The sequence below is a fragment of the Anopheles aquasalis genome, chromosome Y (genome assembly GCF_943734665.1).
Source record: "Anopheles aquasalis chromosome Y, idAnoAquaMG_Q_19, whole genome shotgun sequence".
NCBI classification, from domain to species: domain Eukaryota; kingdom Metazoa; phylum Arthropoda; class Insecta; order Diptera; family Culicidae; genus Anopheles; species Anopheles aquasalis.
This window is the reverse complement of record NC_064879.1, coordinates 776,968-848,179: the sequence shown is the minus strand read 5'-3', so window position 1 is coordinate 848,179 and position 71,212 is coordinate 776,968. Positions and strand designations below refer to the sequence as shown.

At 51.8% G+C, this 71,212-nt stretch overlaps 2 protein-coding genes across 2 annotated transcripts; one reads left to right on the top strand and one right to left on the bottom strand.

Moving 5' to 3' along the window:
* Nucleotides 1-18,523: 18,523 nt before the first annotated feature.
* LOC126579611 (protein big brother) lies at nt 18,524-25,817 on the top strand. The gene is made up of 3 exons (XM_050243076.1): nt 18,524-19,299; nt 20,143-20,373; nt 22,533-25,817. The coding sequence occupies exons 1-3, from the start codon at nt 19,135-19,137 to the stop codon at nt 22,827-22,829; spliced, it is 693 nt and encodes a 230-aa protein (XP_050099033.1). The 5' UTR covers nt 18,524-19,134; the 3' UTR covers nt 22,830-25,817.
* Nucleotides 25,818-64,908: 39,091 nt separating this feature from the next.
* LOC126579600 (uncharacterized) lies at nt 64,909-67,151 on the bottom strand. Its single transcript, XM_050243052.1, has 3 exons — nt 67,051-67,151; nt 66,230-66,515; nt 64,909-66,116 (listed from the first exon to the last, which is right to left on the bottom strand). The coding sequence occupies exon 3, from the start codon at nt 66,067-66,069 to the stop codon at nt 65,395-65,397; it is 675 nt and encodes a 224-aa protein (XP_050099009.1). The 5' UTR covers nt 66,070-66,116; nt 66,230-66,515; nt 67,051-67,151; the 3' UTR covers nt 64,909-65,394.
* Between the last annotated feature and the right edge of the window lie 4,061 nt (nt 67,152-71,212).

The following is a 71,212-nucleotide window of genomic DNA, read 5'->3' as shown; positions in this document are numbered from 1 at the left end:
CCTGTTGCTTTGCCTTGGCGCTCTGCAGGAATGGATTTTTGGTGGTGATGGATGCGATGGAAGCGGATGAAAGCTGGCTGAACATGACTATCCTTTCGGGTCGCTTCGGGTGTATGATGTGTGTGTGTGTGTGTGTGTCAAGGATCTGACGCAAAACATGCCACTCATAATGGCCGTTCGCCATCAGATGTCTGTCAACGCTGGTAGTGAACGCTATAAATGCATCTTCGCTGTTTTCTCCCTCCCTTCCACAAACCCTTCTCACCTCTTTCGCCTTTCTATCTCTCTGTCTGTCTGCTGTGTGTGTTACTTAAGCCTCTACTCTCCTTCGCTCCGCACTCGACCTGAAATCCAATTAATCCGGAAGGGTGGAAGCAGCTAAAGGGGCCTCCTCCGGCACCAGCAGTTCCGTTTCTCACGGCCACTCGTGCCGTGATTTCCCTATCGCACCCACCGCCTGCTTCTGCCCCTGCTGCTGCTGGACCACCCCCTTCATCCCCTGCGCGGGATTATACATTTTTCAATTTAGACATTCCTCTCGAGCACCCACTGTCGGACAAATGGCCACGATAGTAGTGTGTCGCAGGTGTCCCGTGCCTTTGGAGTGCCGTCTTCGCTGAAGGAGGATACACCCTCGGCTCGCTCGACTAACAGCAGTGCCTTAACCTCACTAATGTGCGAATGTGTGCGCGGGGTCCGAGCGCGGTAGGGAATTCAATTTGGTTGCAGTGCTACATCGTGATGGAGATCTGCATGCCGGTTCCGGCCTCTCAGGCCCGTCTGCCTGCCCTTCCTTCCTCGGTCACTTTATTGAGTTTTGCCCTCGTTCGCTCGCTGGCTCTTTCCTCAATTGGACATGCATCATTTGCAATCATATGCTGCACACACTGCTGCCGCTGCTGCTGCTGCTGCTGCTGCACGCCTTCACGCTCCTCCTCACTTTGACGTGCCTTCGCCTCTTCTCGTTTTCCACCACTCGGTTTTTATTATTTCCCTCACTTTTTTTCCCTGTTGCTGCTGCTGCTGCTGCTGTCGGAGTAGTGCCCTTGTTCGCACTCTCCGCACAACATCCCTTCGGCTTCGATGATCTCTTTGATGCTCGACGACGACGGCCACGACGGCTTGATGATGATGATGATCCCGCTAGTACCGCTTATTTCTTCTCATTTCTTTCTTCTTTTTTTTCGTTTTGTTTCTTTTTTTCTTTCATGTGTACGCTTCGTTCTGTCGCTATTAGAGTACCGGCGAAGGCGAGCGCATTTTGCCCTTTTTTTCCTCGCATATTACACTCCCGATTGCCCTCGTACTCTCTCTCTCTCTCTCCCTCCCTTCCTTTTTTTTTCTTTCTTTATGTTTCTCTCTTGCTCTCACTCTTCATCCTTTTATTATATTTCGACTTTTCTTTTGTCCTCAGCCAGCCCTTCCTTTTTTCCTACTACTCGCCCTTTTCCCTTCTGCGGGCGGGCGAGCGGCAGCAACACAGTCGAGAACAACAAAAAACCGGGGGAATGGAACGGAACGGTTGAGCGTGGTCGCGTCGCGGTAATTTATTTGAGTTTAGTGAGTCGTTATTGAAAATAAACTAATTAACCTGAACCAACCAGCCAGTCGAGACTGGTGGGAGGGAAGGGGGGGGGGGGGGTAGCTGAAAGGGCTGCGGGGTGGTTGTAGCAGGTTGCTGCCGCGGCCGGAGCATTGCAGCCGTGCAGCAATATGTTCCACACGGCACCAGATGTGCTCCACGATCAGCAGGAGTCTCGGGTCCTGCACACAAACGTGGCCCCGTGGCCAGGAGAGACTCGTTTAACGGTCACGGCTTGCTCGGGCACATTTCACGCGCATTACGCATGTTCCGGTCCTGCGACGGGGCGGACCACCGACAGAGCGGCGGCCTGGGGACCGTTTGCAGCCTGACAGTTCGGCCCGGGGTCCGCCGTAAGTGAGATTGCATAACTTTTGACCCGCAGCGGGCGGTCAGTCGGTCGCTTCCGGATGGCCGGCTGTGATTTGCCTTCGTTGCGCGACCCCTCTATGCTGATCCCTCCGCCACCGCCACCGCCTCCGACACCGTCGAATGCTCATTTGGGACTCTTGAGAGCCTCTTCTCGAGAGAGGCCCTCTTGACAGCCGCCGGTACGGCACGGGACCCGGACTCGTCGGAACCTCACAGAGAGAAAGAGAGCGATAAAGGGAGAGATAGAAAGAAAGAGACAGAGAGGGGGGAAGGAGTGATTGACAACCTCATTTCTGTGCTGATGAGACCCCTAAGGGAACGTACGGACGGGCCTGCTGAGCCAAAGTGATCCAATTTGCAGCAGCAGCAGCAACAGCAACTTGAAGCCACTGCCGAGCCATTTCGCATAATTGACTTTTGCGCATTTGAACAAAAGAGAGAGAGAGAGAGAGAGAGAGAGAGAGAGAGAGAGAGAGAGAGAGAGAAAAGGAGGGGGAAAGAAATAAAATCTCGAAGCACCATGAGTGTCTTAAGTTTGACTAATGCGTGTCGCAAAAGTGTCAACAGCGTCTTTAGCGCTGCCAAAAATTCTCCTCTCCTTCTCATCTCTCCGTCCATTGCGCCGTCTTCGCCGCCATCATCATCACCATCATCACCATCACACGTCACATGCCACTGGGACATGCCGGAACTGGCCGGCACGGCAGATTCGCACGGCCACGGCCTTCGCACCCATCTGCCAGTCACTTTTGACAGCTCATTACACGCACTACGTGCGGATGCTGTTGCCTCGGGGACCTTCACGGGGCGCACGGTTTTTTTTTTTTTTTTTGCCTCGGAACGAAAAGAAAAAAACACGGAAAATTAACAATTACGGACTCGCGCGAGCGTACCTGGGAGGGGAGAGGGGAGAGGGAGAGGCCGGGAGGGGTTGACAAATGTGGAGACCATACACACGCCGAGAGCCCATCGCGAGAGTGGAGTAATAGAACTCCCTGGCACTGGAAACGCTATTGGGATCGCCCAGCACCCAGGATAATGGGATCGAATCCGATTTCCGACCGACCCCACAACACATTCCTACGTGGTGGTGTGTGTGTGTGAGCATTGTTGTTGTTGTTGTTAATGCTCGCGCGCGCGCGCGCGCACGCATTGATTTATGACAATTTGCTCGGCAAGAGCAGCAGCAGCAGCAGCAGCGCGGGAGTTGTTGTTGTTGGAGGCCCTGGCCCGGGCCGGTCCGAAACCTGCCTGCGCCCATTGTCCTGCTGCTGGTGCCGGTTACCGGTGTGGTGATGTGTTTTGTCATGTTTTGGACCGTGGGTCTCCACAGTTTTTCCATTTTATTTTTTCTTTTCTGTTGTGCCTCCGGAATGATCGATCGAGGTACGCACACACAGCGCTCTCGAGGCTCTCGATCAGAATATGCTGTGGATCGAAATGCTGTAGAGCGAGGGAGGGGGTGCTCCTCCCCTTCTGCCATCGTCATCGTCGGGGCGAAAAGTCGGGTGTCAAAAGATTTGTTAGCTGCCGGGCTGCCTCCTCCTCCGGCGATTGTGTAGCTCTGCGCTGTTTAGCTGCTGCTGCTGCTGCTGTTGCTGCCGGTGACGCAGTGTTTGGCCAACACGGTGGACAGCAGTTGGGACAGCAAAGCGCGCAGCAGAGATCGATCGATTTACGCCCGACAATGGCCGGGCCAGGTTTCTGCCCTCGTCCATTCTCGTCCCCTTCAGCCTTCAGAGCTTTCCTGCATGCTCTGCTCTGGCTGGGCATGAATGAATCTGGCTGCATCCGTCCGACAATGGCGTCGTGATGACTCTATATATTGATACACACATCGCACGCAGCCCCCGAGCGACTGTACATCAGCGCTTACAGGTTCGATAATTTATGGCGTTTTGTGCCGCTTTTGGATAGATCCCCTGCCGGTCGGCTGGACGGCCGTCTAGGCCTACACCGAGGTAACCGAGAGAAAGAACAGCTCTTCTGCCGAGGGAGTGAAAGCTTTAGAGACGCGCGTCGTAGAGTGGTGCAAGAGTTGATACCAGTACAAGCTCTCTCTCTCTCTCTCACTCTCATTCTGCTGTGCAAACTCTCCACTCTAAGACTACGTTGTCATCACCATCACCCGGTCATCGCTTCGATTGTCTCCGGATTTAATTGCCGAAGCCGTGAATGCCGTGTTTCTGCTCCGTCTCCTGCTCCGAACTACGCAACGGACGTGGAGCTGAATGGACTTCCCCGGCGCGACTACGTCCGGTTTCCCTCCCGGGGAGGGGGGGGGGGTCGCGCCAGGAGCCAGGCCGGAAATTAACAGGCGATTAATTGGTGCGACGGCGTCGTGAAGGTGAGAAGTTTATGGCCGTGGCGTGGCGTGAGATCACAGCATCGCAAGCGCAGAACGGTGCCAACGGGGTTCTTTCCCTTTCCTCCGGCGTCCGACGTAATCAAACACGAGACGGACCGCGCAGGACCCAAAAACCCCGATCGTGAGGATCGGAGCTGCTCATCGGATTTCTCACGAAAAAAGAAAAAAAACCCGGACGCTAACGTAGCACAGTAGCGGAATGCAACGCGATCGCTACAGCACTCGGGGTCGATTGCGTCGAATTGCGGATGCTCTGCTGCTGGCTCAACAATGGGCGCGATTTGGTAATTAGGATCCAGCAGAAGGAGGAGGAGGAGGAGGAAGTGTACAGCGTAATCGGAGCGATCAATCGATCTCCCCGCCCGGTAATGAGAGGATCGAGATCAAGTGGATAAGTAGCGCAACAGAAACAACAAAAGGCGCGGGAGCACAGAGAGCAATGCGCACGCATACGGATAGGCGGCTGCTGTCAATAGACGGCTAATCGTAATGTTATCACCAAGCACCCATCGCGATCGGGCATCGGACAAGTCGTCCCTGGTCCGGATCCTGGACCGGGAACGGCCTTCTACATTCTCGCAGCCGCCGCCGCCGCCGCCCATTGTTTTCTCGGATCTCGGAGGAGGATCTGGCCTGGCTGGCTCTTCCGTTTCCATTTTTTTTATGTTGTTTTTTTCACCCCCCCGTCCCCTAGCCCTGTTGGGTTGCGCTTCAAGTTGCGCTAATCTGCTTGTTTGATTTGATCCGTTTTTGCCAGCCCCGATTTCGGGTTCCCGGGGCCCCCGGGGAGAAGTCAACGGAGAGGGACCTTCGAATGGTGGCGCGCTTGGATGACGATACGTTAGTGTGGCAGTTCGCCAACTCGAGTACCACTCGCACAGCCTCCTTCCTTCCTTCCTTCCTACCTCTTCCTTCTCTGCTCACGGATCTCTGCTCTGTGTTATTCCCCCGGTTTTTTTTTTTTTGCTATCCTGGCTCACCATCTCTCTCACTAAAGCTCTTCACGGTGCAGCAACAACAGTAGCGCTGGTTGCAGCAACAGCAGACGAGCCAGGCCTCTCGAATGTCACCCTAGATACTAGAGTGATCGCACACTCACACTGTCCCCGCTGTCCCTTTTTGCTGCTGCCTTCGCCGTTCGCTTCCTCTGTTGTGTCACGTCACGGGATGCGCAAGCGAGCAACCTCCTTTACCTTCCGCACACACAATCCAATCCCATTGCAAATTGCGCTCCGGAGAGCTGCTGGTTGCTGACGGCGATGAGGGGGAGAGGAGGCGGGTAATGAAGACGTAACCCGATTACGGCGACAACCTACCGACGATTCGGCAGCGATAGCGCAGTGTGCCGAGACCGGCAAAAAAAAAAAAACAGGGATCAAGAATCGGGAACCAGAACGCCTTCGAAACGGCAACAACAACAACAGCAGCAGCAGCGGCAGCCACAGCAAAAAGGAGAAGAAAAAAAAGGGCAGCCAAAGCGGAGAGGACACCCGAATCGTTCCCTCGGCTCACTGATCGCTTTATCAGCAGCGTTGTCAACAAGGGATCATGTTGTTGTTGTTTACGGTGCGCTGTGTCTGTGTGTATGTGCACCCGTTGTCGGCACCCCCGGGGCGGGGGTTTTGCTTGGAAAAAGTCGTCAAGGAATCAGAGGTCCCACTACTACCGCCGCTACTCACCGTCGCCGCCGCCGCCATCACCGATCGTGTCAAATTGTGTGTCGTCTTCTCGCTTTCATTTTCGATCCGACCTCGAAGTCCTTGAACGACCCCAATCGCGGCGTCGCCCTCGATCCCGGGGTCCGGTCTCGATCCTTTTGCTATTTGTTTGTTTGTTTGTTTGTTTGTTTATTTGCTTGCGTTTTGGGTTCTCTTGATTATCCCGACGCGATGACAGGACAGTGAGTTTTTCAGGTGTGACTACGCTTTGGAGATTGCGGACGAAAAGATTTCCCAAACTCTGGTTTGGAATTATTTCTTATTAATACTACACATGACCCCTCAATTAAACGTATCGCAGAAACGATTAATGCAACTGTGTACATTGATATTGATCTTTTTTTTTGCTTATTCTTGACATTAATAATCTAATACCGAAACAAGTTGAGGAAACATTTGTCGTAGTAAAAACAGCTATAAACCTAGCTTTACTGAGTCGAGCTGTAGAGCTGTCAGTAGTAATATTCAGTATTGGTAGCATTCACTTGACTGGCATTTGCTGATGTCCAAAAATTAATGTGACATTAAATTTATTTTTAAAATTCTTTATTTGTCCTTCCAAATCAATTTCATCGTCTTAACATCTCTTCATCCGAAAAGTCACAAATCTGCATTTTTTTGTTACATTATAAGTGGATCCAGGTATCCCCGTTGAGTTTACGTTGGACTTTCATTTTTTCGATTGTTGTCAGCATTTTGAAGTTGAAAAAGTGATCACACTACGATTAAACCGGGTTCGTCACTTAAACGGTCAAGTCTTTTGATTCCGAACAGAAATGGCTCATTTCAGACGATTTGTTTTTAGAAAACTATCAACCCATATATGTTTTTGCAACTGTTATAATAAACTGTAACTTTTCAAGAAAGTTTGGTTGTATTTATTAAGTAAGTTGTAAGTTTGAGAAGATTTATTAAAAATTGCGTCCGTGGCATCAAATATCGAAATGCGTGTCTGCGAGAATGTCCTTTTCGCCGAGTGATTGTTCACTTTCCATTTCCAATTTTCCGATTTTGCCAAAACATACATAATTATTTTGATTGTTTACATAATTATTTTGATAACAGTATCAACATTTTTCTTCAAATACTCGACGGGGCTCCCTGGCAAATAGTATGTATGTATGTATGTGTTTAAATGTGTTCCAGTAGTTTTTATGCTACGATGTTTTGACACTAGTTTTTATGCGACTTTTCCATAATCAATATCTCCCTTTCTTCACCCTGCCTGCGACGGTCACACAACGGTCTGGAACTGGGGCGTTTGCTGCGCAAATTACAGTGAAAACAGCTCCTTTGCTACCTTGTCACAACTGGCCGCTGTCGATCGATCGATCGATCAGTGGTGTCCTCGGTACTTTGAAGAAGAAAAAAAAAAGCTTCCCGATACCGGTTAATTGTTGTAGCGCAAACGCAGGTAGACAATATAGGTGAAAAGGGTATACCCACACACAAAAACGCACCCACATAACAATGGGATGCGGCTAAACAAACGGTGTTTGGTCAACCATTACCGGAAGGCCACGACCATTTGGTTTTTTGACAATTACAATTACAAGGAGGATCCTCCCGAGCCTCAGATTGCGATTGCGCAAAAGGTAAACAGATTGAGGACACTATCTCTCTGCTCTCTGCACGTCCGCTGTGAAAGAAGAATTTCGGACCTTCCTTCCTCCCTTTGTTGTTGTTGCCGCTGCGGCCGGCATGGACCGAAAAGCCCGATCCTGTTAGCAGGCGAGTAATTGATCAAAAAGCTGAAGACAATGGACGCAGGGAGCGCAGCAGGAGGGCCTGCCCGCCGTAAGCCGAACCGAAAAACCTACGGACCCCGCGGACCGGCTCAAACGGGGCTCTTTCGCTCTTTGTCGTGCACAAACCCCGTCTTGACGCAACAACATTCTACGGCGACTAACGCCCACCGGGGGGTGCCCTTTTGGTGACAAATGCGCTGTGCAAAAGCGACGAACAAAAATTTAAAAAAATAAATGGTGCCGAAGCTGGCAGCCGCTAGTGGCAGCCAACCAGCCAGCCAACAATTGCGCCGCCATTGTCATTGGTGGTGGGAGAAGATAAATAAACACATCATTCCGGGGCACACGGGGTCTAGGAGCCTTTCTAGCTCCAGGAATTCGGAATACGGGATCGGAAATCACGGGAGGACACGGCAGGGGCGAAAGAAAAACTCACACACTTACGAGTGAAGAAAGGCACCCTCCTCCTCCTCCTCCTCCTCCTCCTCCTCCTCCTCCTCCTCCTCCTCCTCCTTCTTCTCCTCCTCCTCTACCCGGCTCCCGGCGGGGGTGGAATCATGGACGTGTCGCTGTCGCTGACAGCAACGCGATTGTTTGGCACATTCTTCACTTCCTTCCAATCGAAGTTCGCTCCAAATTCGACACAAAGTCGAATCGTCGCGCAACCCAGTGTCGTCGCTGTCGTCGTCGTTTGTCGTGCGAAAACCTCAAGAAAACGGGGTCTCCTGGCGCGGAACTGTCAACAGTCGCGTGAGTCAAGACGGGCGCACGTCACATACACGGCAGTCGGAAGGTTCGAGTTCCGCACTGTCAGACCGTCTTCGGTCTTCGGCCTTTCGGGAGCGTGGAATGGCCTTTCCGCGACGTGGTGGCGCTCCATTTGTGGAGCGACGAAGCCGTCATGCAGTGGGCGGAATCGCACCTTCCTCCTTCTTCGACTTTGCACTTTGTTCCTGGTTGGAGGAGTTATTAGAATTATCGTCACGAACTGAAGACATGGCGCGCTGAATTTCGCTTGTTGTCGCTACTCTTGTCGCTTGTCAAGGGGCACGGCACAAACACGGACCTTCTTCTTGAGGGCCGGTTCCACTCCACGATTAGCCGGACACCATTGTATTCGCCTATTGGAGGCCGTGGGCCGAGCGAGGAATGAGAATGGGCTCGGTGACTCCTATCGCCCGGTTAGACATCTCTTTTCGCCGTTCCGAGTGAGCTCCGTTGAATCGATGATCCACCGCCACGCACGCACACATACACGTCAGTGACCTGGTAGCCGCCCGCGTATAGGTTGACACTCCTGGCAGGCTCAACAACAACAACAATAGGCTCGGGGCTTAGCGCCCAGTGCAAACATTGAGCACACAACGAGCAAACACATCCTGATTACATCTCCCGGAGCTCCTCCTGCTTAGTGCTTTTGTTTTGTTGTTTACCAAAAGTGGATTGCATTAAGGCGACGGTTCGAACGACGAACGACAACAAACAATAACACGTACGCTAATGCAATAATCTGCCTCTCGTGTGAGTGAGTCCCGGGCGCTGGAGTGCTTCCAGTGTGCCCTCCGGAAGCACCCCTCTCCAGGGGGTAGCAGCGCTGAACGGAGAAAGGGAGAGAGGCAGAGGACGTTACAATACAATGCCGTCCCGGGGCAAGCGTACTTATCACCGAGGTCAATTGATCAAGATCAAGGAGCGGCCTTGTGCCCGCTCATCTTGGTGTGGTGGTGGATCCCTTTCCCCTTCATGTCTCCAATGTCTAACTCCCGGACGTGGTCTGGACTTCTTCTGGGCTCTGGGCGCTTCGACGGCTTCGAGTCTTTGCCTATTACCTTCGAGCTTAACGCGAGCTTCGGACGTCGCATTGTGTGGCGTGGGCCACACAAATGTGTCTCAATCTTGTTTGTCGATCCACTTGTGCTTTACAACTTACCAGGGGATCAAGCTCCCGGGGATCCTCCTCAGCTCAGCACACATGTGTGTGATGTTTGTGGAAGTGGTTTACCATTCCCCTTTTGTCTACGGATCGCTCACTCCTGGAAGGGTCTCGGGCCTGTTTTCTTTTCTCTCTTCTCCCTGGCCCTGGCGATGGTGATGGCGATCCAATCCGATTACCTTCGATTACCGAATCGATCGGAACACGCTCAAAAGCTCTCTTTCTTTCTTTTTCTCTCTTTCTCTCTCTCTCTCTCTCTCTCTCTCTCTCAGCGAGTACGGCTTAGCCATCCCTACGGCCCATTGTGGACGGATCTCGCCATCCATCCATCGCCATCTCGATGGTTCCGGCTCCCCTACCATTACTACTCCCCCGGTTTTACCGATAATTGAATTCTGTCGAGAAGCAGGGCGAACCACCACCACCATGTTGTCCAGTTCGTTACGCGCTGTCACGCATCGCAGTCGATCGCCATCCACTCAATTATCCTCGGGCCGAACTGCAAATCTGAATGAAGAGAAGCTCGCTTCGGGCAGACACAAACCATGCCCCTTACAACCCTGCCCCTGGCCCTCCTACACAATATGCGATGGCTATCCCCCGAATCGCGTACCGGAATTTACCGGGTAAGCGCAGGTAAGCGCAAGGCCGTAAGGGCCAAAGGAGCTAATGAACTATTTACACGGAACACTTACGCAACTGAATGTGCTGAACGGCGGAAATGGGCACCGCGGAAGGAAGGCCTGGCCTGGCCTGGCCTGGCCCGTCCCGGAGAGTGCCTGCTAATCAGCTTAATCATCCTCATCCTCATCACGTCAAAGGCCCGGTCGGTCGGTCGGTCGGTTCGGGGCCACTCCGATGTCTTGTCGCCCATTGTTTACCTTTCCGGAGGAGGGAGGGCAAATTAAGATTCCCTCGCTTCAGGTTCCCACATACACACACACACACTCATGCACATCCATAGGTCCTCTAGGCGATGATGCGGCCGATTTGCACACCGGCACCAGATTTGTGCGAAGGCCTCGGTCTCGGTCTCGGTCTCGAACCGGGTCACTCCCTTGGCTTGGCTGCTCCTAAGCCGTTCCTAAGGATGCTACTTTGGCGGAGATGCTTCGTTCGCGCGGACCCGACGACCAGGCGAGATCCCCGGCCGATTGGCTCCCTTCGATCGTCATACCGTCGATCGCCTCTTTTTCGGTCCGACAGCCCGGGACGCAATCCGTCCCGTCCGTCCGTCCGTCCGCGGGTTTCGAATTACTCTTGTTATTTGAGTGCAGCCGACACTGACGAAAGAGAGGGAGAGAGGTGGAGTCCGGTGATGCTCGAACGGAGGCTCCGTTCTTTTCGCTGCCAGCCCGGCAACCCCTTACGGGCTCGAGCTCAGAGCCTTGTCTACCACCAGTTGCTGCTCCGGCTCTCCACAGTCACCTCACAGAGTCAGAGGTCGCTGGATCTGGCGCCAAACATTCTACTAGTGCCGAACAAGTCCTGGAAGACGTTTGTTGCGTAGATGTAAAGTAGTCAAATCATTTTGAACAACCTCAGCAGCATCTGTTTGTTGCCGTATTGCTGTTCTTTCCATTTTGAGCAGCAGCAGCAGCAGCACAGCAGCCTCTCCCTGTTATACTGGTCCCCGCTTAAAATGTTCCGAAAACATTTTTTTTTTTGACACGATTTCAATTTCTTTTCTTTTTACGTTAATTCGCTCATTTTTGACGATTTCTTCCGTCCAACTTTTTTTTCCCGAGTGAATATCATATTAAACTACAAGTTTACAAGAATATTTGGTTGCAGTTTTGTGGGGAAGATTTGGTTTGAAACTTCATACACACCCTATGATGGATAGATCAATGATCAAACTGGGTTCGTCGCTTCAATCATAAGGCCAAGTCTTTTGATTCGCACCAAAAACGGGGCCCATCGTAGCTGGATGATGGCTCGTCAGAAATATTAGCATGTTTTGTTTGTTCAATTATAAGTTTATCTTGGTAGTGCCGTTGAGTTGTTTTTTAATTCCAATTTTTCGATTTTGTGGTAGATTTTTGCAGTTGAAAAAGTGATTATTTAATGTTTACGATTCAAACTAAAAAAACAAACAAGTTTTACATAATTATTTTCAATATTTCAACATTTTTCATGAAAACTCAACGGGGGCTACCCGGCAAATAGTGTACAGATGATGTGCTTACAATTTCAAATCAATCGGTCCAGTAGTTTTTATGATACGATGGGAAACGCGCATCAATGTAGCGTGATGCAGTGAGCCATGCATGAGGTGCGACTTTCCAAAAAGTGTTTTTTGTTTTCAGAAACAAAAAGTTTGTTTTTCTTCTTGATTTTGTTAATATTCTTGACAGGATCAGCATTCAGGAAAAGTATCAGCGTCACGAAAAAAATGAAATACCTAAGCCGTCCCATTAGGCATTAGATACCTCTTAATTGAAGGGGCGCATTTCGATGAAGATGGCGTTTTGAGCCAAAACACAATGTTGCTTTGAAAATGTGAATCAAAAATCGTCTTTTTTTCGTCCAATTTGTTTTCTCTGGATATGAAAATTAGGATGCATTTTGAGAATTCTTTTCAGTTGAACTGTTCTAATTCAGATGGTTCGCGAAAAACATCAACAAGACAGCAACAAAAACTAAAAAAAAATGACAATCATGTTCCGGGTATGTGCTGGGTCAGCTTTTTGGCTCCGGGGATGCTACTCCTCCCGTGCCCCTGATGCCGCAGCGCGTGCATTCCAGTGCCCGGGGCGGTATCCGGGGCAGTTATTACCGGGTCCAATTTCCATCCAAATATTTCCCAAACAAAACCAATCCGGCCGCCGCCACCGATCCGATTGCATTCCTGCAAGAGGAGCCCGCAGCAGCAGCAGCAGCAGCAGCAAGTCTTCCAGCTCCCGCGTGCGCGTTTCTGTTCTAACGGTGTTCGATTTCGGAGCGACGAGACCCCCGGAGCCCTCCTAGGAAGTCAATTCCTGCTGGATGCGTGTAACGACGATGCTGATGCGATGATGTCATCACGGCCAACACAAGCCAGGGCGCTTTGCCCGGCAGCATCAGCAGCCGCTTGTAATCAGAGACCAGGAGATCCTCCGGAACGTATCAAACACGTCCCGTACCGGCGGGGCCAACGCGCAACGCTCTCGTGAAGGCCCAGCACAATCTACATGTATAGCGCTCAATGGTGCCAGCTATAGCCGAGTGTACATAGCCATAGTTCGTCTCTTTTGGCGCCTGTTGCCGTTGCTGCTTCTGATTATTGTCTCCTGAATGCGCTGCGATCCGGCAACGGATGTGACGTCAGCCGTCAGATGACGTACGATGCGGTACGGTGCTTCGAGATGGTTGATTGTGTCCGTTGGCACAGCAGCAGCAGCGGGATTCGCGCTAATCGAATCTGGCCAGAACGGAAATGAGAAGCTCCTGACGGGCTGCTGCACTGCTGTGATGGTGCTTGTTCGCAGCACGCACTTCTCCCTCTTGCTGCTGTTGCTGCTCCTGTAAGAACGCAGCAGGAACCACGTTCCCTCGCTCGTAATTCGTAAAGAACACACAATGCAAAACAAAAACGCGAGAGAGAGAGAGAGAGAGAGAGAGAGAGAGAGAAAGAGAGAAGGAGGAAGAGGGGTAGGAAGAAAGCGAAAAAAGCAGTGAGGAATGGGGGTAGACGGGTTGCGCGAGAACTGCGATGCCACTGCTGCTGCTGCATCCTTGCTGCGTCTGTTGATTCAACTCGCCGCGCGCGTCCATAATTGCAAATGTAGTTCGGCCCTCGGTTGGGGAGGGGGGACGGCCATTGTTGTTGCCGATTGTTGCCACCACTTCTAGCCCCCTTCGTCTAATTCCCGGTTGCGGCCGGTACAGCGGCACCCCGGGTAAACCTTTCAACTCGAGCCAATGTTGTCACAATGTCGCTGGCAGGAGGTTGCTCACCAACGACGATATGGCACGGCGGGCGAGGACTTTACAGCGGGGCGCTATGGTTAATTCGAGTCAGATAAAGGCCCATTTTTGAAGAGTTTTCGTAAAGAAACTATTTAACTTATTTTTTTTAATCACAATGTTATCCTACTCTACAAGTTTTGAAGAATGTTTGGCTGTATTTTAAGGAAGATTTGTTAAAAAGCTGCATCCATGGCAACAAATTCGGAATGGCGTGTCGTTGAAAATGTACTTTTTCCGGTACAAAACGGCGCAAATGTACAAATCGATTTTCTTTCGATAAATAATAAGTTTATCTAGGTTGCCCCCGTCGAGCTTTTGTTGAATATTCCATTTTCCCATTTTTTCGGTTAAATTTTGAAGTTGAACAATGTGAAGGTTGCTGGCAAATGGTGTGCAGATTAGTTAGCTTTTTTTTTTTTGTTATGTTACAGTGGCCACCGACTTTAAACACATTGGTTTCGGGAAACCAAGTGTTGAACCTAGCGTGGCTCAAAAATCTGTATCTTTGCCAGCTTCTCTTCGAATGGTCCAAACATTTTACACAATACACATGAAAGGATCAGCATTCGTGGAAAAAAAATGAAAAAATTAAACGGCACGCAAACAATTTAAATACTTTAGCCCTCCCTTAATGAATCCCTTCAAAGTGCGATTGTGAGCAAAAAAAACAGGCACCTCGAAGCCCGTCGTTCATATCAGGCTCTCTCCTCTCCACTTGTGCTTGGAGCATGAGGAACGTTTCTCAACGATGAAAGTTGCTACATACGTGGCGGTTACAATTTTGCTGCCGACGGCCAGAGCCAGCACACGCTTCACGCTGCAAAGTTGTACCTCGAAACCTGTACTCATCCTTCTTCCTTAGGCAAGCTGAAGCTACACAGGGGAATCCCTCTCAAATGTGACAGTGCAACACTCGCAACGTGAATGATATGCGCTGGCGGCGGCCACACATTTGTCCGCCCTTTTCTTTGGTCTTTTTGATGACCATTTGTGGTCAAACCTTTGCACACCCCACACCACCTCTCTGATTGACGATCGGCTCTGGAACGCAAACGCAAAGGTTAACCGCAAGCAATCACCCCCGGTGGGGCACAGACGGAGCGACGCGAGATCGACGGAGTGGCAGCAGCGGTCCTAACCTCAACAAAAAAAAAACCAACAACAACAACAGCAACCGAGAAACCGATCAACAAACCGCCCGCGCGCACACACTCACGCGACTAGGCAAGGCAACCAGCCGAGGGGATCCAACAGCAACAAATCCCGTGAACACGGCTCGTCGAAGACCCAACACACATATTGTGGTCCATTGCGGTTGTGGGCGCCCAAGCCCCCCCACTCCCCACCCCTCCCCCCACCCCCTTCTTTGGCGCTGCACCGAGAGCCAGATCCAGAGGCTAGAGTCTTCCAGCATCTTAACCCGGGAGGTCCTCTTGGATCCTCGATCCGGAATCCTCCGTCGCGTCCTGGCATCCCCGTCATCAGCAGGCCACACACACACATACGCACACACAAAATCTCGATCTTCGGTGTCGCTTCTGGAGGTCTCTCACACACATATACACTAAACCACCGTTCGCTGGCTCACCGCTCACCACTTTGTGGAGCAATCGGTTTTTGGGGTGGAAAAGCGCGCAGCGGCAGCAGAAGAAGAGGTAGTGGAGGATAAGGACACAGACCAACATTTTACGGGCAGGCAAAGTGTGCTGTGTGGGCCACAAATGGCACACGCAAAATGGCCGCCATCGCGCGGTGACAAGCGTGCGGATTTGTGGTGGATTTTTATGCACCCCCCCACTCCCTTTGCCTCCCGCCCGTACTTTCCTCGACCCCAACCTCACCGTACTCTCTACCTTACCCTCTCCCTCTCTCTCTCTCTCTCTCTCTTGCTCTCTTTCCTGCGTCACGCCACCATAACCTCCAACGGCGCACCACACGATCCGTCCTTTGTGACAAACGGGAAAAACGGTGAGAAGAAAGGTTGAGGGGGTGAGAGAGGGGGGGGGGGCTCCCCAGGCCCCAGGCCCCAAACTCTCCTGCGTCCCGCTTCCCCTTTCGGTGCATCGGTGAAAAAGTGGTTTTCCCGAAAAAAAAAAAAGAGAAGGTCTCCGCCCTCTCCACACAAACACATGAGCGCAGGACGAAGGTTTGGGGCCCAACAGCTCTCTCTCTCTCTCTCTCTCTTGCTCTCTCCGGCTTTTGCTGGTTGGTGGCTTGGCTCCTTCGTGCAGTCCGGGGACTGGAGCCTAAGGAGCGACTGCGTTGTCGCCCAGACGCCGAAAGGACCCTTCTCTGCGTACTCTCTCTCTCTCTCATTCTCGGGCGCTCTCTTGGTCTCGCTCTCCTCTCTAGGAGTCTAGGCAAGGGCAGCACGGTCCTACTACCCGGGCACGATGATGGCGATACCACAAGTCGGTACTCAGGACGCCCGCACACACTCTCTCTCTCTCTCTCTCTCTCTCTCTCTCTCTCTCTCTCTCTCTCTCTCTGCTCGGTTGGCGGTAGTGGCTTGCGCATTGCGGCTGCACAAACACACACACCAGGAAGCGCTTGGATTGGAAGGACGACTCCAGGCAGGCGACGACCAAACCAGGGAGAGATCTGCTACCAAACCCACCCCCCCCCCCCCTCACCCCCTTCTTCCCTTGTTATGTGTACGCCCGCTAGAGGTCTCGAGCACAGGGAATAAGAAAGAAAGGGGGTGATTTGCGGGGGGTTGGGAGGTGGTGTCGCCTCGTAGGAGGAAGCCACAGCCCACCATCACCACAATCGGCCGCACACAAGTGGTTGGTTCGTCGGTTGATTCATGGGTTTGGCTCCACCAAGGGGCTCCAATGGGGTGGAGGGGGGGGGGGAGAAGGGAAAGAGCGCGTGACCGTGCGCGCGCCAATAATTATGTAAACGAAGTGAGGTTGCGATCGGGTTGTGCTTCGGGTTTTTGGCGTTCCACCATTTCGCCCACCCCCTACCCCCCCCCCTCCCCCCAGCCAACAACCACCGCCGCAACCCCTTGCCCCCAAAACCCACCCTAGTGCACATAGCGAAGCAGCACGGCACACCACAGCACAGCAGAGAGAGAGAGAGAGAGAGAGAGAGAGAGAGAGCGTGGGGTGGGGGGATAAATAAGAAGCCGAGAAGGATACACATCCCTTGCTGGTACGGGGGGAGGGATGCTGATGGCAGATGGAATGGATGCCACCCCCCACCCCCCCACGCGGTACGCTGCGCACTGCGAATGAGCCAAACCCGTGCTACCTCCGTACCCCTTGGCTTGGATTGCTCTGTCTCATTAAGCTACCCAGATGAAGCAGCCCCAAAGGGAACCGTCAGTAGCTTCAGCTGTGAGATGATACATTGCAGCCATTGCTGACGTTACCGTAGTGCGTAGGACGCTGTTGGTAGTCTTCCGCTAGATCCGCGATTCCACTGAAAAACAGTCACAAAAGGTGGATCCCATCTCACACTGTCACTCGCGCCATTGTCGGCATCATCATCATTGCCTTGAGCGTTCGGACCGTTGCTGACCGCAGGTAGCACGGCCAGCCAGCCAGCCTGCTAGCAAGCGCGTACTACCGCATTGCTTCTGCCATTCTCCGTCTCGGCACCAGCACTGTGTGGCTGTCTGTTGCGGTGCACAGGAAGGGGAAGGACCCAGGACGAAGGAAGGTGGGTGGTGGGTTAAAACCTCACCGACTATGGCTACTTTCCGTGGCCAGAATGTGGGTGTGGAACCACCACCATCACCACCACCACCCCGCCTCGGTACTTCACCTTCTCCCCCCCAAAACAAACCATCCTTTGAGCCCATATTGCGGTACGCCGGCTTTCGGCGGCCGAAAAACAGACCAAAAATGCCACCCGCACGCACATCCTCTCCCCCGTGCGGCATCCCGGTATCCCTTCTGCTGCGCTGCGCTGCGCTGCGCTGTGGAATTCAGATCAATTCAACAGCGTCCCCCTCCGCGCCCCGCCACACTCGCGTGTGGAAAGAGCACGAATGGATGTGGATTTCCTGCCGCCGATCCCGGTGACAAAACACACTTCCATCCTCCTGCTGGGCGCTTACGCTATCTCTTTCCACTGCTTCAGCTTCTCGCAGTACGTTCTGCAATGCAGAAAGCGCACGAGAAAGAGAGAGAGAAAGTGAGTGAAAGAATGTCCTGTCATTCTGTTACCAGCAGCAGCAGCAGCAGCAACAAGAGCTTCCACAAGGACATCATTTCGTCCTGTAGCTGTATCTGTGTGTGAGAGAGAGAGAGCGAGAGAGAGAGAGAAAATGAGAGACAAAGGGAGAAAGAGACGAAGGCGGAGCTGCCAGCGAGCCGTGTCGTCATCAGCGGCACCGCTGTCTGTCATCATCATCAGTAGCAGCAGCAGCGGCAGCAGCGGCAGCGGTCAGTGATTGGTGGCCCGCAACCCCCTCCTAACCGGTGCCACGGGGGTGCACACAACCCCTGCGGGACACGCCGCGAGATGTCGTTTTAGCCACGCCCCCCCCGTTCACAACGTAAAAGTGCAGCAGCTAGCTGGCTCGCTTCCGCTCTCGCTTTTTTAGCCACGAACGCAACCCCATCATCTAGCGCAGCGGAGAGGGATGCAGCAGCCTCATCTCTTGTAAAGGCGTCAAGGGGTCGGTATGTTGGCCGCTTGCCATTCGCTCACGTCCCCTTCCCTTGGGAAAAAGGATATAGATGGAACCCCCTGTCTTTCTCTCTCTCTCTCGCTCGCTCTCCAACAGGGTAGTAGCGCGCACCCTCTAGGCCCGTCAGGCAGGCCCATCAGCAGCTCTGCTCAGCTCACAGGCAGTTCAGTCTTCTGCCAGCCAGCACAACCGATACACGCGCGCCAAGTCCCAAGGCAAGAGTAGAGTTCCGTTGCGAATCATCATCATCGCCTCGAGCAAAAAAAAAAAAAAATACCCCGTCGCCGTCGCCGATTGCTCCTCCTCGGAAGGAAACTCGGTTTTAACACCAGGAAAACTCCCTCCACCGCTCGTCGTGTGTTCTTGTGTGTGTTTTTTTGTTGTGTTATTGCGTGTACGTGCGCCAGGATAACGCTGCTGGCGCTAGTGAAACAAAGCTAGACCACCACCAAGTCCAGTATCCAGTATCCAGCAAACAACAACCGTCATCAATCAAACACCTTCAGCCAGCCAGCCAGCCAGCCAGCCAGCCAGCCAGCCAGTGCGTATTGAAGTAGTGACGTGAAGTGACAACAAACACAGGAGTGGTGACAGGAGCTCTGTGATAGTATAGTGCTGCAGGAGCAGGAGCAGAAGGAGAAGAAGAAGAAGAAGAAGGAGTAATAGTAGACGCTAGTAGTAGACGCTCCAGGCGCGCGCGCTCGTAGAGGAGGAAGCGAAGGAGAAGAAGGGGTGGTTGCGTTTTTTTGCCATTGGGCCCCCCGTCCCCACACCAGCCGCCAGGATACTGTCGTACGGGGCGGACGCCGATCCGGCCGCCATGATGAACGATCCGGCCGCCCTCGGCATGATCCCGTTCGATACGATCGGGCTGTACGAGCAGCCGAAGCCGCGCTTCATCTTCAAGATGCCGCGCGTCGTCCCGGACCAAAAGTCCAAGTTCGAGAGCGACGACCTGTTCAAGAAGCTCAGCCGCGACAGCGAGGTAAGTGTGAAGCGAGCGGGCGAAGTTTCTGGGAGGGAATCGCATTGCTGCCTGCGTCTGGGCCTCTTTTGGGGTTGCTGGCTGGCTGGCTGGCTGGCTTGCTGGCGCGGGTTGTTTATCCAGCCATCCTTGTGCCGATCGCTCACATCCCGTCGTCGTCTGTGTAACGTTTTATGATTTTACATTGTTTTGGGGGCTTTGTTTGGATTGAATGCGCGCACTGTCGTTGCGTTTGTTGATGATTTTTTTTTTCTTTCTCTGGAGAACCAAACGCCGACTGACGCTCGATCTAAACGTGGAGAGAGAGAGAGAGAGCGCGCGTACTGCGCAGCGGTTGGCGCCGCTATAAAAAGAAAAGACCATTCCACAACAGCAACAGCGATCGTAAAACGGGGGCACGCATTGCATGGTGGATGCAGCGCGCGACGCTATGCGGCTATCAAAGAGATGCCCGGAATTTCGGTGGCGCCCTTCCAACAGTACCAGCAGGCGAGCCGTGACGCCGCCGCAGCGATCGCCACTGGCCACTAGGGCCTTATCAATGTCCGGAGCGTCCGGACGCGTTGTACTTTTGTGAGCACCAGTCGCAGCCGAGTGGTGTGCGTGAATGATGGAATGGTGGACCACGCTGACCACAGATAACGCTGTGTGCACATGTTTTTTTTTCCCACCACGCTAGTTTCCGTCGGCCACGACGCTCTCTCTATCTCACTGTGGGAACTTCTCGGAACGGGGTTCATCTTTGCAACTTTAAGATATTGGTCGCCTGACTCCACTGCTCCCGAACTGCCTAGAACTTATTCTAACTCTTTCTCCTTTCTCTCTTGCTCTGTGCACTCGTAGGTCCGATACACCGGGTTCCGCGATCGTCCAATCGAGGAGCGCCGGGGTCGTTTCCGCGCTGGATGCTGCGAGGGCCACACGGAAGTGTCGTTCGCCGCCACCGGCATCAACCTGCAGCTCGTGTTCAACCCGAACCATGGCCTCTATCACCACCCGCACCATCACCACCATCACCATCCGGCTCATCTCGGGCTCGAGAAGGAGTGTGACTTCGACAAGGAGCACGGCAAGGTAAGAAAGTTCACCCGGTCCGGTGAACAGCCATTTTGTACCACGTAAAACAAAACAAAAAAACGAAAGAAAGATACACACAACACCAAGCTAACGGTGGGCCTGCGCAGATGCGACGGCTGCGGACGCGGCCCCGACAAGCCCCCCCCCCCCCCCCCTCCTGGGACCAAGAATGGCGCCCGGTAAAACGGGACGTGACGTCACGCTCGACCAGACCTCCCCAGTGAGACCGGGGTGCCAACCGGGCACCGAACCCGTGCATTTCAGCGTGGCGTTTTCACGGTCTGACGCCTCCCTCACGTCGGCCCGGTCCGCCAAATAGAGGGGGTTTGGTCACCAACGACGAGTGTGTCGTCTGACCGGCCAGCCAGCCGGATGTCCGCCACCGCCGCTGCTGTGGCGCGCGAGCGGTGGTCACGGAACCCGCCCCCCCCCCCCCCCCCCCCGGTCCGGGGACAAGTGTTGCAAAAACCTCAAGGGATCAAGCGGAGGGCGATGATTGTGTCTATCATTATGGTGTGACAGCTCGAGCAGCAGCAGCAGCAGCAGCAGTGAAAGAAGGTGCCCATTAGAAGGTGTGCCTGCCTGGCTGCCTGCCTGTCGGTGTCGCCCCCGCCGTGCACCCACGTTCACCTAATCGATTCCCCTCAGGCGGCCGGTGAGCATGCAGGTCGAGCGAGCGAGCGAGCGAACGAAGGCTCCCGGTCTGCAGCACCAGATGGTCTCGGCCGGATCCGATCCCATTACCCTCTGTTACCTGTTCAATCAACCTGTACGACGTTAATTGCCGCTCTCCACCGCTCGCAGTTCGATCGGGGCCATCGTGCCATGCCCTTTTTGGCGGCGGCGGCGGCGGAGGGGATTTGCGTGTTTGCGGTGGTGTCAGGTCCCATGTTCATCTGGTCTCTGGTGCGCACGGTCCACGACTGGTGCGCTTTTGTGCCATTCCACAAGGCAGGCCGCGCCTGGCAGACCTGGCAGGCATTTTGCGTGCCTTGCTGCGATCGCACTCGCTCTCGCTCTCGCTCTCTCTCTCCCGCTCTCTCTCTCTCTCTCCGTCGAGAAGCAGCTGACGGTTCCACGGAGCGAGCGAGAGTCTGCTGACTGTCCAGTGACTGCAACTGATGGCCGGATACTGGGTGTCACTGGGGCTCTTTGTCATGTCTGTGATCCCTGTGCTGTGGCGATGCGCGCATCCTGCACTGCGAGTGCTCGGCGATCGCGTGCGCTGCCCAACGCTAATTGTGTTCCGGGGATGCCGTTCCATGGCGCCTCCGCTTCCGTAGGTCTTCCGAAGAAGCTACGCGCACTACGCGGCAGCTTAACCGGTTGAGTGGGCGTGTGTGCCCGTGTGTGTGTTTATAGTTAATGACCATGTTTTACGTGCCGGTTAAGCGCTATTGTCGTACGCGCCTTACGCCGTCGCTAAACACGCAGAAGTGGTGTCCACTTGAGACAGAGAGCACGAGCAAGCGAGCGAACGAGCGAGCGAACGAGTGAGGTCCCGTTTTTGTGTGGTTGAGAGCGTGCGCAGCCAGGAAGTTTCGAATCACGACAAAGCGCTTACACAAACGAACACACACAGGCTGCCCGGGATGCGGTATCCAATTACTCTCCATCTTTGGCTCGTGCAGCTCAGCTGCTGCTGCTGCTGCTGTGGCGCGTGTCCGTATTGATCATCGTCACGTCGATCGGCGTCGTCACCGCGATCGCCTTACACGGCGAGTGAGACCACCGGGGATGCGGCCTCCGCCTGCGCGCTAAATCCCCCACGGGGAGTACACGAGGGACAGTATCGGGTTGATGCTGTTGTTGTTGTTGTCCTTTGGCTTGTCAGCTTTTAGCTCGTTGTCTAACGAGTGTTAAACAAGCGTCGTAAATTATGAGGAGGACGAGAGGGCGTTCGGTTTCGTTTCGGTTGAGCGGAACGGAACGGAACGGAACGGAACGGAGCAGCAGCGCTACAAATGAGACGTCATCATCCGTCCGGCGGGTCCCGGTATTGGGTCCGTACCGTGCGAACGAGAGAGAGAGAGTTTGTGTGTGTTTGAGGGATTAGCTCCGGGGACAGTTTTCTGGGGCGTTGTTTTCCGGGATTTTTTCGGTAGAACCTAATAGATGTGCTTTTTTTTCTCTCTCTCTCTCTCTCGCTCTGGCAGGTTCACATTAAATCGCACTTCATCATGAACGGCGTGTGCGTGCGGTTCCGGGGCTGGCTCGATATGGAGCGGCTAGACGGCATCGGGTGTCTGGAGCTGGACGAGAAGCGGGCCGCCCAGGAGGATGCGATCTTGCGCGAGCAGCTCGAACGGTACAACCAGCGGCTGCGCGACTTCGAGGACAAACAGCGCACCTACCAGCGCACCACGCAGGACGAGTTCGAGCAAATGCGCCGGAATGGTTCCGGTATCGGTGTCGGTGTGACCGCCGGTGCGTCCGGCATGTGGCGACGATAAGCTCCACACAGACGAGCGCGTGCACAGATTGCGAGAGAGAGAGAGAGAGAGAGAGAGAGAGTGAGAGAGAAAAAGAGGATATGAGAGTTGTGCCAAACCTGTCGAGACGGGGAGGTGGAAGAGGGGATGCTGTGGGGGTGCTCGTAACAACCCCCGACATGCCCGGTACGTATAGCGACACACACACACACACACGCGCGCGTAATCACGCACATACACATACACTTCTCGTATCCAGGATCCTCCCACCCCTTCCCACTCCCTGTGCTCCTTCGTGTGGCGGCGGCAGGTACCGTCGGTTTTTTCTTTGGCATGCACGTGTTTGTGTGTGTGTGTGTGTGTGTGTGTGTGTGTGTGTGTGTGTGTGTGTGTGTGTGTGTGTGTGTGTGTGTGTGTGTGTGTGTGTGTGTGTGTGTGTGTGTGTGTTAGTGCGTAATCTAGAGGAGAATCCTACGGAAGATCGAGGAAGAATAGTAGGGGCCAGGATCAGGATACACCGGACAAGTTCACGGTTCACTCCACAAATGGAGTTCCAACCCTCCTCCCCCCCCCCCGGATTGATCCCTAGAATCTCTAGTAATCCATGGACCCAGCATGCTCATGAGAGAAATGTCAGCAAACACACACGCACTAGCACTTCATCCCCCGTCACGCCCCTTAACGGAACGTCCCATTCTCCTCCTTCTCCTCCCACCCACCCCACCCCCGCCCCCTCCTTCCCTCCCTACCTCGCCAGCCTACCGTGGCATATTGTACATACTAATAATTAAGGCAAAATGGCGTAGGGTTTTGCAGGACAGAAACAGAAGTCGAAGAGTCCGAGCAATTCACCGACGACGACCATTCTGGCAAAACGGCCTGCCAAAGATAACAGACCCAGTCACCCTCACAATGACTGGACTGGACCTGTAGGATGGGGGGAGAGTGGGGGGGGGGGAGTTAGCCTCCTCATTTACAAACACACACATGCACACACGAACATGCACACGCACAGCCGACAGCCATGGGATGGAATATAGTAGATGCTATGACGTCAGGCGCACCAGGATGCCCCGAGGGGCCGAGCTAGGCGATGCGGGATGCGAGATGAGCCAAATGTATAGATATAGTACATCAGCAATGCCATGCCCAAGCAAAGGCACCCCACCACCACCCACCCACAACACAGAGAGACGCGCCTGCCGCAACTGATGTCCCTTGTTTTTTTTTTTCTTCTTTTTTTTGTCGTGGATTGTGTCGATAAGCTCGTCTCGTTACTCGTGTGCGTGTTACGTGATTGTGTAATCAGTGATCAGTACTGTTAGGGCACCACAGGGCGCAGCACGAGAAAGAATCGTTCTCGTCGTCGTCGAATGTTTCCGATTCCTGATCAAGGTGTACATCTCGATGTCAATCCAAGCCACTACCCAAAGTGTGTGTGTGTGTGTGTGTGTGCGTGTGTTTGTAAACGCGTATGTGTGTTGGCGAGGACGTGTGCGACCACTTTTGACGACCAATTGTTTCTGCCAGTCGATTGGCATTGGTCGGCGCAGAGCTTGAGCGCTCTATCTCTTCCTTTATCTGCTTCATGATTCGCGGTGTGTGCGTGTGCCTGTGTGGGTGTGTGTTTGTATGTGTGTGTTGCATTTGTTTAACTATGTGTAGGACAGCCGTACAGCCTAGTAACCTTATTCGTATTATTATTATTTTATTTTTAACTGATCGATTATCCTTACTCTCCTTATTAACATTATAACTATTATTATTATTATTATTATTATTTTTCTTTTGATTTTAAATTTTACTTTTACTATTATTATTATTATTATTATTATTATTATTATAATTATTATTATTATTATTATTATTATTATTGCCCTTGCCCGCCTTACTATCCTAGCAGGCCTCTAGGAGCGTCGTGTTAGTCTCGTGTGTATCGCTCAAAGCTTGCCGATTGAAGAATTGATGCAGTGGGCAGTGTGTGTTTAGGCAAGCAGTGGTGCAAATGTGTGCGCTCTAGGAGCCCCCTAGAAAAAGGGTTAAAAGTAAAACTAAAACGGTCCAACGGCCGAATGAGTCTGTATCCGGTGGTTGATCAGTTGATTTGACAGCAGCGTTCATGCCGGCGGCCAAAATCCCCGTCGCTTCCTGATGCTGTTGCTGGGATCATCAGCACCTCGCTAGGTTTTCTTAATTCCTGGGACCTGCTTGCCAGGCTCGTTTTGCCACAGGTTTCGCTTCCGTTACGTTTTCCCTGGTTTTTGAAACATTCTTCCTGGCCATTCCAGCGGCCCCAGCTATCCCACACACAAGGTACGGGCCGGGCTGGCTGGCCTTTTCGTGTTTATCGTTTGATTTTGTGTGACCAAAATGAAAAAAAAAACTAGATAAATCGATTAGTGCTCGGCGCCGACAGGAGAGGTTGAATAGTAATTGCAAAAAAAAAAACCGACGAGCCGACGAACGGCAGGACCTAGGAATATGGAATCGTGAGAGGTGGGATTGCGAAGCGGATGAAGAAAAGAAAAGAAGAAAACTCGAAAAAACATAAACATACAAACGACACAAATATGGAGAGCGAGAGATAGAGAGAAAGAGAGAGGGGGGGTTGATGCAGGGGTTTGATAATTAAAAAAGCGCTACAAATAGGCAAGAGATAGAACAAAGAGAAGCACTAGGAGGCGTGGTAACTAAAGGGAAACTAGAAAAGCAACAAAAAAAACAAAAAAAAACAAAAACACACGAAACGGCAGCAAGCAAAACAGCGAAGGAGCAAGAGGCGCATAATAAAACAACTAGAAAAAGAAAAGAAAAAAGAAAAGAGGAAAATTAAAACACACTCACACAGAAAACGCGAGAAAAACGCGCGAGTTTGAAAAATCAGTGTATCAGTCGCCGAACAAGATTAGAGTAGAAACATTCGGTAACGGTGATGAAAAGCCGGCGGACGTGTCCAGTCACTCCAGAAAACAGATAGAACCGAGAGAGAGAGAGAGACAGAAGAGAGAGAGAGAGCGAGAGAGATGGTGAGTTGGACCCCGGGGGTTGGGTGTGGGGGTGGCTCTCCTTTTGTTAGATATCTCCTGTGCAAATGAAAATATATACAAAAAAAAAACAGAAATCTTAAAAAAATAACCCAGTGCACCCCCGAAACTGCTTTCATTGGTGCCGGTCCGATCGGCAGGACAAGTTGTTGGAAAGAAAGAAAAGGGCTACCGCCGGAGAAAACGTGAGCGGCGTAATGAGGCCACGGAATAGGCGATAGATGATGCCTCTAGGAAGCGCTCGCTATGCACGCACGCGGCACGTGCCACGGGACGTGTGATGTTTGGTGTGTGCGTGTGTGTGTGTATGTGTGTGTGTGAGTTTAGCGCTTGCCACGCTCGTTCATCGTCGTCGTCGTTAACGTAATGATGACGTGTATGTCGTTGGGAGTACTCCGTCCCGGGCCCCGTGATCAAACGGCGAATTCAACGACGGCTTCCGATGGTTCGCCGCCTTCGGCGGTGCACTGTGTGCTGGTTTTTGGTGCGGCCTTCCGGCCAAGGTTCGATTTCCGGTCGAACGGAGCGGTGTTCGTGTCATTGAATCGCGTTGCAGCACCTTGGACGATTTGGCTTGGTTTCGGATCGCGCAACCGGAAACGCGACCACTACACCCACCCCCCCCCCCCCCTTTCACCCCAAACCAGCCCTCGGAGAAGGGCACCCACCCACCCACAAGACACACACACGGCGGGGGGGGGGAGGGGTAGGTGCCTCGACGCCACCTTGGAGGCCGGCTTGGTGGGCCGGGCGACCTCTGACACCAAACTGTCTTCGAGTTGTTGTTACGATGCACGCAAATGTCTTAAGAAGGCAAGCAGCCTTCTCGTTTTGAGGCCGTTCTCGAGGGCGCTAGAAACAGCTGAACAAGGGAACAGGGGTCCCCCCCCCCCCCCTCTGAGAAGGACTCGGGGTCAGCCGTCAGCGAAATGGGCGCTGAGCGCTATTGCTCTCTCCCTCACCACCTTCTCTTAACGGTGCGCGTGCCAGTGTAGGTTGCAAATCGTGCAACCGATCGCGGCGTTCACTGCGGTACCACACTGCAATGGCATATGGCGTGCTGTATGTGTGTCTGTCTGTCTCTCTCTCTCTCTCTCTCTCTCTCTCTCTCGTTTTTCCTTTTTTTTTTATTCGCGCATCGAACATCCTGGAGCGGAAGTCCTGCAAAAGCCGCTTGCGCGTTGACTTCGGGAAGGGGCCACAAGTCAAAAGCAGATCACCAACACCCCGCTTCCGCCGTACTGTGCCGTTCCAACCCCCTTCCCACGCTCAGACAACACGCGCGACCGCGTCCGGCTCCTTTCCGTGTGCCACGGCCTCTTGACTGGAGCGCCTGTCTTGACTTGAATGTTGAATGTCTTCCGTTTCACACTCCTCTCCGGTTCCCCCTGGCCACCCCACTGGAAGAAGCATATGCAGCAACAATAACAACAACAAAAATTCGTTGCTTACCATCTCACCCAACCCCCCCCAAGGAAGGATAACGGCCTATCAAGCGACGCTAGCGCGCTAGCTAAAGCGAGAAATGATGAGAAGGCCCGAGCAAACTGTGGAAGAGAAGAGAGAGAGAGAGAGAGAGAGAGAGAGAGAGACAGAGAGAGAGAGGAACGAAGGGGAAAGAGGTGGCCGGAAAATTCGCTCCAGCAAAACCGACACCGACGGCTAATCCGGAGCAGCGTGTAGGGGAAAAAAACGGGAAAAAAACACTTTGTCACTTGAATGGAGCAATCCACACCTCTCCTCCTCGAACGGGGGCTCCATCCCCGTTGTGTGCCGGAAAAAAATGGGTGAAATTAGGTGGGATGGGGGGGGGGGGGGGGGTGGGGGACCGTCTCTGGCTGCCCAAAAACTTTGCCCCATGTCTTACAAGAGATTTGCTCACTGACACTGGCATCCTTACACACGCCAAACTTGTACCCAACATATCCAACCCACGCAACTCTCCCACCATCCTCGGTTTTTTTTCCATCCGCATGGCTCGAGTAAAAAAAGAATTGGAGCGGGAAGGGGGGGGGGGGGATGTAGTTGTAAGGGGAGCAACACGAACCGGAAACAAGGGACTAAGTCTTTTCCCTTTCGCTCTCTGTTTTTCTATTTTCTCGCTCTCTCTCTTTTTCCTCGAAAAATGGAGAAGATCGCACCCCCCCCCCCCTCCCCCACCACCCCAACCACCCCTGGGTTTGGCTAACGTTTTGCAAAAGGGCCAGCGCCGCCGTAAATTCGATTACGGGCACAACAAAACGATGCCAGAGGGTAGCATTGCGGGGGAGGGGGGGGGGGGGGGTGGTGGAGAAGGGAGGTGGGTGGCGCTTCCTTTAACAAGCTCGCGCCGCATCGAGGCGATACGCATCGAGCAAAACGGTCATATCCGGGGTGGGGGTTGTGGATGCAAGAAGTAGACGGGGGGAGGGCTCTTCCGCCCGAAAGCTCAAGCGGTCCGTGAGAGCCGTGGGCCGAAGCATATCGGTACACCAGGACGACGACGGCCTTAGCCGTATCCCCCCCTCCTCCTCCTTCTCCTTCCCGTTCTGGGGATGAACTTCCGGGCCAAGGCAACCGGGTGTTGGCAACCGGAACCTCCCTCTCTCTCTCTCTCTCTCTCCTCTGTTGCCTGTCAGGAAAGAAGAGAAGAAGATGAAAAAAAAAACCGAGACCGGAAGCATTCGAACACCCTTCGCCTTCGTTATCCTTCGTTATCGCTTCTCCACTCCGTCTTGGCGGCGTTTGAATGGCTGGCAGCAGTGCACTGTGTCCGTCCATCATCATGCGCAATAACGAGCGAATTCCCCAGGTTTTCTGCACCGTTCGTGCTCAGCATCTGTAAGGCGTAAATGGGAGGATGCCTGCCAGGTCAAGTGGCCAGGAGCAGCGGTCGCTTGCGCAGGTTGCCATAATTCAATTTCAATTAATTGCAGCCTATTCCTTTCCCGGAGGGAAGCAGGGATAGGGGGTGGAAGGCGAAGCGAAGGTAAAGGATGGTGACGCCCCGATGGATGCTCCCAATCGGCACAGACAGGTAGAGGAGCAGGCAAGGGCTACCAAGGGGTACACTTTCGGTCGACAGAATTGTGTCCACCCCATTGTGGGGTGGGGTGGGGTGGGGTTAGAAAACGTGTCGGAAATTAGTGTCCTGTCTGGTTCCGCACCACAGAACCAGCCGGGCAGTAGCAGCAAAAAAGGCAGCTAAACCCGCTGCCCGCCAGCATTGTCCACCCTTGGTGCCGCTAGGGGTTGCTACACCCTGCCCCTGTCCCGATATAAGGGACGGTGGTGATCCGCTTGCCCCCGGAATGCTGCTCATTAATGAAATAGCTCGAGAGTTTCGACATTAAAAAAGAAACGAAGAGGAAGAAGACGCGTAGGGAAGCGAAGAAGAAGAAGAAGAAGAAGAAGAAGAAGAAGAAGAAAAAATCAGGGCTCCGGGGATCCGGGAACCAACCCCCTTCCCCCGAACCGCACCGCATCAGCAACATCAGCATCCTCATCATCGCCATCGCCATCCGCCGCTGGGTTTACAGCAGCACCAAGCAGCTCATCACGGGCGCACCGTGTAAAGCAGCCGGAACGAACCGGAACGGGACTCGGGATCCCTCGGTTATTGCATAAGGGTGGTAGTCCGGTGTGCCGCGGTGACGGCGCGGTCGGGTGTGGATGTTCAAGGATGGATTGAAATAATAATAAACATTCCTTTTGTGCAGCCGGGCCCATTATTTTACAACAAACACAACAACCTACCTACAGCCAGCAGCCCGGCCCGGCGCCAAGTGAGTGCGAACAAGCGGGCTGAACACCCGGGTGGAGCGGGGGGAAGGTGGGAGGGTGGGCGGTGGTGGGTGGTAAGCAATGCTAGCAACAGCAGCAGCAGCTCTCGATAGTTAAATGAAGGTGGCTGATGATGGTTGAAGAGGGATGAAGAGGGGGATGGGGGTTGGGGGATGAAGAGAGAGAGAAGAGAGAGAGAGAGCGAAGTAGAGGCGCTAAAGCGAGCTGCTACAAATCCTAAAGCCTAGAGTGCGAGAAAGGGAGAGAGAGAGGGGTGGGGAACGCGGGTGAACGAATTGGGAAAGTTCAGGGAAAAACCTTTCCGGAAACCATTAAAGACGCCGAAGCCCGGACACCGCCAGCAGAGAGTATACCCCTTCCTCTTTCTATCTCTCTCTCTCTCTCTCTCTCTCTCTCTCTCTCTCTCTCGCTCCGTCACTCCTTTTCCATCTCCTGCTCTCAGTTACGTGAGACCTCACATCCTTTGATCCCGGGGTTTTGTAGTTTTCCCCGGGACGAGGGACGTTTCCTCCCCCACCCTCCTCCCCCTCTCTCTATTTTTGGTACCGACAGAGGAAAAATGGAAAATTTGCCAATTGGGCTACTCGTGGAAAAAAAAACCAGAGCCCGAGCCCCATTTTTTGGCTACATCTTAAATCTGCCACCCACCCCTTTGCACCCAGCCCCTCTCCCCCCCCCCCCCCCCTTTCCCTTTGGCTCCCTAGTGGGCTGTTCCACGATGCGCTCCACGTTGTTTGCTTGAAAGGGTTGCTCGAGTGCTCAGAGAAACACACAACACCCTTGGGGGGGGGGTGGTTTGATGGAAGGTGGGGCAGGTCTCCCCTGGAATCTAGGTGCGCGAAGAAAGACACAGAAAGAGAGAGCGCGCGCGCGGGGAGGGGGTGCAAATATTTTTTTTCCATTTATGCGCCGCGCCTGATGCGGGCCACTGATGAGTTGCTTGGTGGGAGTGACGGGGTGAAACGGGTTCTAGGGTGTAATCCTCGGTAATTGCTGGCCCCTAATACTGAGTAAATAGAGCACAACACGTACACACATTCTACCGGAAGGTCCGGGGGAGGGTGGGGGTGCCAAGAGTGGGCCGGAAGATCCGGAACTGCAACAGCAGCGGCAGCAACAATAGACACAGTTGCCATACACACTCCGCTGGCGCTCAAGGATCAAGGAGCAGTTCGTTCGTACGCGAGTTCGTCGCTTCGTCAGTCGCCCCGCGCAACGCCCCGCGTCTCAATTGTGTTGGCATCTCCCGGGGATTATCTCGTTACGCCCGTCCTCGTCGAGTGGTGGCCGGACTTGCGGACCCGCCGACGGCCACGTGCCAGCGCACTCACACCACACCCCGGGAGCGTCCATCGGGATTAGAGACGCGGTCCGCGAACCTCTCCGGGGCCGAACGGGCGTAGAAACCGGCGGTAAACCTGGAGGTAGTCGAGGTGGAGGATCTCCGGTAACCCGGAGCGATTAAGATTATATGAACCGACAGGGCATCCTGGGTCCTTAGCCAGGGATTAAGCTCTTCCCCGTCGAGCTTCCCCGGATCGATTTAAATATATTCAATCGCACTTCCCTATCTCTCTCTCTCTCTCTCGCTCGTTCTGCCACCATGTGTCGCCAGGAAGGGAGAAACGTCGCACCAGCCGCACTGCCAACCGACTGTGAAGTGTTTTTCAATTTCGTACACGCATCCCTCGGCAAACGGGGGATGGGGCGAGAGGGGGTTGCTGGTGTCGGCACTGGCACCGGCACCGGCACCGGTTGGTGACAATGTAGCGCACGTGCTACGTTACGCCGCCCGCCAAGGGTTCGGCTTCATATTTTAGGCTTCGTTTGACATTCGACACGCACCGGTGGCGCTAGTGTCAAGTGGTATGTGTCTCCTCCGTCACCGCCGCTGCTGCTGCTGCTGCTGCTGCTGCTAATTGCCAATCGTTTGCCGAAGCAACCAGCAGGCCGCGTAACCTGATCAAGTCGAACCAGCGGGCTTGTTCTGTTCTCGGTTCAGGGAAGAAAACGCATGTACGACCAGAAGGAGTAGGCCCATGTGAAGGGCGGCACAATGGCCGGTGATTTGTCGGAGCTCCAAATAAACAAACCGCTCCACCCGGCAAGAGCACTGGCGCTTGCTGAGCTGGCCACCCGCGATGATTGGACCGCCGAAGCGGCCGACGCTGCATTCGCGCGTTTTATGTCATCCGCATCCGCACGTTGTTTACATTTCGAATGTTCATGTTCGTCAGTACCTTTTGTATCTGGTGCGCGCGCGATCTCGTCGATCGTTTCGGGAGTAGTGTGCCGAGCATGCCGACGGGCGCTGCAAACAAAAAAAAAACAGGGCAACTAAAGTGCATCGTCTGTGCGAAGAGGGAACACACCGTGACACTTATCCTTCACTTATCGGCTGCAGCAAGTAAGGCTCTTAGCTCTTGAGAAAAGGATTACTCCCCATTCCTTCTTCTACTTCTCCCCCCTGGTTATCGCGGGGAAAACTCTTTCGTGGCGTCGGCACTCACAGATCACTAACAAAAACGTCAAACGCTTCGTCGTGCCTGTCAGAATGCAGCTCTCCTTCTCTCTCTCTCTCTCTCCTTTTAATAGCGCCCTCAAGAACTTCCAAACAAAATCCAAGGCCCCGGTAGCGCTTGTTCGTTCTCCCCTCCCCCAGCTTCGTGCCGTATTCCGGAGATCACGGAAAGATCACGGCAGTTCCGGGCACGTTCCTTGACGGACGAGCATGCTGCTGCCACCGCTGCCACTGGTGCCGCTGCTGCTCACGCAATAACGAAACTAATAAATCATGCTGGGCGGGCATCGCTACTGGGGGGGGAGGGGGAAAGGAATGCCCCGAGCACGAAACGGCACGGCGAGCTAGCAGTCATCTGTCAAAGGTAAACACAACCCGTGCGCCAACAGTGGAGGAGCCAAAGACAGAGACGAGAGAGAGAGAGAGAGAGAGAGAGAGAGAGAGAGAACGAGCGAGAGTGGAAACAAATGGATGGCGATGTTTGGGGAGTTGGGGTAACAAATAGGAATCTCCACGTTCCTTCCCTCAACCCTCGTTTCACCCCTTCGCTGGGGCGCGCCCGAGGGAGCAAGAGAGAGAGAGAGAGAGAGAGGGGGAGTGAGAGACGTTAAGACAAGATTCGGTTGAGTCCTTGGTAGTCGTCAGTTCCGGAGTCGCCAAGCTAGCCGAGACCATAAATCATTTGCCCATGGCCAACTCGCCACCCCCTCCCCCTTCCCCCTTGTTGACCTGTCATCCCCTGGGCACCAGAAACAAGATGGCAGCACTCAACTACGAGAGAGAGAGAGAGAGAGAGTGAGGGTGTTTCTTGGAGAAATTGGGATTTTGCCAGCACGTCGAGCAGGGGAAAAAAAGGCCACCAGAGCCGGACCCACTCGGCACCGTAGATCGCGCGGGGTGTGGTGCCCCAATCACTGCTCGACTGCTGTGTGTCGACACCACCCATTCCATTCCATTCCATTCTAGCTCTAACCCTAGCTGGCCCTAGTGCCCCCCCCACACCGCTCCCCGGTCACACGGTGTTATTAACACACATTCCATTTCTCTTCTTCATCTTCAGTACATCCGCCCCCCCCCCCCCCCCCCCGGTCTGTCCGTGCTTATTGCTTTATTTGTTGTTCTTAATAGTGTACGATCTCTCGTTTCTCCGGGGGGGGCGTGCGATATCGAATTTCGGGAACCGAGCACTGCTGCTGCTGCTGCTGCACTTTTTATCCCTTTTCCTTTTTTCTTCTCCCTTCTCTCCCCTTCGCCTCCTCCTCCTCCTGGGCGTTTACAAGAGAGGTCTCTTTGGTCCCTTCACTGGCGCTTCCAGTCGATGGTACTGGTACGATGGTGATGTTTTGATGTTATTATCGTTGTCGTTATCGTTCGTACATCTCTAGCCGTGCCCCGCCTGATGCCGGTGCTGGTCTCTGGGCTCGAGTCCTTTTGTACTCGATCCGGCCTCCTTTCCTCAGCTTCTACCCGCCGCTCGCTCCCTAGCACGATCTTCGTACCAGTCAATTTAGTTGCTTTTCACGCTCACGTCATCCGCCGGTCCGCGTGTGTGTCACCGATACCTTCATTCACTTCACCCACCCCTCGTGCTGCTTGCCTTTGGTGCTGTGGCCCTGCCTTGTGCCCGGTCAATCTGTTTTCAGCCATTTATTATGATTTTCCCATTTTCAGCAATTGTTTCCGGGCAATGGTGGTGGCGGCGACGGTGGTAGCAGCTTTGCCTGACAGGAGTCGACGATGTCGACGATGAGCTAGGTCCCCGCCGGTGACCCCGGCTACCGGCTGCTGGCCGTACTACTCCTGTTTTCCTTCCCCTTTCTTGCACACACCTCGCGAAAGGGGTTCCGAGTAAAGGGGTTGCTCGCAATATTTGGTTGGATTTTTTTTTGTTTTTCTTTTTTTTTCCCCTCTTTCTTTTGCTGCTGCTTTTCAGCCGCTACTGGTGCTGCCGTTTGTTGCACAAACCCTTGGCAGCCCTTGGCCCTCGCCTCGCCCAACCCTTTCACGGGGGGTTGCGTTTTATTAATTTAATTTCGCCACCCCGCAACCCCCTTCCCGGGTTTGTCGCCGGACTTGCTGGCAGGCTGGCGAAACCGGAATCCGACCGAAACTGACGGAACGGACATCAAATCCGTAGAGGCGTGCCCGTACCGAATGACCTGGTGGCCAGTAGTGCCAAACGCGGCCAATGGACGAGGGCTCCTGGGGGCCGGGATGCTGCTGCTGCTGCTGCTGCATCACGGGCACACTGGCCACTGGGCGAGTGAGCGATGGGCGTTTTGGGCCGCAGCAAGGAACGCAGCGCTCCGACATGAGGCGACAATGTAGCCTGGTCCGGGTCCGGGTCCGGGTCCGGGTCCCGGTCCGGCCCCCGAATTGACCGACAGCGCGCAGTCCATTAGCCGGGGCACGTTACCGGGTGCACAGCAGCATCCCGCCCCATTGTCCCGCCGCCTGTCATCATCCCGCCGTTGGACGCAGGCTGATCAACAAATCATTCCGGGGTCTTTATGGCGCAACAGGAGGAAACAATAGGAAGAGGTAAGATAGGAAAGGGGTAATACAGCAACAGTGACAAACAGAGTAGCGCCTGGCAGCAGCAGCAGCAGCAGCAGCAGCTAACAGTAGTCCCACTAGTGAGTTGGCAGATGGAGAGAGAGAGAGAGAGTGCAAGAGAGGGTTAGGTGAGATTTTTCCGCTTCGAGAAGGGGGCTATCGCGGACTAACACGTGTAACGTGGACGTGCTGGCCTGCCCACTTTGGTGAGCTTGGTGTGTTCCGTGGTGTGACAAATGATGCAACGTTTTTTTTTTTTTTTGCAGTCAGTCGCCCCCCACATCCCCCCTTCCACCCGTAATCGATCAAACGCATGTTCGCTGAAGTGTCGATCAACGTGACGACTTTTGCGCAAGGGAGCCTCTAGAGTCTAGACCACTCCACCAGTACTGCCACCTGCCAGCAACAAGAACGCACCCGTGATCACGTGTAGCTTGCAAGATTTGCTCAACAAGCAGCTAGATTTGGCACGGCGGTGGATTAATTCGTCGACAGTGGAATCGGAAGGAGCTGCAGGATATTGTATGGTTGTGGCCAATAAAATAAGGTAGCATTTTTAGTTTTTGCTGCGCGATTGACGGTTTGGTCATGAAAAATGGGCAAATTTTGTCTCTTGTTTTTAATGCATACGTTACTAACAACTTACTCACTAATCTATATGGTCTGTCGCAAAGTAAACAGGACTTTTTGCATAGAAAAAAATCTGGTGGCGCTATCCTAATGTGAGTATTTTGGATTGAAAGCTGTATCTTTGAGGGACTTTCAGTCAAAGTTTCATTTGATATGGTCCTCTAGAAGCTAAGTTATAGCGCATAAAATGATAGTATGTTTGGGTGGTCGGTACAAGCCTTCTGAAGGGCCAAAATGTCAGCATAACGTTTTCTTTTCATCCGCAAATGAAGTTTACCGAATACTTAAAAGCCACAGGAAACCAGATCAGGTGATTACGGGGAAGGATTTTTCGATAAAAGGCAGTTTTTGGCCAAAAAACAGTGGTGAGCTTTGAGCGATGAGGCAGCGCATTATCGGCGCAACATGCGCCAACTCCCTTTTTCTCGATATTCTTGCCTAATGCGACAAATGCTATGCATTAAACGCTTCATAACACTTAGGCAATATATGGCACACTATTGTTTGGCCCGGTAGTTTGGTCAATTTTGATAAAATCCCGCGCTTCTTTCGATGCTCCCAGGCGTAATCACGATCCTGGCTTGGTTAACATGAATGTCGTCGTTGATATCGTCACGACCGTTTTTAAAATGCGTATACACTCATAAACTCTGCTACGGGATAGACAATCATCACCAAACACTTTTTGCATCAATTAGGTAAACGTTTTACCGAGTTTAAAAGCTAAAGTTGTTATCGGTTTTTTGTTGTATTATCATTTTTGTACCGACGACCCAAAACATACTGTCATTTCAACTCAATAACTTTGCTTCTAGTGGACCAAATGCCATGAAATTTGGAGTGAAAGTCGCTCAAAGATGTACCTTTCAAACAAAAATACCCACATTAAGATAGCGCCACCAGAAATTTCCCTATGCAAAAAGTCCTGTTTACTTTGCGACAGACCATGTATATGGTTGTTTCATATGTTATTGCGTGTTTTTCATACAGATGATAATAATCGTTTCTTTAAGCGGTTTCTAGTAAAACTACAAATTTGTGCTTGTGCATTAGTTGTCACTTTTAGCTTACCTTAGAAAAAAACAACGTATGCATCATGTCGTTTGTAAGTGTGTGAGGATTTGCTCATAGAAGATCAACATTCAAGGGATCCCACTGAACGAGGGGGTAGCTTTTGAGTCGCTTTCAAGGAACCAAAACATTGATTCAAATGTCTGGTGTCATAAACTAGTCAAATTGAATCGAACCATCAACCAGAAATGGGCAGAACTAATAAAAATCGCAATGATGTCATATTCCAGCAGGATACCGCTAGCTACCGCATACATCTTTGTGTGCTCGCCAAACATTTAGAAAAACCCGACTGAAAACTTTTAATCTACTCAGCATTGGCACTACCGAACGGTTGTTTGTTTCCATTTTTGCGGAACTCCTTGTATGGTAAAACATTTGAGGAAGAGGACAATATGGAATCGAACAATCATCGACCAGGTTTTTGAAGAAAAAATCCAAAAGATCTAGGACCGGTCAATTCTTGAAGATGCCAGAAAGGTAGTCAAAAGATCATAGAACAAAAGGAAATATAAAACACTTATTTATCTGCATGCTAAGTATTTCTAAACCGGTATGTAATTTTCACACGCAAACAAAAAACGCAATTAGTAATGAAACAACCTAATAAAAAAAAACTAAAACGGACAATGCCGAAGATACATGGTTTGCGATGATTTTTTACTTTTTATTTTAATTGTTGCACAACGATACAAAAATGGGGGGAACGGTACAAAAGGGGGTTCCTGAGGGGCGAACACTGTGCATGAATGAACGGAGATTGCAATTCTCTTGGTCTGCTTGGCACACCGTGGAGCGGTGGAAAAGCAAACGGCCGCAGGCGTTCGGTGGCGTAGAAAGAGGAACGGAAGAAACAGCAAAAGAGAGAGAGAGAGAGAGAGAGAGAGAGAGAGAGAGAGAGAACCGTGCTGCCAAACAGCTGCCAAATAGGCTGCCAGGAAAATCGCACCTCGCTAACCCGATCATCACAACCCAATCAGCTAATCGGCAACTAATCGCCCGATCGATGTCAAAGGATTGCGCTACGGTGCGAACCTGGACAAAGGAGCACAGGGAGAGAGAGAGAAAAAAAGGTGCTTCTATACTGCGGCACTCTCGGCGGGGCCTACGGTTCTGGATCCTCCTGGGCCAGGAACTGAGCAGCGCAGGTAGCAAGGTCGTTAACGCGCGGGGCCCATCTAATTGAACGGGAACGCACGCACACGCACACCGGCACACCGGATTTCGGAGGCCGAGCCTTCGAGATGGTCCTTCCGGGGTTCCGTCGGGAGTTTTTAATTTATTTTCCCTGCCCTGACCCATTCTCGCTTTAAACAAACAAATAAATAAATTCATTCGAGGATGATTGATCCGATTTTCGGGATTCGGGCACCCTCGGTCGACAACGGGAACAATCTCTGCTCCGGCAAGGCTGTTCCCTTCGTATTGTTGTTTGGCTGTCGGATGTTTGGCGTCGAGTTTGTGTGTATCGCTTTGAACAGGCTGCGTTGTGACTCGTTTGGAAACTCGCTGCTCCCGGGGGTCCAGGAGTCGGAAGCGGTCATTGTGTCGCCTTAGCCCGTAATTGATCCACCGGATACACCGGTGCGTTGACAGACCGTTGTGACCATGGTCGTGGTACGGTCCTGTGCCGTGCTGCTGCTGCTGCTGTTGACATAATCTTTGGTTTTGAACGATCGAAATGAGGTCGGGATTAAGAGCAATCGATCTGCGTGTGTGCTCTATACCGCTACCAGGAATGTCCGTCCAGGTAGAGGCTGTTGTTGATCGTGATCGGACCTCGCTTCGGACACACACGCTCTCTCTTTCTTTCTCATCCTCCGCTACTCTGAACAAACTGAAAACTGTGGCTTTGAGGTTACCGAGCCACAAACACACAGAGACACGCACGCACCGACGAAGCAAACAATGGCAGCAGCAGCAGCAGCAGCAGCAGCAGCAGAAACCGACGGCACACATCACCCAGTAGAGCCCATTAAGCGCGTAAACGAGGTGTTGAGGACGGTTAAGGTGTCGCCAGGGTGTCCGGTCCGGTCCCGGCCCGGCCCCTGGGCCATTCAATTCCCCGCCGATCACCGATCTCCTGGATCGAGGTTGACTTCTTCATCATCAAGTCCCCCGGAATGACTTGCGGTGCGAAAGCCCTCTGTGTGCGTATAGATGTGTGTCTGGCTACCGTGTAGGTGGAGGAGAGGCCACTGCCCGGTACCTGCATCCCGGAACGCACGCATGGAATGTGGAAAACCGAACTGTTGCTGCTGCTGCTGCTGCAGTCGTCAGGATGTGGCTGATTGTCGAGATCACGGTATAGCAAGCAAGCGGATAGAGCCACGGAGAGAAAGAGAGAGCGAGATTATTACAAGTTGCCCGGAGTGCCCGTGTCGGTGTCGCATCCCTACTTCCCCGACGACCAAGACGATCCCACACAAAAAGGCACACGATAGAGAGAAAGAGAGGAAGAGAGGGGTCCCAAGGTCAAAGTAGGGCAGCCCGTTGGCCAACAACTCAATAAAAGCTTATCTCCTGGCAGCAGCAGCAGGAGCAGCAGCCTGCCACCAGATAGGTCGCTGCGGTCCCCTCAGGACGCTGCCGGCTTTAGGGCCCAAGTGTCGTATCGCCCCGGTGTCCTGCGGTGCCATTCTCTCTCGATCTCCTCCATTCGTCGTCCATTCTGCCGAGGTTCGCCCCTCAGCGGGGTTCGTCGAGAGAATGACTTTCCAATGGGCGATCCTGCGCGCACCAGCAGCGCAGGGCTGCCGCTGCGGTGGCACTGGCACCCGAAAACGTGCGGTTCGGTAAATTTGTTGTAAATGATCCTCGACCCAAGCATGTGGTGTGTGTGTGTGTGTGTGTGTGTGTGCGTGGGTGATTATACAATCGTCGAGCAATGCGTGCCTGTGTCGTGCGGACACTGGGCCCTCGATCCTTGCGGCGCGCGGCATGTGGTCAACGGGTCCTAGATCCCAAGACCTCTTCGCTGGAAGTCGCCCGACCGCCCGACTGCCCGCCCGCCCGTCGCGCTCTACGTTCCAGGAAACGTTCCCAGCAGATGATTTGGGAATGCTGAATTCTGCTAGATATTCCAGCACCTGAGACACTGGCGAGGCGGCACAGTCGGCGCGACAGTCGGCCGCCGGCCGCCGGGCCCCTCTCCCCGTGACGAAAAGCTCTCGCACAGCCTGGCAGAAAAAGCCAAGGTTACTGAGCCCGGCCAGCCATGAAATGGCCGCAGCAAATTGGCGGCACTGAGCACTCGGCACCAACCTGCCAGCCTGCGCAGTTTATTGCATTATCCGCGTGGTCGCACGGGGAAGGCAAGTGTGCGAGGGCGCGTGTGGCTCCTGTGAGCGCACCAAGTGATGGGAGCCAAGTGGTGACAGCCACACAAACACACACACACACACCAACTCGGGGCGCAATGGCAAATTAACACCAAACCCTCGGAAAGGCTGCTGCTGCTCCTGACCATTATGTTTCACATTTTATCACCGTCTCCCCTTCGCACCCCCCCAGATGCACGAGTGCTAAACGGTTACCGTGTGAATGAATTTATTAAGCAGCAGCAGCAGTAGCAACCCTTGTTTGCTCGATCAACCCCACACGGATTTTAACCCGGATCGGATCAGTTGGACCTGACATGATCGTACTGGAGAGGATCCTCTCTGAGAGAGAGCGACGGTGAGAGATCCACGATCCCCACTTCACTGCTGCACTGCGCTTCGCCATCTAGCTTCCTTCATCCCTGTCATCCCTGTCATCCCTGTCAATGGTAAAGGGGTGCAGCGCCGCTGTCGCCATCGCATCGAACCGGAACAGATTAACTCTTTTACTCTATTATGTCATTTAGAGCGAACATACCCCCCCCCCCCTAAAACGCCCCTTGCCCTTCCTGCCTCTCCGCACGCTCTCTCTCTCTCTCTCTCACACGCACTCACTGATGGGCGCGTCATCCCCTCGAACAGGGGTGATGATACGGGACGATGCGGCGCCCTAGTTTTTCGTGTGTCGGAAAGACTGTGCAACGTCTGTTTCGTGATTTTATGTTCTCCGTGCTCCTCGCTCTCTCTCTCTCTCCCTGGCACATGTACACACGCGTGCAGCAGCAGCAGCAGCAGCAGATTTTAACGATCGTTCGCTCCCTCCCTCCCAAGCATCACCAACCCTTGCGAGTTGCCGCACGCTGAAGTGAAAACCGGGACGATGGCAGCGACTTCCGGCTACCGTCTTAACACTCGCTCTGTGTATGTGTGTTTGGGTGTGCGTGTGCATCTTTTTAACAATCCTTCCAACAACAACCCCCAATATCCCAATCCCCGGGCTAGTACTGTTCACTTGCAGCTGAGCGACAAACGCGCGCCGCGCCCGCCGTAAACCCCTGCTCTGCTCTGCTTTTGATGTTTTGTTATGTTCGCGCGCACTTCAACCCGAGCCGGGCGCCGGCGGCCAACCCGTTGCAATCGTACCGAGGATTATACGTCTTGTTTTCAATCGACGCTCCCGGTCGCGGGTGCGCTCGCGTGAACGCCCCAATTTGACGGCCCATTAACGGAATGAACACTGGCGACCGCCGACGAGATGCGCGCTCCGCGCCGCGCCTTTACCGTTTGCCGCGTTCACAGTAGAGAAAACGCTTTGCGCCCTCGCTCACTGTTAATTCGGTTAATTGCCCGGGCATCGGTTGTTCGGTTAGGGGACCCGGTCCGGTCCGGTCCGGTCCGGTCCGGGCACCATTTGCGTAACATGTGCCACCAGTTCACCAGTGTCCCAGTGGAGTGTCGGCTTGCAATGTCCGTGGGCCGTGGACCAGGCCGGCCGGCCGGCCACTCGGCCACCCGTGGTGTGTGTTGGCGCGCGGGCTGTAGAAGAAACATGTGGCGAGCGGGGGCGTGTGCACAGAGGACGCCACCAATCACCGTCCAGAGGACACAGGAACGTCCTAGAGAGAGAGAGAGAGAGAGAGTTCCACCGAACCGGGGTTCCAAACTCCTCGGGGCTGCTACATCCTACTGTGGGGTCGGTGATGGCCTTTGAACAACAGATCCGATCCGATCCGATCCGATCCGGACAGAGGCTATCGGACACCCAAAAACCCAACACAACAGGACAGGCATGGACCGCCCGCCATGGATGCTCCGGAATGGAACATGAGTTGTAAACCTTCCTTCCCTCCCTTCTTCCTTCCTTCCTTGCTTTGCAAACATGCAAATCTCGCTGGCTGCCTTTCACTTGGTCTGCCTGCTTTTGCTGACCTTCCAGACGTTCGGAGGAGATCGTGCGGATGCGCGCAGTGCACGCACCGGATGTTGTTGCGGTGCACACCATCTGGTGCACACACGCTGACCACTCCACTCCAGGCCACTCCACGCCCTGTCGAGACGCGCTTGGGTGCGCGCGCACGCCAGCTCGGCGCGATTTTTGCGATAATCTACCGTCGCTGCTCGCTCGCACGATCTGACCTTTATGATGCGCGTACCTGGGCATTGTTGTTTGCCGAAGATGGATGCGAGGATGATGATGATGATGATGAGCGCGATCCACGTACGTACGTATGGCGCCGGTACACTACCGGCACCTGGTACACCACCTGGAACGGAACTGACCATTTAGCGCCATTAGCGGTGTGAAAGATGATTAGCGGCACGCAAGATGACCGCAGGCCGCCCCCATCCCCCCCCCCCGCCCCTTTCGTTGTTAATTGGAGCGAGCGGCGAGGCCTGTTTTCGTTGTGCCGTACTGTTGCATCTCCTATTAGCAAATAATGGCGGTAATGATGGGGTACCTGTGGGATGTTCGTGGCCTCTCTGATCTCTCTGCTGCTGCTGCTGCTGCTGCTGCTGCTGCTTGATATCGTGACCTTGCCTTGATCCACTCCCCCTAGACTTCCGATTGGTTCGGAATGTTTCTCGCGACGACGGATGCGACGGAGCTGTCAGTGTCAGAGAGCATGAAGCGCGCTTCACACACTCGCCCTGTGTTCGAAAGGACTCGGCGGCCGGCGGCTTCTCCTGTTTCGCACGCACCTTTTTCCCTCCAGCCTGTGTGCAACCCGATCGCATGTTTGCGCTCCGAATTAAATACTATTTGGGGTAATCTCGAAAACATATTTTATTACTTCCGTGCGCTTCCGCGTTGCCCTCCGGGGGACAGGCCGACGCCAGGGATCCGGAACAAGGCACTCTCTCTCTCTCTCTCCCTCTCTCTGCCGTAACCTTTTTCTACGAGCCAGCCGTAATCCGATTCAAATGAATATCAATTTAACACCCGATACACCCCGGGTGGTGGGAGGGGGGGGGACGAGACAGGCAGGACGATAATTTGGCTCTCTCTCTCTCTCTCTCTGTCTGTCTCTCCGTGTCTGTCCTAGGTGCGCGCGCGCGCGCACACACACATACCCCCCTTGCGATGGTTCGCGATGTGCCAATCCAAATTTACAGCATTCCTTCCCCCTTCCTCCATCTCTCATCTTCGCCTTCACGCAACTTCTTCACATCGATTGGATAGTGGAGTAGTACCGCCACCATCGCTACCGTGCTTGCCAGCTTGCTAACTTTTGTGTGTGTGGGATGTTGCGATGCGCCGGAGGATGCTTTGTTGTTGGATGCTTGGTTGTTTATCTTGCCCTCTCCTCACCCCTCCACCCGCCCCACGGCTGTGAACATCGGCTGGGAGTAAAGGGAGTAAAGTATTTAATTTAAAATTTTAATCCAACTGTCAAACTACCTCCCCCAACCCCCCATCCCCACTACCTCTGTTCTGCGTGCATCTCTCTAACTGGCTGACTGACGCTGCCAGTTGCAGCTCTCTCTCTCTCGCAAGAAATTGAATGAGAAAGAGAGAGAGAGAGAGAGAGAGAGAGAGAGAGAGAGCGCGCGGGGTAATGAGCTAACAATCGCGGGCCATTCCAATCTCCCTTCGATTGCGATTCAATCGCGCTCCCCGTCCCACTACCATCACCGCAACAAAACACACTCAGAACAAAAACAAACGCGAGACGCACGACAAAGGCGCGTCCTCGAGGACGGGACCTGTGCGCAGGTGGACCGGTGGAACGGCGCAGCGCACTGCAATTATCCGATAGGGCACATCCATCAATGGGTAATCATCAATCCGTACTCCACGGAAATGCGCCGTGCTGCTGCTGCTGCTGCTCGGGCGGACGCAAAACCACCAACAAGCTTCCAACAAGCATGAAATGGGAAAAAAAAGCAGAAGAAGCAAAAGAAGCAGAAGAAGCAAAAGAAAGAAGCGGAAGGCCGGACCGGAGGTGGAGAGGAATTGGATTTACGAAAGGCGAAACGAAGAAGTCAGTCCCCGGTGCGCCCGGTAAAGCCACACCGAAACGCACGCACGCTGAATGCACGATTCCGATTCCTTTTTCTGGGCCCTCGGGGTTTGCTGTTCCTGTGCGCCGTGTTCCGGCCGGACCCTGGAGGCCCCCTTTTTGGCCCGTGGTCGTCCCCGGCGTCATCGAGCAGCGTCTTTTTGTTTGCTCAGCACACAATCGCGCACAGCATACAGGACACACACAGCTACGGCGGCCGGACCGGAGACCGGAGACCGGAGACCGGAAATTAACAAATCATAATATGTGCCAATTTAGAGGCCTTCACCCCCGGTCCCCGGTCCCAGATTCCCCTTCAAGAAAAAGGGCCCACTGACAATAGGAGGGAAGCGGTGATGGCGAAGGAGGAAGGAAGGAAGGAAGGTGAAAAGCAATCAGGAGCAGCAGCATCAGCACGCCGAGATGGAACGCGCTGCCACGGGCGAGGTCACGACCCTTGACGCCCACTGCCGCCCCCCATCCCGTGCACCCGGCACACCTGGACCGCCAGGGAGTCAGGGAGTCAGGGGGGGGTCAAGCGCAATTACGGGAGCGTTTGGAGCACTGGCACCCGCGAACACCGCGCATCGCCCAGCCAGGAATTTGGCTTCTAGACAGAGGCAATAAGGACCCCGGGTGGTTCGGCAATGATCCAGAGGGCCACATGCCATCATTAGCATACTGGCGCCACAGAGGGGCATTTGTGCCAAAAGCTGGCCCCAGAACGGACTGTGGTTTGTTATAAATATGATTGATGTATTCGATGTACAACCGTAAAAACAAACTGTTTGCTAGCAATTCCAGCACATATGAGCAACAACACAACATTGAAATCATCCAGTTGATATCGGAATCCATCTATCTTCGCTTGAAATTTTGACGTTGATTCTCAGAATTTCCTTTCAAACACCTTCATTTTGTCTAACTTCAGGTCAAGGTTCAGGTCCAAAAGTTGTGCTCATTTCTTCTCAGGATATTGCAGTATGTCGTCCATAACCTTCTTGAAGCATTTGTCAAGTGTCAAAGGGCACAAATACCGCCAAGAAACAGCTGGAGAATAAAACGTAAATACAGCAATTAGACGAAAAATTGTGATAAACCCATATTTCAAGAGTCTGTCCGTCAATAACGACTGGTTTACAACTCTTTCAAATGCTATCGGAATTTAACTCTGTTAACCTCGTACATGCTCGTGCATACCAAAAACAGGCTGCTGGATCATGGCTATAACTACTTTTTTTTTTTAAAGAATGGCGCAACGCAGCTGATAACTTGGCAGGGATGTGTAATCATTGTATGAGTTCTCTGTGATAGTACTGGTTTGTGTAGAATATTTTAAAATGATTAGCAAGGCAAAATTTGAAAACACCAAACAAAAAAAATCAAGCTCCGGGAGTTTTGGCCAGCTTTTCGCTCAAATACCCCTCTGTGCGGAGCTTGGCGTTTGCTGGTGGCCGTCGTGACCGACCGACCGGCTACGGGATGCTAAATTGTAGTTTGGGCCAATATTGTTAGCCTCCTTCTCTTCAGTGCGAGCGTCTCGAGACGCGCTCCTCGATATGGCCAGACCCGGCCGGCCAATTCGTGTTTGCAAATCATTTGTGAACGACTGGTGGTGGTGCTGCTGCTGCTGCTGCTCGAGTTGTAGGGACGGGGAACACGGAGCGAGGTGAGCTGGCTCGCTGCCATTGTTTCTGCCTGCCTGCAGCAAAAACTTCCAGCAATCCAGGGGGTGTACGGTGGCGGCTTCCGGCCACTTCAGCGGCGGACACTGCAAAATGTGTGGGGTGGGATGGGGCATGGGGGTGGCCTATGTAAACAGAGGGTGGCGTGGCGTGACGGTGTTCCGGTTAAGGCGCGTTGAGGCGCAACGGTGACGCCAATTTCTCGTTCCAGCCACTCTTTCTTTGCTTCGATGCTTTGCAGACGAGGTGGGGAGCGGCCGGCGTGTTTGCGCCACCATCTTTGCACCAGCACCGGAAAATGCAACTGCAATGCAATAACCAATCCCGCAATCCCGTGGACTGTGCTGGTCGAATGGGCTTTTGGACCGAGTGGCAACCGTCGCTGAAGGCCAACCGTCGACAGTCTAAACAACAGTCTCTCGATCGAAACATCGACTCCAATGCGTATTTTGTTCATGTTCATTTCTACCTGCGTATCTGCCAAAAAGGTCCCATCTAACATTATTCTTTGAATGCCGATGGTTTCAAGCATATTGTGGTGGAGTTTTTTGGATCAATCGAAGTAAACCTGACAAAGATACAGAGATTTTTAAATATAGCCCTTCAGCCACGAGGTTCAATGCTTGGATTCCCCTAACCAAAGCCCGGTGCCCATCATAACAGAAAAAGCGACGACTGGACCGATAGATTCGAAATTTTGAGCAGATAATCTGTACTCTAGTTTGTCAGCTACTCCCGTCTAGTTTTCATTTAATAAAATGTTAAAATGTTGAAAATCTTTTTCACGAAACTCGTTAGAATCGTAGAAAGCACCAATTTTTCAACATGAAAAATGCTGTCAAAAATCTAAAAATTGAAAATTCAGCGAATAACTTAACTGAGCTACCTCTATAATCTAATAATCTATGAATTATTTCTCATTTATTTCTGATGATCCAGGAGACAGACCCGACGGGTACCGAAAAATGTACCTGTTTCTTGCAAACACGCCTTTCTAAATTTGATGCCATGCATGCAGTTTCTAATAAATCTTCTCCAATATTCTACCAAATATGCTTGAAAAGTTGTAGTTTATTATGACAATTTGCAAAAACATGCGCAGGCAGATAGTTTTCTAAAAACAAATCGTCTAAAATGAGCCATTTCTGTACCTAATCAAAGAACTTGCCCGTTTAAGCGACGAACCCGGTTTGACCGTAGTGTGATAACTTTTTCATCTTCAAAATGCTGCCAAAAAACGAAAATATTTGATATCCAACAAAACCACAACGAGGCTACCGGGATTAGTTTATAATATAACAACAAAAACTGCAGATTTGTACACTTCTAGTGACCCACTACACGGCTATGATGGGCACTGGAAAAAGTACATTTTTGCAAAAAGGCCATTCTAAAATTGATACCTTGGACGATGTGTTCAGCAAATTTTCGTCAAAATGTAACCAAACATTCTTGAAAACTAGTAGTTTAATAAGGCATTAGCTTGGAAAAACAGAATTGAATGGTTTCTTCACAAAACATCGTCGAAAATGAGCCATTTTTTTACCCGAATCAAATAAAGTACCCCCCCCCCCCCCCCTTAACAAAACGATCGAGCTCCAAAAAGTAGACGAAAAACGAGGAAGGATCGATCTGGAGGCAGAGCATAGGGAGTTAGCGAAAGATAGGACGGATTTCGAAGGATTCGGAAGAAGTCGCCCGTTGTCGCACATGTTCCGCCGGGCTTCTGCATGCCCCCCCCCCCCCCCCCCCCCCCCCCTGGGATTGGACGTCCCCTGGCCCTTGGCGGATTGGCGGACTCAAGGTATTTGTCACATTTGCCTGTCAGGTTAATTAGCGCTCAAGCTCAAACGCGAACCCTCCAACTACCATGCGGCCGTGCGCGTGTTGCTCGTGTACAGCCCAACAACCCGACACAAACCGGCCAACCAAGCGAACCCGATCCGGCCACGACCCGATCGGATAGCAAACGCGCGAACGGGGGTCCACAGCAGAAGCAGCAGCAGCAGCAGCAGCAGCAGTATAAGGTGAAGTACACTAGCGGCGGTTAAGCGGCCTCTTCCATAACTGTAATAATCTTAAATTAATTTTCTACCTGGGTGGCCCGGCTTGTCAATTATTTCACCGATGACTGAGCAACAGCAACTATACACACAGACCCCGCTCACAACCGCAACCTGGGCCGGGAAGCGCGTTTGGAACGCTGATATGGATTCCTTTTCAAACGGCGCGCCAGAAGCGGCTGACAAGGGATGAAGGGGGTGGTGGTGGTGGTGGTGGTGGTGGTAGTGGTGCCGGTGTAATTCAACCTCCCGTAGGTTCGGTTTCGTGCAAAAAGTGTCAACCAACTGGTTGACCCATTGCGACACACATCCGACGGCTAACGGTCACGCCTACCCATACAGACACATTGCTGCGGCATTACGGTCTTGGCTACGGAGTATGTAGCACCGACGGCTACTGGACGACGACGGGACCACCCACGACGCGTGGCGGTGGCAGTGTATTGGTTACTCGAAACCAAACCCAAACTCCAGACTCCCAACCCGAATGACGGTCGAAAGCCGAATGTCAAACAATCCCTCGATTCTGATACAACCCTTCCCAGGATCACGTCCATCCAATCCTTCCACTCTCCTCCCTTTCACTCCTACTGCTGCTGCTGCTGCATTTACATTCCCCACGTAACCCCAGGGGCATGATCCGATCCGAGGTCGGCACCTCGGACACCGTTCCCCTCCCCAAACATATATCTATATCAACCGGTGTACCGGTGTATAGATGTATGTTATCATATTTTTCTTCCTTTCTTTTCGTGATTTTTTTCCTTCAATTCCTATTCTACTTCGCGTTCTTTCTTCTGTAATTTTCTTGTTTTTTTCTTGTTGCTACCACGTCTTTGAATATAAGTACTAGTACTCTATCACTACACATACTGATACCATTACTGCAGAAATTGCAGTCACAACGCAGCGACGGCAGCGACATGGTGACCACCACCAACATTCCTGTATTAATCTCGACTGCCACTGACGTCTCTTTCCTCTCCCAAAAAAAAAACCGCCCGCCTGGAGTAACTGCATTGTCCTGCGTCGCATCGTCATCGACATCTGACACCAAACCCCGCTCCAAGCCGACCGGGCCCAAGTCACGCGACTTTTCGGATCGAAAAAAAAGAAAACAAAAGACCAACGGGGTCGAATGGAAGTTGCGTGTGCGTGTGAGTATGTGAGTGTGTGTTTTTAATGTCATCAACCTGATCCCCATTTGTCCTGGGATCCTGAGCAGTGCGGTGAACGGGTTGTTGGTGAACGCAAACGACGAGCGAGCGAGCGAGCGAGCGAGCGAGCGCCCGCGATTTTCCCTGAGATATCGACAGACAGATAGATAGCTATACCTAGGGCCCGACCTGAACTCGACCACCCACCCGGTGCTATAGCTGTACATCACGCGTACCATCGGTATAGCCGGGCTGCGGTATCAGTTGCGCCTGTGCGCCGCCACCCAGGGAGAGGAAAGGGGGTGGGGGGGGGGGCGGCGGCGATGCGCTACTGTTGTCGCCGCCTCCGCCGCCGACGACGTTTGGGCAGCAGTAGAGATGGAGTTTCCGTTCCTCGGCTCGGTTTCGGCTAGTTGCGACCTGGCGGTTGGTGATTGGCGAGCGCTGATTGAGACTGAATTGGTCTTTCTTTCTTTTCTTTTTTTCCTTGTATGCCCTTCCTTGAGCTCACCATCAGCATCTTCTTACTCTTCGATTCCCGCAACACACCGCAACTACCACCCTCTGCACTGACGTCTAGCGAGTCTAGTGCAGGCAGGCCTCAAGTGGTAGACATGTTGCGTTTTCGCGGCCACGCGGCCACTAGCTGTCTGGCAGGAAGCTGGGGAAGCAATGAAGAGAGAGAGAGGGTGAGAGAGACGAAGGGGGGAGGGGAAGAGAGCTGGGAAAACCGAGAACCGGTGGCCTGTGGAACCCCGAGGGTTTGCGGCTACTGTGGGTTCCAAGGATATTGCCACTACCACACACACACATACATACACTTACCAGGGGAATTGGCAAGATGAAGTGGTATGGGGACAGTGGGATTCGTTGGTTCGCTCGCAGATCGGATATTACTACCACAGCACACCACCGCCACCACCGCCACCACGATCTGGGGTTGTTTTTGCGCGAGGGGATGAAGGGGGATGAAACCAACGCAACCAACCAGCCATCGCGGTACGCCATCTCGAGGTGTCACCATCATCAGCATCATCATCATCATCGTCGTTGTCCTGGCAGCATCCTGCGCTGGTCGATGGTCAGATGCGTGCGTGTGCGTCCACCGTGCGCACGGGCTACCCCTTGCACCCTCGTCCACCCTACTACTAGCCACCACCGTACCTTATACCACCGATAACCAATGTTTTCCCATCTTTGCTCCGCAGCGAGTGAACGAAATGGAGTGAGTGAGAGAGAGAGAGAGAGAGAGAGAGAGAGAGAGAAGCGCTGGAGTGTGGTACCCTTTTTGGGGGGGGGGGGGGTTTGGTTCCGAGTTGTGTCAGGCTGCTGCTGCTTCGACGCATCACCGCACCACCGCGCACCCATTTTATGCACGTAAATTATGCTCTCAGACCGCCCATCGCATCCCTGGTGGCATTATCTAGTACCACCCCCCCCCCCCCCCCCCCCGTCCAACCCTCCCCCAACCCCCAAAGCCTCCCTTCTTCCACGCTCTTGCTCAATCATGGTCTTTCTCTCTCTCTCTCTCTCTCTCTCTCTCTCTCTCTCTTTCTCTCTCTCTCTCTCTCCGTCTCTCTTTTTCGATGGATTCACTATACTGGCTACTCTTTCCTCTCTTTTGTTCTACACTAGTTAGCTGGCTTTTCCGAATTTTCCTACTCTTTCTCTCTCTCTCTCTCTCTCTCTCTCTCTCTCTCTCTCTCTCTTTCTCTCTCTCGTGCGCACGCTCTTTCCCTCCTTTCCCTTCCCTTAACATACTCTGTCTCTCTCGCTATCTCTGTCTCTCTTACTCCCGATCTCGCGGAGATTTGCAGTACCGTCATCTATCAGAGTCAGGCGCATCCAGCAGCAACGCGCCTTTATGTCCGAGCCGCCCGCTATCACGTGTGTGGGGGGGATTCTGGGAAGGTTGGTTTTTCTTTCCGAATTTACGAGTGAGGCTGCCAGAGCTCTAGCAACAAAGAAGATGCACCATGAGAGAGAGAGAGAGAGAGAGAGAGAGAGAGAGAAAGAAATATTAGGAGAGAGAGCGTGTAAGAAAAGGAGGAAAAGGGGGAGAAAGGGGGGAGAAGAGATCAGCGAGGTCTCGTGAAAAGTGGCGAAGGAAAAAAATGGTCGAGGAAAAGGCGAAAGAAAAATTACATCCACCACAGTGGACTGTGGACGCCCACTATTCCAGCAAGCTAGAGTCTGCTAGAGTCCCCAACACCTAACCCGCCCCCCCCCCCCACCCACCCACACTCCCTCCCGCCGCCCTGTTTCGTCGGTTTCGTTTTGATGGAAAATGGAATAGAGATTTTTCCACAGCCGCCACCACCTCCGCGCCTTCGCACTTTGCGTGCCGATGCCGATGCCGATGCGGTTTTCCGCTTTCCCGACGTTGCCCGACAACGACGACGACGACGACGACGACGACGATGCCTGCCATCATCATCGTCTCGGCATCAGCATCTTCATTCGCGGAGGGTGCGCACACACTCCTGCAACTAACGTGGGGGAGGGTTTTTCCACCGCGTTATTCCTATTATTTTTGTTTTTCTCTTCCTCTAGCCAGTAGCATTTTCTCCGCGACCGCTCTCTTTCTCTGGCGCTCTTTTTCTCCCCCCTTACTTCTTCTGTTTCGTCTTCATCCTCTTCTTATAAGGTTGCTAGCGTTGGTGGGGAGGGTGAGGGTTGATTTATCTGGGGAAGATGCTCCCATCTCCTGGTGTGCGCGTTGCTCCGTTTGGGTTGCGTTGGGTTGGGCATGTCAGCGGGCAGCATTTTGGGGTGTTTCCACCTCCACCTCGGATGTGACAGCAGCCTTAAACCTTTCAGGAGTTTAATTTATCTTTTAGCTCCCAAACACCACTTCATCTCTCTTTCACTCTCTCTCTCTCTCTCTATCTTCCTCGGTTTCTCCGGTCGCAGAATTCATTTTGTGCCTTTCCCCGCGGTCCCATCGGTGCCATTGGCATCCCCTTTGGCCACCCAACCTCCAGAAAAGAAAAACGGAAAGAAGGTTAAGGCGCCGCAAAGGCCGAACGGCGATGGCGAATGGCGAATTTGTTCAGCCGACTGAACGCCGAGCGCTGTCAGGCTGTGTGTGGATGATGGGCCGCAAAAACCGCAACACTTCCGGTGCACCCCGGACACACGCTATTGTTTGCTTGCTGACACTTTATCTTACAAAATTTCGGGCACGACCGCCAAAAGGCGGTGCGTGAACCGTGAGCGTGGGAGCGAATGGCGAGCGATGCGTGTTGTGTTGCGTAACAGCCGGACGGTCTGACCGTTCGTTTGGTCGCTCGAGGTCGCTGGCAGGAACGCGCGTTCGTCTTATCGCAGCCGCAGATTAGCCCTTGCAACCCGAACAGCTCCGATTAGGTTCCCTTCTGCCCAACCGGAGACTGGAAAGGCCAGATGCCAGCCAGCCGGCGGACTCCAGGCGGCCGGATGTTACCACCCTGGCATGTGTGGCGTCTGCGGTCGAGAGTCGCAGATCTCTCATCACACCGACACACCGGTCACACATTGAACTTTGAGGTTGGGTAAGGGTTGTGGTTTTTTTTTTTTTGGCACGTTATTTGCAGCACGCAACGCAATGCGCTGTTGCAACAACAACAGCAACAAAGAGCGCACCACAACAACAACAACAACAACAGCAGCAGAAGGGTAACCGCAACTCCACCGCAACCAACACTCCACCACAACCCAGGAAGTCATCGTCGCCATCGACGTCAAATCAAAACTACAGAACAACACTCAAAGACTTGGCTCTCTCTCTCTCTGTCTTTCCTTTTTTTCGGTAAGTCTATATAACCCGTCCACATCTTAAGCCACAGACCGCGCCCACCATCCCTCCCCCAAAAAACCCGAAATGACCTCTGTGGCTCCAGAAGACCGCTCATACCGTCTCGTCTCTCAGAGGAGAGAGGGGCTGTTATCGGTCACTCGGTGCGTGGGAAAAGGTCAGGACCCAAAAAAAGCCCCCCCCCCCCACTAAGAGGCGACGGGGTGCAGCAGCAGACCTCGCCTAACCTCACGTAACCTCACAATAATGGCCACTAGGACTGGCTGTGCGCTGCGGTACGGAAATGCACGGAAAGTGACCGCCCGTTGGATACATCAGTCGGTGCAGCGCGTGAGTGCTACTGCAACCCCGCTATCGGTGGTCTGTCCCAAAGCACACAGCCACAGCCTGCCAGCGACCCCTTCTTCCCCGTACTAGCACAAAACGAATTTTGCTGAATTTTCGGGAGGATTTTCCCGGAACCGCACAGGGCTGCGAACGGTGGGCCTCATGCCCCTCCACCCCCGGGCAGGATTGGTGTCTGGTGTGGGCGTGCTGGCGTGCGCGAATCGTGCCCCACGTTTTTGCCGATCAGTAGAGGGGTTGTTCGAGACCACCCCCTTTCCCCTTTTCTCCGTTACCTTCGCTTAGCGTTGATATTGATGTGTGGCTTTCACCGGGGGGGTGGGGTGGGGGGAGGGAGGGGTGGATAGAAGAGAGGGGGTGGAAAAATCATCCCCATCATCCCCCTTCTGCCCCGTAGTGCGGCACGGATGGCTGGACGCGAGGTGTAGGTTTTTTTTTGTTGTTGTTGAATCCCGCACTAATCACCCCTTCACTCCCTTCCACCCCCTCTACACCACTAAGCAGATCAATTGGAGCCCGAGTGTGTTTTTGGTGGTACAAAACGGGGGGGGGGGGGGGGGGATTGTGAAACCTACTAAAAGCAAAAAATTATAGTGAACCAACGTGGACGTCACTACCACCGTTGAGTGATGTGGTGGTGGTGGTGGTCGCCACCGCACCGCGAAAGTGCACCGATGACGATCAAACCTCATCAATATTGCACCATGTTTTGCAGAGTTTTGGAGGGACGGGGTTGCGGGAGGGGCAGAGGATGCAGGACGGTTTTCCGCAGACCCCGCACACGCACTAGGGACGCACACACAAACACACACACACACACGCTGCAACCACACCGGCCGGACGGATGGAGCGTCGGGCTTCAGTCACAGAAGCCACAATTCGGCGCTTCCGGTATGGTGCCCGGCCGCTACCGGGCCCCCCCCCCCCCCCCCCCCGGCCCCGCTGCTCGTGGTCCGTGGGCTCCAAAAGTAGCAACTCCTGGGACACGGTAAAATGGGGGTTAAAAGGGGTTTTTGGGGGGCTGGTCGGAGTAAAGGGGCGCAAGCATTTTCTGCGCCAGTCTAGTCTCGCCTCTCAAGTACTCTGCAACGTACAACGGTTCACAGGTGGCAGGGCGCAGCGGTCAAGTGGGTCGGCCCCGTTTACCCGGACGCTGCAGCTGTACCCACACACCCCCTCCCCTTAAATCCCTCTTTCCTCGCTAAGGAGTCCTCTCCAAGTATGGCTGGCGGGTAAGCAGCAGCGCGGCATCTTCGTTGGTCGTTGATTGCATTAATTTGCCCAAGCCCAGGTGTCCCGAAAGCGAAACAAGGGGGTTTGGGGTGCGCTTATGGAGATGATGCGAGCCCGCTTTCACCCTTTTTTGTTTTTTTTTTTTTTTTTGCACCCCTACGGCACTGCTGATGTTAAGCAAAAACCCAAACAAATCAGCCAGAGTGAGGCTCTGGATGTGGCTGTCAATGTCGTCGTCACTCGGTTCTGCATCAACGGTTTTTCCCATATTATGTCCCTCATCATCATCATCATCATCATCAACAGCATCACAGCGCAATCACAGTGCCATGCAAATGCGCTTTCCATGCGCAAAAAAAAAAGGCAAAATCCAAAGGCAAATAACAAACCGAGGAGCAGTACCGGCGGGGGGAAACCGGGAGCGAATCGATTACGAACCGAACACTATCTCACTATCCTCGCTTCCCTCCACCCTTCCAGCTAAAAAAAGCGATGCCCATGCCAGGGCAGAGGACACACAAAACAAATAGAACACTTCCGGAACTTGCGTGGAACTGCATCCACATCACACAGCCGTGGCCGTCATTAAGCAGAATCTCGCGCCCACCGGTGTCGAAACGATGAGCGAAAGCGACACATGACAATAGCGCGCGGGCGCACACCCTGGAGCCAAACGGAAGGCAAGGCAGGTAAGGGGTCGCCGGGGACAATGGCGCAAACACTGAAATATGAAAACCCAAGCAAGCAAGCGAGCGAGCGAAGCGCAAGCCAAAAAGAAGAGAAGAAAAAAACACGCGCCCGAGGATTCGAAAGGAGAGTGGCATAGGACATATTCGCGATCCTTCCTCCTTTAACCCCCCCCCCCCCCCCCCATCGCTTCCTTCTATTCCCTCGACAAGCTAAATGATACGATACGGCTGTGGCGGCTGGCTCGGGCGCTGCTCTGCTCTGTCTCTCTATTTGCATGCCACCGTGGCTGTGACGGATTGTTTCGTGTTTAACTTTTGTCTTTTGTGTGTCCGGATGACACGACCCCCCTCCCCCCCGGACACACATGCAGAGGGCGCACGGCGGTGCTTGTCATCATCAGTAGCGCAGCATCGTTAGCTCGCACGCCCTTCGCACGGCAGGGTGGTAATGGGGTTGTGTGTATGTGTGTGTGTGTTGCTACCCTTGTTATCAATGTTTTCCCTCTCTTCTCTTCTCTTCTCTTCTTTGGCGAAAGCGTTTTTTTTTTTTGTATTGTTTCGTTCGTCTGTGATCGCCTCCTCACTTTTTAATGCCTGATGTCGAGATGATGTTGCGATTTTTATGCCGCGTACCAGCCGCCAGCGTGCAGTTTCGGTTCTCCGATAAAAAAACGCGAGAGAGAGAGAGAGAGAGAGAGAGAGTGTAAGTGAGTGATGCTGTTGCTGTTCCGTTGTGTTCAGTTCAGCGCCAGTCAGCGCCAGTGTCGTACGGGCTCATGATTTTCCCAGCTTTTCGCACAATCTCTCTATTTGTTTTTCCCTATTTTGCAACACATACACAGGCGCGCGCACACACACATTCTGGTTCTGGGGTCAGAACATCAACGGCAATGCAACATTTATAGAGATGTTAACAACTATTTTGCTGTCATTAGACCTGCCGATTGGTAGGGCGACCGAGGGCCCTGTGAGTTATTGGATGAAGGAAAGGGGGATGACGATGACGATGTTGGTTCTCGGTTTTTTTTTTTCCTCCGCTGCTGCTGCTGCTGCCGCTGCCTGGTTCTTCCTATTTTACACCATTTATCGTTCCCTTTTCCATCCCTTTCCCCTTGTTCGGCTGCTCCGTTTTCCCATCTTTCACGCTCGGCGTTGTACGGTGCGCCAGTTTAACTCTTTTCCCATCCCTTAGCCTTAAAGCGACTCGAGGCTTCGGGTATCTACCCCTTTTTTGCACTTTTCCATCCACACTCCTCTGTTCTTCTTGTTGCTCGTGCCCTTGCAGTGTTTCATCATAAATGGGCAGCAGCCCATTTTTCGGTTATTAATTGTCGATTGTGTGACTGTGTGTGCGCGCGCGTTAGCGCACTTCGTCAACGCGGTGCAAGGGGTAAGCTTATCGGTTTCCCCTTCCACAGACCCTCGTGCGACGAACGAACAAGGATGATAAGGATAAAGCTCACACCGCGATGGGGGGGGAGGGGGAGGGGGGGGGGGGTGCACGCCACGTTTGCATACCTTCCACCACCGTCGACCGTCGGCACAGCCGGTGGCAGCGGCGGGGGATAATAGTTTAGGCAAACAAGGCAACAGCCGCCCTAAAGCCGCCCAAGAAAACCCTCTTGTTTTTTGCATGTCGGCCGATCTCGGTGCTAGGTCGCCGATAAATCGCCACATCCTCATCGTCACACCGTGCGACGTGCGTGGCGTGGCGTGGCTGGCCGGATGCGGCGTAATGAATTGTGCATACAACAGTCTCGCGCGACACGTCTTTGTCGTGCGTCCTCGGGTTGGCTCCTTCCGCGCGCAAGGGCAATGCTGGAAAAGCGCATCCCCATGGCGCAACGAAACGCGAAAAAAAAAACACCAAAAAAGGGTTGACGTTTCTCGATGACATTTCGTTTCTTTTTGTTTTTTTTTTTTTGCTCAATTTTCGCACTCGCACACTCTCGCGTGCACCCTTTTGTCTTATTTATTTATGATCGCAGCAGCAGCAGCACCACCGCGCACGCACGCTCTTCGCCCTGAAAAGAAAAAAAGGGCCCACTGATCGCTCAATTTCTTCCGGCCAGGTCGGGGAACATTTTTTGTTTGTGAGATTGGGAGTGGAACGAATTTCAGGCCAACCCGTGATATATGGCGAGCGTTGTTAGTGAGATCCTCGGCCTAGGAGGAAGTGAGGCTAGGATGTCGGACCGATTGCATTCGGGTTCTGTTTTTTTTTTTCTATGTTGGGGTTGATGTTGGGACTCCATGCATCTCGCCTCGCCTCGCTCGCTAATTGCATATCCGATGCAACGAAATCCGAGTGCTGGACGTCTTTCATCATCGTCGTCGTCGTCGTTGTCCTTCTGGGCAAGTATTTGCTGAGATGGCAAACGAAAGACCTACAATTCCTCGAGCCATTACCGGGCGCAATAACGATCACGACGCCGATGATGACAATGAGGGGGAAGGATGAGGATAATGATGGTAATGTGAGGGAATGTGTTGGTAATTTGGAGTAACGAACGAACGGAGGTGGGGCGGTCGTGATTAAACGTATACCCCAGGGGCCGGCCACTGGACATCAAGTGAATGTTCTCTCTCTCTCTCTCTCTCTCTCTCTCTCTGCCTCTGTGGGCCCCACAAAACATCATCGGACGTCAGTCCCCTTGAGTTCGTGTGGACCGGACACCTTCTTTGGAACTTGAAACTTGGAAGTATTACATTATGCATCCTTTTTGGGTTTTGTTGCCCCCCCCCCCCCCCCACAACCAAAGTTAGTGTACAGAATACTAAAAGAAAACAAAAAAAAAAGGGATACTCCACTGGTCAATCGGTCCCCAGAGGCAGATGGGATGCGCCATTCAGTTTTTCTGTTCTCTCTTTTGATCTCCGCACCGACGCACCAGCAGTACCAAGGTACTCTAGGCTAATCAATTCAGAAAATCCTCGGACACCCGGCTCGGAGCTGGACCCGGAGTGCCCGCAGAGAGTGCTGCACCAGACCAGACAGGCGTAATAGTAGAAGATCCAATGGTGGAGTCTCGGTCTGTACGGTCTGGTATGGTATAAAAAGGAAATGTTCTTGATTTTCCTATTGTCTTGGAGACAACCATTGGAGTACGAAGGTGGGCATCTCCAGCGAGTTGATTGGTTCGTTGTTGTGTACAGTACGTCTATAGACAGTTTAACAGTTGTTAACCGAGAGAACAAATTGCTACTAGATGCTGTATTTTTTTTTTCTTTTTGGGTGGGGAACCGCAAATCCCACGGTTTATAGCTATAGATCTAGTTCACATACGCTACAGGGTTACTAATATGAAGTGTTATCAACTTCAATATATTGTTTACAAGTCACCAAAAGCATTTGCGTCTCTGTTTTAAGGCAGGAATACACGAAGAGTAAACTCTCGTATAAACTCAGAGCGTAATGCCAAAAAGTTTACGCTTCGTGTGGCAGGCATAATCGCATAAAAGTTTATATCGAAACGTCAACTGCAATTACATTCGGGCACCTGCAATTACACTATGCTATTACATCAATTACTTGTGTTTTTACGTAAATTAAATTACGTAAATTACGTAAATATTTCGTTCGTAGACCAATGAACGTTTCAACAAGACTCGATACCGTCTCATAAAGCTCGAGTCAACCAAGAATGGTTAAAAACTAGCTTGTTCCACACAGCATTTGGTCCACACAGTGGATTTCGATTTCGCTCGACGTAAATCCGATGGACTATTCCATCTGGTCCGAATTGGACCAAGGCAAGGACGGAGGACTAAAAAATATGTCAGTATGGATGCGCTAAAGAAATCGATCGTACGAGAATGGTCCAAAATACCGTAACAGCACATTCGTGCAGCATGCTAATCTTTTTTGGACCGTTTGATATTGGCTGCAAGGGAAAAGGTGGGCATGTTGAGCTTAAGTGACTGGATTCTGAAATTTTGATTATTTTAAAACAATTTTGTGATTGAAATCAGCACGAAATCATTTCAAACAAAAAAGTGATAGTTTTTTTGAATAGGATCAGTATCCCTTTAGTTCATATATACACTATACACTGGGAGCGGCATGCGCTAGTGAAACCATACCACTCTCTTTTCAGTTCATCCATCCATCCATCCATGCATCTAGAGTGTATGTGTTCCTGTGCGATAAAACGCGGGAGGATGCGTGGTGCTGCTTGGATGGATGACAGTTTGGAAGGTTTGGAAGACAGGCACAGCGAACGCCGCTTGACGGATGGCTTAAGCGCTCACGTCACCTAACAAAGTTGTGAGCCAGCCAACGAGCCAGCCAGCCAGCCAACCGACGACTACTGCTGTTCTAGCGGCAATTAATCCTTGCGCGTTAAGCCTTCTCCCGGGGCGAAAGTTGGGTGTCGTTAAGCTTCGAGCTGCTGCTGCTGCTGCTGTGTCGGCTGTATATGGCTGTGTATTAATCAATCTGGTGACGTCAATTAATCAGAGACGCCGGACTTGAACCGAGGGGGGAGGGGGTGCGGGTGATCTGTTTGGCTTCGTCGGAAGTCCAATGGGAGGACTACCGCACTCTAGCCAGTGTGTGTCTGTGCTGTGTCGTTTGTTGTCGCCCATTTTTATTTTTATGGCGCTCAACGACGATGCTCATCCGTGAAATGAAGACATTGTGACGCGCTCCAGATCATAGATCAACCTGCCCGGCAAGCATGGCACCATTCCTCCGCGTGTATTGGTGTATTCTGACAGTCCTTACTGATACTGTGCTGGTATGGGACTGGCCTGCCGGAGCGCGGTTGGATCCGTATTAGCTTCGCCACTGTTCGCGCGAATCTCCCGCGACGCAAACTCCAACCACCGTGGCATCCATGATGCCGCCTGGGGACGGTGCGAAGGTAATAAAATTCGTTCCGATCGATCGATTAGCCCCGCGCACCAGATTGACTCGGCACAGCACGATTGTTGTTTGGTGATGGGCACAGCGGCACTCTCCTGAGTGGTTCTCCCAAGGTGGTGGTGCTGCTGCTGCGCTGACATATGTGCGTGTGGGCAATTTGCCGGTTCTGGCATAATACCTTCAATTTTCCGCCTTTTTCCACCCCGAGCTGAGGTTTATCAAAAAAAAACAAGAAAAAAAAACAGAAAACCTCACCAACGGCCAAAGCGAAATGGGCAACAGAATGGGAATGAACAGATTGATAAGGCATACAACCCCACAGGGAGGAAATTACGGGCCCATAAACCAAGCCAAAATAGTGAGTTGTCCGGGAGTCACGGGCACGGGGATAATCTAGAGACATCCGCTCGCTCTCTCGCATCGCATCGCCGTAACCCCTTTCGCCGGATTGCCCCGGTTCGCTTTTCCTTTTTTGACGCTGCCTGTGCCGTGAATCAATCGAAGACGCAATCACGCGGTCACGGTCACTGCCGCACAGTGGGAACATGGGTCCCTTTGCCCTTTTCTTTTTATGGGTTTGTTTTTTTTTTTTGGTTTTTCTTCGGTGGGAAATTGGCAATATCCGAGATTATTCGAGCACACAACCCGACCGATCGACCGGCCGATTCGCTAGGCTCGATAAAAACCTGCGCGCTGCTAAAACCCGGACTCGGAATAGCCGTAACATACCGCTGCCGCCGTGTTTTGGTTCGTTGTCGTCCGAGTGGCTCCGGTTTTCTGGCTCAACTAACCACTAGGCCCCCCCCCTCTGCCGTTTGGTTGGTTTGGATTTGGGCTCGTCATCATCCTCTGTGGTCGTCGCTTTTGCTTTTAGCGTTACCCCAGCCCTTCTCACTTACTGGCTGGCCACACCACCAACACCGAAACACACGCGTACACACCGGTGAGAGCAAAAACCTTTTTAAACTCTCATCAAATATGCAGCAATGCTAGTGCTACTGTGAATGTGCATCTGATGCATATGCGGTGTGCCAGGATGGCCGGAAATGGACCTCGAATGCCGGCTGGCCGGACCAATCAGCCTATCCGGGGCAATACCGGGATGCCGGTGTTTCGGCAGCCGGGATCCAAAGAAACTGAAACGCGACGAGTATACCTGGGGAGATCGATGCCACCGCATTGCCAAGTAGTGTAACAAGTTCCAGGCACCGTAGGTTAGAGGAGACGGTATCCAGGGGTAACTGCTCCCGGCCACCTGGTACTCTGGGATTCACACCCTCGCCTACCCTATGCTGACGTGCTCCAGACATTTCTCATTTTCAAGTTCCCCGGGAAGGGTTGCCAGGGCTACCAGAGGAACCTGAACCGAAATAAAGAAACGTGGGGTCTGGGGTTTTCAGGCTGGAGTCCACCACACTCCAAGCAGATATGCGTATGGTACGCGCACGCCGCGTAGTGTACTTGTGTGTGTGTCTCCAGCTCTCGAAATCCTTCTTCTGCTTTTTGCCAGGAAGCTCACCCGGGCCAGTGTGTCCTGGCCCACCGGGCGACTCCGACTGCTGCTGGTGCTGCTGGAACTGTGCGAACCATAGCGAAGCACCCCGCCCCGGCTTATATGCGTTTATTTACCGTCGGAGTCAAATTGATTTAAATCCATTCTGGCTTTAAATTCAATTTTGACCCAGACCCCATTCAATTCGGAAAGCGAAAAAGGGCTACGGCTATCTACGGGGACGGGGGGGAAAGGAAAAGATTGGAACAGGGGCGGCTGGCGGCTGTCCGGGATCAGCACGCTCACGCAAATACACACACATACGCACAGAAGGCAAAGTAGCAAGCCGACCCCTTTCGGTCGAAATTGGAGGAACGTGGGTTGCCGATTGGAAACAGGCGTTGTCCGGTCGTATGTGCCCTACGCTATCACTCGAGCTGATAAAAGTCCAGATTAGGAGTAGAATGAGGACAACGACAGGGACGATGGGGGGAGAGAAAGAGAGAGAGAAAAAAGAGAGGGAAAAAGAGAGAAACGTGTGCGCGTTTCGATTGACATGTCCAGGGAGTAAGTTTTACCCCCCGGGAAGATCCCTGATTTCTGATTAGGTGCATGCCATGGCCTTTCAATGAACTGGCAGAGACTAACGGCACCCATGGGCCTTCAACGCTCACCTGGGCAAAACTTCAAACAACAGCTCAACGCAGTTAATGAAGACATCCCTCTTAAACCCCCGCAGACACACGGATGGGGTACACACAATCCACCGCAATCTCGGGCTCCGCTTTGATGACGCAATGAAGTCCTGCCTGCAGCCGGGGCTGGTCCGGGCTGCTGTGAGAGTGCTTGCTAAGCTGAGCCGCTTTTCGGCCAGAGCGACTTAGCGACATTGGCCTTCCACCACCCACTCCGACCTTTGCTCTGTGACTGTGTCGAGAAGCAGGAGCAGCCCGGGGCCACACCGTAGGAAGAGATAGAGAGAATATTGGCAAAGCGGTCCGCCGTACGATCTCCCCGGCGCTTGTCATTGCAATCAAGGCCTCGGATTGTTCGGTTTTCGGGTGGTAGTAGTAGTAGTGGTAGTAGTGGTAGTGTAACCACAAATTTATACCCGCCAGTGGTTAGAGTTTTGACATTCGCTGTCATTAGCAGCCAGTGCAATTCGCTTCGGGAAGCATCACCTTCCCTCTACTCCCTCCCACCCACTCTCCACCGCGAAGCAAACCGACGGTAGCGGCTAGCATGTTGGCCGGCCCGCTGGCTGGCTGACCGGTCCACCAGGACGATCACCAGGGGCGGGCGGCCAGGGTAAAGCAGAACCGGGTTCACCGCGCGAACCATTATGCGGGTTCGCGATTACTTCCGGCGCTCGTCTCCCGCTAGGGTTCAATTCATTCCGGGGCAGGCTCCCCTTCTCCCCTTTGGTTCGTGTTGTGCAGATTTTGTTTTTTTTTCCTTCACTGCTTGGGCGCCGGGAGTGCTCCGATAGCCACCCTGACAGCTTCGGCGTGTTCCGGGTTCGTAGCGGGCTGCCACTAGCCGGCTTCACTAATTGGAAACGGAACGGCGGAACCGGATTGCCGACCGAGACCGAGACGCACGCCGCCGCCGTCAACCGCTTCGATGGCCGACAGGTGAAATGGCCAAACTTCCGCTTTGATCGCGGGCTGCCGCATGCCGCACGGCTCCTCCGTGTGCTACATGTGTTTGTACCATGTTTGGTGGTGCACCTTGGATACCGACAGTCGCATGCACAGCGAGCCGCGTGACTTGACTTTGATTGGAGCCCTATCGAGGAGTCCGTCGCGGACCGTGAGCCGCACAAAAATGATTGCCCACGGCACGCGGTTAGGGCGGTCTTAAAAAAGTGCTCGACCTATGGCGCTCCTGTCGGGTCCCGTTCCGCTCCTTCCCATCCTCTCTGTCGGTCTGTCTGTCGTCTGTCTGTCTGTCTGTTGCCTCCGTTGTACTGCTACGTTGCTTGTGGGCGTTGTGTATGTGCTTGGCCAAAATCGGTTTCCCTCAAAAACCGCAATTATGGCCGGTCGCTCCGATTGCTCCGGTGGCCGGCTAATGAGCCTAGCAAATGCATACCGCAGGTGAGAGGACACACACCAAACCACATACACACACACACACGCAGGAGGGCGCTGGACCGCGGGAATGGTAATGACAAACATCACACGGAACCCTTATCGATGCGTTATCAATTTGGCTGGGGGGCGTAGTGCATCCTTGCCCATTTCCTGCTATCCACGATTTTTTTCCCAGCGAAACACTAACGTATAGTAACGCGTTTCATAACGCATAACGTATAACGTGTTTGCTGGATTGTGTCTAGGCTGAGAGCTTTTTCGAACACACCCTACCTCAGGGGTCTGAAACTCAAATTGGCATGCGGGCCGCAATTTGAAGAATCAACCAGTCCGCGGGCCGCACCATTATATGGAGAATGTTGAAATATGGAGAAAAAGTATCTTCATCCGAGTTTTTGAACACTATTGTCATTGCAAACATATCACCAATCTTCAATCCCGACATGTGGATGTAATAAAATGACATAGAACATACAATAAAAGACCAAATACACCAAACATATACTCCATGGACGTGGCCGCGGGCCGCACAAAATAGTTTGGCGGGCCGCACAAAATAGTTTGGCGGGCCGCAAGTTTGAGAACACTGCCCTACCTTGACCATACTTTGACCAGCACTGCAATCGCAGCGTCCTCCAGTGCTATCGTTTCCGGTTCACCCAGCAGCCACACACCTGCACGATTATTCCGCCAGTATGGGCTCCCGGAGGTTGGAACAAACTGCGGACCGTGAATCACAGCTTTAAACTAACCCCGGTATTAAATTTCAGATTTCAGAAGCAATTTCAGATGCCTATCGGTGGCGGCCCAATCGAAGCCGAGAGAAAGGGCACCACCGGCACAGACGGTCAACAATTCGTACATGAAGAACTTGTTCCGTGACGAAATCGCACCGCTCCATGTGCTCCCGTTTCCCGATGCGTTGAAGCATCAGCAGAATCCTTTGCTTCGGGACGCTACGAACTCGATGGAATGATTCCTCATTGTTTGTTTTTTTTTTTGTCGGGAGAACCAGATGAGGCCACTACTTGGAAAAGCATGTGAGAGATGGTTCTGATGGGATATTGTGTTAAATTTACCTACTAAAAATGACTCATCCGGTGTTGGAAATGCATTTCTCTGTTGGGAAAAACTACACAAGAATTGTAGATCTCTCTTCCACAATCACAAGTGGTTTTTTTCTTTCTCTAAATACTGCACCAGCAATCTCTTTTAGCCATTGATAAGTGGCTATTCACCGGCATATTGATTGATTAATCAAAATGGTCAAATACCAGATGTGATCGCCAGTTTTAATAAATAAATAATGATAAGGATTCAATAAAAGATTTAGTTGGTTTGAAAACTTCCATTCTACAGACTTTTTACTCATAGAACAATACTTCCGAAATCTTGATGATAAATCAAATGATCGAGGAATATCACCATCTATCAGTGCATTAGGTTCAAGAAAAATGAAACATATTAAGCAGGGTTAATAAACCCGAGAGGAGACAGTCTGCTGGAAGCAATTGCAAGACCGGGTGTCCTCATGGCCATCCAAAGGGACAACCAGGACAGCAAACTGATCGCGTGAATGCCCGCAGCTTCCCCTCGGTACGAATGCGTGACCATTGGGTTGTGTAAAGTCGTTATACTTGTCGTTAACAAAATTTTACTTATAGCTAAAGAATCTCTACCGTTGAGTTTGCAAAATTATAGAAATTAATACACCATACAACGCTTCTTTGATGTAAAAATATGTATAAGGTAAAATATGTATATTTAAAAAAACCAAATATATACCATTGCAACCCGAATGGTATATATTTTTAGGGTACATATATGTTACATATATATTTGTATATAATATAGCTTTGTATAATCAAACAACATTTATCATAAGTACGTCCGACGGGGTAAGGTAAACAAGCCACAATAGTCCTTCTAACGCTACTCATAATATAGATCGCCCAGGTATATGTAACAACTGTTTCGCCCATTCTTATCAAGCACTCAAGTGTAAAAATCAACAATCATTTGAGGCAGCCAACAACGGCAGAGGTAAACAGGGGTAGAAGGATACAGAAAGGAATAATGATTCCGTCTAATGCATGCATGCATGTGAAAAAAAAATCATAAAACTACCGTAGCACCATTCCTTAGTCTAGGGTTATACGGAACCGTTCTCTATAAGTCTTTCCACCACAACGAGAAGTCGAGGGTGAGGTAACGGAAGGAGGAAGAGAGAGCACGCGTTACTGTATCACCAGCGAACGCGGGTAGTACTGCAGGTGCAGTACGGCGTTGACGGCGAATATCTCGTAGAATATCAGGCCGTAGGTGTGCAGATCGATGAACGGTACACTGAATCGCTCGACTAGCCGGTGTAGGACAAAATGCTTACCGACGCTGGACAAGACCAAGCCAATGCCCCAATAGTTAAGGGTGATAGTGGCGATGCCGCACAGCGCGACGCCATTGATCAGCAGCATCGCGGTCGCTACATGCTCCGCCAGATGCCGCTGGGCCAGCTCGCTAAACGCACAGCCAACTAGGAAAGCGATCGCGGCCGAAAGAAGGAAGCCATAGCTGAAAGCGTACCGCAACAGCGTGTGAGAGGCTGGCCCTGTAGCCCCAAAACCTTCAACACCGCTGGATTGGAGGTGGCGCAGGTACAGCTGGGTGTTCAGAAGGGGCAGCGCGCATACCTTGGACAGCAACAAACTGCGCTCGTACAGCTGGCGCAGTCGTTGGTGTGGTTGCGGGTGGGCAAACCGTAGCATGCCGAGTAGACTGTGTGCCAGCAGGAACAGAAGCATTCCGCTCGCGAACGGTGCACCATAAGCGGCGGGCGTATGTTTCAGCGCCCATCCCGTAACGGCGGCCAGTAGAAAGTGGGCAAAGCAGGTCGGTACCGGTGAGGTGGTCATCGTTGGAATCTCGAACAGGCTAGTCGGATGACAGTCGGACAGGATCGCTGGAAAAAGGAAACAAGCGATCGAAATCAGCGGAGGTGTTACGAGCGATGAATGATGGGCGATTATTGATTGTAAACTGCTACAGTTACTATCTTTTGCAACCGATACTCACCAGCAGACTAGTAGAGGTTTGCGGTGGTGGTGGCTGCAGTGGCACCCAATAATAACCCGATAAAGCAGAGAGTGTCCAAAAATAAATATATAAAAAAGGATCATGGAATGTTATCATAACGTGGGTTGGCAAATCCGCCAATGCACTCGAAACCAAACTGCAGAAACGGCAACATCAGCTCCTTTACCACCGGTCATGATGAGCCTCCAGCTGCGAATCCGTTGCCAACATTGATTGGCACCATTTCCATTTCCTGCACGAGCTGTCCGAAAATGAGCCACTCCACCTTTGACATAGCAACATAAAAAAGAAACAGAAACAAAGGAAAACTTCATTCAGATCTGTGAAAGAGCCTTTGCATTGTTTTTATGAAAATTGATGCCATATGCCACCCAAGTGGGTAGGATAAATGAAACAGCTTATGCAACATTCTTGACGCTTTCGTTTCAGATAAGTTACATTGAACAATAGCTTTCCCGCTATTCAAGACCTGTTTTAGCTCTATCGCCAGCTCTTGTGCCATGCTATTTCTTTGGATTATTTGACATTCTTACAATACACTTCAAAATGCTCCCACGATCTTTGAAGGGTTTCGTTATTCCTTGAAGCTGATTACTTCCCAATAGATCCCGATGTTTTATGCTGTTAAGGGAAAGGGGAAGCGTTGTTCCAACATGTGATCCCTCCTGCTTGCTCTCATCCAAGGACGATACACATAAAAACATTAGATTTTCAATATATCTTTAAAGATTGGTTGTTTGCTCCATTTGCTTCCACGGGCTTATAATAGATTGATATCTTCTTCGATGGAAGGTACATACCGTACGGCCACGGATGTTCCGGATGGGCGCTGAATTAGGTGATATCTTTTCGTACCATTTGGTAGCGGGAAAGGCAATCCGTAATTGCGAGAGATGATGGCTGGAAGAAGAGTTCAAACGTTAATGCAACAGGTTTTTGCATAATTCGGAATCATAAAACTTGCCGGAGCGGTTTCCTGATCACGGCCACGGATTGTTGTGCACTTCTATGTTGATGGCGAGTTGGTTGATTGGTATTTGCAGCGTTGCCAAGAGATGTTGAATCCTTTTTCGCTTGTTTCAATCCCGTGTTTTGTGGATCTTATCGGGATATGGTTTTCCAAGCCGCTCACACTTTCCAAACCTGCTTTTCCGACAAGAACGACGGAAGTTGAGTCCCGTACGACAGAAATCGCTCACGCGCCGCTCAAATTCCACTGTTAATGTTTAATAGGAAGCTAATAGGAGCCTAACAGGAAGGAAATCTTGCTGTCTAGGAAGCAACAGCGCCAAACACCTCCGCCCAAGTGGAGCGAAAATTGGAAAATTGGAAAATTGGAAATAGAAATTACAACGATATTACATTTTTTTCACATTTTTTTTTTGTTTGTTTTGACAGTTGTTTGACAGCTCAGCCTTTTTACAGTGGGCACTAAAACATCATGGCACAGTTGAATTTATTGTGTTTTTGTTTTCCACAATAAACAATTCGTTAATGTTGAAATTCACTCCCCTTCTCCTTCCTTAATAGCTTAATTTTCGTTTTAAAGCTGTGTTCCTATGAAAAACATAACTAAGTCAAATCTTCCGGGGGGTCTTCAGGACTTTTACCGTCAATAATAATAACGATATGTGCGCATACTTTTATGGAGCCTCTTGTACAATATTGTCATTTTTTAAATTTCAAAACAACCACGGAAAACCCGGAAAATCGGAAAATTCCATCGTTACATTCGAGATAAACGTGTTGAGATCGGCAAATGTGGAGACACCAACGGGAACGAACAGATTGCACCTGATCGGAATACCTCGAATCCGGAACATCCGCGTCCTTGCGGTAAGTATCTTTCTGGGACTCGGAAAAGCAAATGCAAGAGAAAAATGGAAGGAAAATGGAAAACTCTTTCGTTTATCGCCGTCTATCGACGGATGTTTCAATGATTCATTGCTTTATTTTAGATAAAACAAGTGGCTCGGTTGTGTTTAGCAGAGCAAAGTGACCAGGTGATCAGCAAAGGGTGATCGGGCTCCCAAGTTGCCTCGGCTTCTTGCGGAGGCGGGCGGATTTTCACGGGCGACAGCGTTGCAGGAAATACAATAGACGATTGTGGAAAACCCTCAACAAATCCAAAGTTACACACAGCTAATTGGAACCAGTGACCTTAGTAGCCGAGTAATCGCAGAGGGCTATATGCTCGGATAATCTTCCAACAGCCCGGGAAGCAGGATTGAAGAGCCGTTCATCCTTACAGAGGAAGAAGAATCAATGTATCGTAGAGTGAATCAAAGGTCGAGGCCGGGGTCTAGGCCGAGGCCGAGGCATGACGAACAACAAATAGAAGTAAGAACCTTAATATTAATATTATATTTTACATACTCATCATTACATACCCACGCAGGAATTACATGTTAGAACCCTTCAAGAAGAACTGGAGAGAGCGCTGGGCGAGCTGGAGGAGCTGCAAAACGGCGTTTGTGCGCGGTGCAGAACCAACGAGGATCGGGCCGCAACGCTGAGAACGGATAACATCAATTTAAGGGAGGAAAATTGCCTTCTTAAAGAAGATAAGGAGCGACTAGAACAGGAGAATAGAGAACTCCGGGCACAGCTGAAGGCACGAGCATCATCCTCGCGAAGCCCGATTCCTCCATCACCCCCGCGAAGCCCGGATCCTCCATCACCCTCGCGAAGCCCGATTCCTCCACCACCCCCGCGAAGCCCGGGTCATCCATCACCCTCGCGAAGCCCGGGTCCTCCATCACCCTCGCGAAGCCCGAATCCTTCTCCGAGTTTGCTGCATTTCCCGTTAAGAAATAAAACGGACTTCCAACGATTTGTAGCAAACTCGGAGAAGGATGTCTTCGAGACAAAGTTTAAGGAACGATTTTTAAATATTGCTTATTCCAGAGCTAGTGTACATAGACACATTTTTAAGAGTTTACTTTCTAAACAATTACTTAAATCCGTAGTTTGGTCTAGAAATATAGTTGGTAAGATAAATTTAAGTAAGCATGAAGAGTTCATGAATTTCTATTATAGAATTTGCTTTGCTGCGAATTCTACCTTAGATCAAAAGAAGTTAGAAGATTTTGTTATTGGCGTGCTTAAAAATAAGTCCAAGCTCAGTGAATGTAGCCAGAATGAATTTATTATTCAGTATTAGACATAATTAAAACTACGTTAAACTAAAAAGGACCCAACCATGGGTATTAAGCTATGTTTAGTGAATGTGCCATACTGGACGATTACGATCGCCATCTTACAAACTACATTGGAAAAGCTGATGGCCAGTAAGCGTTGTCTATCTACGTTTTCTGCATTCGTTGTGTAGAACTGTAGCATGTTAACACTATCAGCGGCCCTATTAAATGTGGATGTGGACATCCTATGACAGGGTATCCGTGCACTTCATATTCTATGGTGTACTCCATAGCGATAACCGCCATAGCCCCATTAAAATAAGCTAGAAAGTATCTATCACTATTTTCCGTAGATAGCATACACTTCTTTGAGAGCCATACCGTGTCGAAGCGCTCACTATCTTCCCACGGGTTTTGAAATCGTGGATAAAGCCACGTGGTAAATCGTGGTGGTGCTAGAAATACTTCAAAGATTCGTGCTTTGTGCCGTGGAGTGGCTGCTGTTTATGATCATAAATTATCATGCTCTCAAGATAAAACTCAAGCTGATAGACACGTTTAATGCTACAAAAGATATCGTGCTAGAAATATGATTCGAAAAATGGACTCATCTATTAGCTGATTTACCCGATTTCATAAAGAAACTCGTGGAGCTTTCTGTTTATTGATTTTTCTTATCATATTTCTAGCACTATATCATTTGTAGAATCTAACGCGTCTATCAGCTTAGGTTTTATCTTGAGAGCATGCCAGTTGTAGAATATACTGACCAAAAGAAGAAGAGTAAAAATTGATTGATTGATATTGATCATTTATGATCAGCAGCCAGTCTACGGTTGACTCGCAACCAATTACTCATGTGGGCAATGTGCAGGCAATGAATATTATCTTTGCTAAAACAACAATTTAATGGTCAAGCTGGATCCGATATCATGTGTTAAAGATCGGTGTCAATTAAAATCTTGTTGCCAACTGCAAAGCTATGCTCCCCATTTCCACACTCATTATTCCCGAGAACACACTTGGTACTTTCTGCTTTCATCTGGCGGAAAAGCCATGGATGCTGGTAATGCAATGATTTGTGTTTGTCACCCTTTTTTATAAGTTGCTGCCGCTCTCTTCTCTTCCTTGATCTTTGAGTAAAACATCTGCAGAATAGGATTTCGATTAAATCTTTCATTGATTAATTAATTAATCGTTCAACCAATTCTAAAACGGGCTAAATCTCAGTCATCCATGACCTAGCTCAAGGCTATTTTCAAGGTCACAGCTGATTTCAGCTCTTTAATGATTTCCTGTAAAATAAGCCTTTTTCATGAGCGTTTTTAGTGTTTTCCATGATAATTAACCTTCCCAAAAAGATTGGCGCTTTTTTCCCGACCGGAAAACTCGAAACTGCGAAATTTCCGCGATCTTTTTGAAATTCCGATTTCAACGATCGATTTGCACGAACCGAATCACAGCAGCACCGCACCGGTACCACACGATACCATTCGGAAAACTTTGGGAAAACAGCGAAAAATCATCGTCACACGACAATTGAGCGCCACACGAAGCGTAAACATAAAATTTATGCTACTTTCACATCGGAGGCGTTTCTCTAAATAAAAATGGCAGCTATATTCTATTGGAGATTTTGAATGGAACTAAAATGTTTGGGTGATTTGCCGAATGTGTAAAAATAACCTAACGATTGTGGCAGCGTTGCACTTAAATTTGGAAATTGTTTTGGCATGAATGTGTTCAAAATTGTGCTTCTGGCTGCACTGAAATTTTATTGACTTTCGCACAAAAATATGGATACTTAATTTAGCAGAGTAGC

Excerpts from the sequence above, each read along its gene's own strand:
- LOC126579611 (XM_050243076.1), top strand. The coding sequence starts at position 19,135 with ATGATGAACGATCCGGCCGCCCTCGGCATGATCCCGTTCGATACGATC. Across the intron at positions 19,300-20,142 it reads AGCTCAGCCGCGACAGCGAG|GTCCGATACACCGGGTTCCG; the intron begins GTAAGTGTGAAG and ends GTGCACTCGTAG. Across the intron at positions 20,374-22,532 it reads TCGACAAGGAGCACGGCAAG|GTTCACATTAAATCGCACTT; the intron begins GTAAGAAAGTTC and ends TCGCTCTGGCAG.
- LOC126579600 (XM_050243052.1), bottom strand. The coding sequence starts at position 66,069 with ATGACCACCTCACCGGTACCGACCTGCTTTGCCCACTTTCTACTGGCC.